Source organism: Akebia trifoliata, chromosome 4 (assembly GCF_017979445.1).
Source record: "Akebia trifoliata isolate Shusen 1 chromosome 4, ASM1797944v1, whole genome shotgun sequence".
Lineage (NCBI taxonomy): Eukaryota > Viridiplantae > Streptophyta > Magnoliopsida > Ranunculales > Lardizabalaceae > Akebia > Akebia trifoliata.
Genome location: NC_141378.1, coordinates 45245818 through 45316845, shown reverse-complemented (window position 1 = coordinate 45316845; position 71028 = coordinate 45245818). Strand labels below are relative to the sequence as shown.

The 71028-nt window shown below is 35.0% G+C and overlaps 6 protein-coding genes, 2 long non-coding RNA genes and 1 pseudogene across 13 annotated transcripts; 6 read left to right on the top strand and 3 right to left on the bottom strand.

The window, feature by feature from the left end:
* The first annotated feature begins 1152 nt into the window (after positions 1 to 1152).
* On the top strand, positions 1153 to 2911 carry LOC147405266 (uncharacterized). The gene is made up of 3 exons (XR_015177277.1): positions 1153 to 1619; positions 1995 to 2139; positions 2254 to 2911. It is a non-coding gene; the product is annotated as an uncharacterized LOC147405266 (long non-coding RNA).
* A 2156-nt stretch (positions 2912 to 5067) lies between these two features.
* Positions 5068 to 8723, bottom strand: LOC147405265 (uncharacterized). 2 transcript variants are annotated; one of them, XR_015178121.1, is made up of 3 exons: positions 8384 to 8723; positions 6456 to 6560; positions 5068 to 5508 (listed from the first exon to the last, which is right to left on the bottom strand). It is a non-coding gene; the product is annotated as an uncharacterized LOC147405265 (long non-coding RNA). The 2 variants fall into 2 exon arrangements; XR_015178120.1 differs by lacking the exon at positions 5068 to 5508 and adding an exon at positions 5602 to 5951.
* A 6727-nt stretch (positions 8724 to 15450) lies between these two features.
* Positions 15451 to 22439, top strand: LOC147405264 (monooxygenase 2-like). Its single transcript, XM_086441508.1, has 7 exons — positions 15451 to 15631; positions 15688 to 15834; positions 15974 to 16042; positions 16150 to 16315; positions 16534 to 16762; positions 16878 to 17072; positions 21861 to 22439. The coding sequence occupies exons 1-7, from the start codon at positions 15558 to 15560 to the stop codon at positions 22199 to 22201; spliced, it is 1221 nt and encodes a 406-aa protein (XP_086297634.1). The 5' UTR covers positions 15451 to 15557; the 3' UTR covers positions 22202 to 22439.
* Positions 22440 to 30925: 8486 nt separating this feature from the next.
* LOC147405263 (monooxygenase 2-like) lies at positions 30926 to 33154 on the top strand. 2 transcript variants are annotated; one of them, XM_086441506.1, is made up of 6 exons: positions 30929 to 31107; positions 31164 to 31310; positions 31450 to 31518; positions 31634 to 31799; positions 32019 to 32247; positions 32372 to 33154. In XM_086441506.1, exons 1-6 carry the CDS (start codon positions 31034 to 31036, stop codon positions 32905 to 32907), a joined length of 1221 nt encoding a protein of 406 aa, XP_086297632.1. In that variant the 5' UTR covers positions 30929 to 31033; the 3' UTR covers positions 32908 to 33154. The 2 variants fall into 2 exon arrangements, with proteins under 2 accessions (XP_086297633.1, XP_086297632.1); XM_086441507.1 differs by lacking the exon at positions 31450 to 31518 and having other exon boundaries at positions 30926 to 31107.
* A 6574-nt stretch (positions 33155 to 39728) lies between these two features.
* LOC147405262 (transmembrane protein, putative (DUF1279)) lies at positions 39729 to 40498 on the bottom strand. The gene has a single exon (XM_086441505.1). The coding sequence runs from the start codon at positions 40315 to 40317 to the stop codon at positions 39844 to 39846; it is 474 nt and encodes a 157-aa protein (XP_086297631.1). The 5' UTR covers positions 40318 to 40498; the 3' UTR covers positions 39729 to 39843.
* Positions 40499 to 42948: 2450 nt separating this feature from the next.
* Positions 42949 to 48287, top strand: LOC147405261 (Single hybrid motif superfamily protein). The gene is made up of 6 exons (XM_086441504.1): positions 42949 to 43246; positions 43355 to 43403; positions 43479 to 43605; positions 43875 to 43945; positions 44032 to 44104; positions 47860 to 48287. Exons 1-6 carry the CDS (start codon positions 43021 to 43023, stop codon positions 47980 to 47982), a joined length of 669 nt encoding a protein of 222 aa, XP_086297630.1. The 5' UTR covers positions 42949 to 43020; the 3' UTR covers positions 47983 to 48287.
* A 1219-nt stretch (positions 48288 to 49506) lies between these two features.
* LOC147405260 (transcription factor ABORTED MICROSPORES-like) lies at positions 49507 to 52208 on the bottom strand. Of its 3 annotated transcripts, none has more exons than XM_086441501.1 (5): positions 52018 to 52208; positions 50577 to 51210; positions 50142 to 50474; positions 49878 to 50054; positions 49507 to 49753 (listed from the first exon to the last, which is right to left on the bottom strand). In XM_086441501.1, exons 2-5 carry the CDS (start codon positions 51177 to 51179, stop codon positions 49670 to 49672), a joined length of 1197 nt encoding a protein of 398 aa, XP_086297627.1. In that variant the 5' UTR covers positions 51180 to 51210; positions 52018 to 52208; the 3' UTR covers positions 49507 to 49669. The 3 variants fall into 3 exon arrangements, with proteins under 3 accessions (XP_086297627.1, XP_086297628.1, XP_086297629.1); XM_086441502.1 differs by lacking the exon at positions 52018 to 52208 and adding an exon at positions 51696 to 51917; XM_086441503.1 differs by having other exon boundaries at positions 49508 to 49750; positions 52018 to 52206.
* Positions 52209 to 54221: 2013 nt separating this feature from the next.
* Positions 54222 to 61971, top strand: LOC147405259 (uncharacterized). Of its 2 annotated transcripts, XM_086441500.1 has the most exons (3): positions 54222 to 54274; positions 54539 to 54718; positions 61401 to 61971. In XM_086441500.1, exon 3 carries the CDS (start codon positions 61419 to 61421, stop codon positions 61800 to 61802), a length of 384 nt encoding a protein of 127 aa, XP_086297626.1. In that variant the 5' UTR covers positions 54222 to 54274; positions 54539 to 54718; positions 61401 to 61418; the 3' UTR covers positions 61803 to 61971. The 2 variants fall into 2 exon arrangements, with proteins under 2 accessions (XP_086297626.1, XP_086297625.1); XM_086441499.1 differs by lacking the exon at positions 54222 to 54274 and having other exon boundaries at positions 54460 to 54718.
* Positions 61972 to 65714: 3743 nt separating this feature from the next.
* LOC147405258 (uncharacterized) lies at positions 65715 to 67552 on the top strand (annotated as a pseudogene).
* Positions 67553 to 71028: the final 3476 nt, after the last annotated feature.

Genomic DNA, 71028 nt, shown 5'->3' with positions numbered 1-71028 from the left:
TATAAATTTAAGTTTCGCTGAGATTAAATCGCGGCCGTCTGATGGCGTAATATCGAACGACCCATATAAGTTTGCCAATCCGTTTGCCAAAAAGTTAGTCAGCGAACGCTCCCCTATATATATATATATATATATATAGGGTCGCATTCCTAAGACTCATATTGCGACTCACATCGCGACTCACCATTTCAGCCGTTCGATATTCGTTAAATCGACGGTCCAGATCGCGACCCATTTTTAAAACGATGAAATTTCGTTATTTACAACTACCTCCCCGATAACAAAATAAAAAATAAAAACTAAAAACGAAATTTCAGCTCAGCCGAAACTTCGTCTTATTCGCAACTTTCAGATCTGATTTCAAAACGCAGAGAGAAATCTTCTTGTGTTCATCGCGATTGAATGAAATTTCAGATCGATCGACTTGCTTGCTAAACAAAATCGAAAGAAACGAAGACGAAAGAAAATCAGAACGAACGAAAACTCGTCTTCTTCGTTTCTGCCCTCTCTTCTCTTTCTCTTTACAATGCTTCTTCCTCATCTCTATTCCCTCTCTCTCTCTAGAACAGACGACGACTCACACAAACGAAGAGCTCGATAGAAACCCTAAGGTAACAAATCACAAACCCTTGTTTTTTAATTTTTTTTGCACTTTTATTTGTTTAATAATTTTTCTTTTTAATTTTTTTGCTGAGTATCTCTATCTCCATCTTCGTCTTCTTGATATGCTCTATACACAACGAAGAAGCAGGGAGGATGAAATTTGTTCATGCTTTCATATTTCTTCTTTAATATTGCAAAGCATTTGAAGTAAGGTTTTTTTACAATATATTATTCTATTGTTGACAACAAATAAGAAATGTTACTGGGAGTAAGAAAATCATTAATTGTATAAACTGAAGAAATTGTTGCTTAGAAGTAAGATCTTGGGGTTGAGATTTTTTTATTTAATTGCATAAGGCCCATCCCACTTTCATAACCAATAGCTGGTTTTGCAAATCACAGAGCCTCTCACAGTTCAATCTCCCTGTTTCACTTCCAAGTGCACACTTACTTGGAACTCCAGCTGGAATGGGACCTTTATCATCGGTCAATACTCCTTCAAGCCTATTAACAAACAGCAAAGATTTACAAGATAAGAGTAGCAAGCCTGGACCAAGTAACGATGGTTTAGGCTTGAACCGGGTGTTGTCTACTTCAGGTTATAGACATTTATATACCACTGAACAGTGAACGAGCTTTTGTCCAATTCTCTAAAAGAGGAGGCGGAGGCTGCTCTGAAGGCACCAGATGCTGTAATGGGTAACCGCTTCATCAAGCTATGGTGGGCTAACAGGGACAGTGTTCCTGTTGACAGTGTAAGCAATGGGGCCAATACTGCATCTGTAGCTCCGAGTGGTGTGACATCTGTTTCTAATAGAGGAAAAGAATATCTCCCATCCATAGCTCCGAAGGTTGGTTCTGCACCTGGGATGACAAATGGTCCTAAGGCTCCACCTTCATCACAGAAGAAGCTGGACAATTTGGAGCTTTTGAAGGAGGAAATCCGTTTAAAGTAGGAAAGGTTGGACCGAAAACGGATCGACTTCCGCCGCAAGTTGTATAAGCTTGAGAAACAAGTAAGACTTAATTTTCATTATATATATATAGGGCAATGTTCGGCAGCATACATTTGGGAGTCAAATTATTTCCTATATGGGTTAGAAGTTTATGAATGGGCTGATTTTTTGTGTGGATCTCTTTGGCGAGGAGATCATCCAAACAAAAAATCAGCCAAATCCGAAACTTTTCCCATATAGGACAAATTTTGGCTCCCAACGTTGGTTCCCTTAATGTATGTATGTATGTATGTATAGAGCTCTAGTGATGTTGACACATGCTTGCAAACTCTTCAATTGCAAATCCATTTGTTTCAACAAGAATTAATAAATGGCAGCATAAGAAGGAAATAACATGACACGTGGCTTTTGTATTTATTTCACATGAACCTGAAGCTGATGGATGGTTATTCCCGGCCCAAATTTAATGCTTCTCTTGCAATGGAATGGCTATGCTTTCGCTTGGATATGTTGTCGTTAATCACATTTGCCTTCTCTTTAATATTCTTGATCTTTGTGCCAGAGGGAGTAATTGATCCCAGTAAGTCGATCCCATTTGAAATCATTTATGACACCATTATTGTGAAGCACTATGAGCGATTGACCCACTGAAAGAACATTAATCTATTTTTTTTTTCTCTCTTTTGTTTTATAGGCATTGCGGGATTAGCGGTGACATATGGACTTAATTTGAACATGTTACAAGCCAGACTCATATGGAATCAAATGGAGAAGTCGATATTTGTGATCTGCAGTTACTATGTGTTCTATGTCAAACATAAGCAATGCTCACTTGTACACATGACTCCTAGTCATACCGAATCTCTATGCCACATGTATGTAGGTCCGTTATGCCCCACACATGCCACTTGTCTTACGGGGTCTCACGTGCAAGACGGGTATTGTTGTGATCAATTCTGATGTCATAACTTTTGTTCTCACTTTTTTGTCTTTTTTTCAAGTTAGTTTTTCAGGCTAGTAGATGTTGGTTGTACTGGTCCATGCTCCACAGATGGTTCTACTTTGGTTTATTTGATACTGAGATCATTCTATTATTATCTATTATCTTTAACTTGAAATATATTTCGTACATGTGCTCTTATAATGGAAAATATGTTTGTAGAAGCCATGATGATTAGATGGGCAGTAGGAAGATTAGAGAAAATAGTATTATAAATGGGTATGTTAGAAAAGTCTGTTTGAGATAATTTGGATATGTACTAATAGGATTGGAAATACCACAAAAAATAATTCTTAATAAGGGTTATTTTGTTGCTACATGCCCATTGAATAAGCAGCAACATATTTCATAAAATGTGGAGATGAAGATTGTTAGATGGATCTGTGGATAATACTAGTAGAGAAGTTGGTCTTATTGATGAATATGTTTTTTGGGATATGGGTTTAATCCTCATATTAGATATAATCGAGATGATTGATGGACATGTACATAGAATATGAATAAGCACAATATATTTCTGTTATAGAATAATTTTATTTTTAATATATGGGGACATAAAAGTCACTTGCCCCAAACCCCAAATACTTGGTATAGGTGCTGAAAAGATGATCACCTTATCATTAGTTTAAATGTCTTTGATTATTATTGGTAGGATTGCAAATGGGGCTGTTGCTATCCTTCAACTTTAATAAGAAGTATCACTAGCAAATGCCTCTTTATATGAATATGATATTTTTCATGATGGATGGATTTTACCAAGACAAACTTTTGGATGGTTTGATACCCTAATGTACTTGACCACAATCATGTTTGCTAGTTGGTTCGTTCGAAATGAAAATATACATCGACAAGTGGGTTTCATTTTAAGGGTAAGTTGGCATCTTTTAACAAGACTGCTCTTCAGTTGGTACTTTTCAGTGAACATGTAGTTACTTTCTAGTCATTGGATTCTAAGCCTTATTGTTGGGAGAACAAAAGTTAACCCATTCTAAGCCTTAATGTTGGATTCTATCAGACTTTTAATCTTATTTAAGATTTGCATAAATATTGGGGCTTGGACTGATTTGAGTTTTTTACAGGCTAGTAGGCATTGCATCTCCCCTTCAAGGGCGTAGATTACTTCAGTGGATTACAGCGAAGCCAATGTATCAATGGCAGCACTGGAGTTCTTTCATGCAACTTGAGGGATCTAAAAAGGCAAAGGGAAAAACAAAAAATGAAGGGGATTAAGGTAGCACGAAATGATGAGCCTTGACTGAAGATACAGGTCTAAACAGAGCTGAATGGAGAAATCAGATTGTTGTTGAAGGCCCCTAGTAGTGGGGTTAGAGAATAGGCAATGGTGATTAAAGATAAAAACTGCACAAATGGTTCATGGTTTCACTTGTGGCATATTGTTGGAAATTGAAATCAAGGATATTAGTCATATAAAACTCAGTTATCTTTCCTCATGGAAATGCCAACTTAACTAAGTTTGTAAGACACCTCTTTTATGAAGTGATTGGATGCTCATGCTTGTAAATTATGATAGTCTCATTTCACTTTATGCATTGTACATGGAGAAATTAGCCCTTGTAACTTTTAATTCTCACATTGAAGTTAAACTGGATTTGATCATAGCATCACTACAAGGTTGGCACTATGAGTTGGGTTAAAACGATCTTGGCACTTTTCCCTGACTCAATGATCACTCAGTTTTAGCATATATTTAGATTGTAGATGAATTGAACCATAAGCTAGTCAAGATTTTACAGAATCTTGTAAACCGATTTGCAAGACATTTAAGGTTTTGAAAACCATTTAAGAGTGACTCTGATTGTCAAGAAATGCAGCGTAGAATATAGAACTAATAACACCCTAAAAGAGGTGATCAGTGGTATTCATTCTGGATTATGTGTCATGGATGTAGGCAATTTGCCGAACCACATAAAATCTTATGGGTTTATTATTCATTTTTTCACACAACAAAATCCTCATAAAACACGACAATCTGTACCAGGTTTGGGGAAGAAAAAACAATGGCATTTAAAGTCATTTTCGATTAGTATTGCAAAGAACAAAACTCAAGTTGTTCAGAACTTGAGGATTTTTAACCAATAAAGAAGATAAAATATCAACTCAAGCATTGTTTAAATTAAAATGAAGAACTAATTCATTTAAAAAATAAAATAAAAAGAATCTCCATTTCAAAGCTCAACACAACACTACAACACACCCCACCCATAACATAACTTGATAATTTACACATAACCAACAATCCCTAGCAGTAGTTCAAGAGAGAGAAACAAAGAAAATACAAAACAAACTTAGAAGAAAAAAAAATTCCATATTTATTGATGATAGAGAGGGAGGTGTTCTTTTAAGATCTGGCCTTGCAAGGAATGGCCCTAATGACAATTTGGTGGTACACTGCAGCAAGAGCAGCTACAATGAAGGGTCCCACCCAGAATATCCACTGAACCCAAACAAACAAATAAACATTAATTCCTATTAATAAAATTTGGTGGTACACTGCAGCAAGAGCAGCTACAATGAAGGGTCCCACCCAGAATATCCACTGAACCCAAACAAACAAATAAACATTAATTCCTATTAATAAAATTTAGTAGTACCTGCTCCCACTCTGCAATGGAATGTAAACAACGCATAACAATATAATGGAATAAAGGAACATGATTCATTTAACCATGATTTATGTTATATTAGAAAATTCTTTAGATGGATACATACATAAAATACAAATTAAACGTTTGTTCTAGTCCTCAAATTTTAATTTATCTAAATTTTCTTTTAAATTATTACAAAGATTTACAATATTCTCACAAAGGTCTTCGATCATTTTTTTTTCCCCATTTGTAATATTTGTAATCTCTTCACCCGCCTCTACATTTGTTGATGCATTAGTCTTCAACTCCTCATCCCACATGAAGAAACCGCAACCATTTTGTTCTGATTGAAAAAAAATTCACATAAGATATAATTTAAGAAAAGAATCACTATAAACTACAATGTTGATTCAGTAGAAAAAAAAAAGCCACTTATAGTTGATTTAGGACAACAATAAAATTTTTTCCCTTTATTGCCATTTTTGTTAGATGTGGTGGTTATTAATTTGCAAGGTCCACACCCACATCTACACCATTTTAGTTTATCCATCCAAATCCAATATCCACAACCATTGTCATTTCCAACTTAGAAGAGACAAATAAAAAAATCTATAAAATTTTCAATAATTTCTTACCAAAGCGTATGTTAAATAATTAAAACTTACCGCATTTGGACATTTAAGATAATGACGATTAGGATTTCTTGAAGTTCTAGAAATGAATACTTGACAAATTCCTTCGCCACAAGCACATGGAATTTTCATTTTCATCGAAATATCCCAAACACTTGAGAAGATAATATGAAAAGAAAGAAAAATAGAGACAGTTAAATGAAATATTACAACTACTGAAGCAAGGGTATAGCCACCCAAAAATATAAATGTTACAATGAAGACGAAGACGAAGATCGATCCCAACAATTACATAAAATTAGCATCAACATTTAACCTTCAAACAAGGTAGCAAGGTTTAATGGTGTTAAACAGAAATGAAAAGGCAGTAAAGAGAAAGAAGAATGCAATAATAATACCTGAAAACTGAACTCAACTAGGGAAAGTAGAGAATCAATTTCTCTTCAAATAAGCTCTTCAGTAGTGTTTAGCGGTAAAAAAAACAGAAGCAACCTTAATACACTTATTTAAAGCGAAACAAAGAATATCAACCTTCAGGCAGAGCAAAAGGATGTTTCAAATGGACTCAAGAGACATAAAATTATTTCCCGTTGCTGGTAGGTCTTAGTAAAGCATAGTTCCATAACATGGTTAACTATATGGATATGCAGCTTCTTACCATTCCCCACGAACATCAGTAACCCGAACCAAACAACTTCAGAGAACCCGAACCAAGTGAACCAAACAAAATAATAGTCGGAACTCCTCGAATGGGCTGTTTCCCCTGATAATAACCATTAAGGAAACATGATTTTAAGAACAATGCACAAAGAGCTTCTCTCAATTATCATATTGAGACCCCACAAAACTCAAAGCAGATAATAAAATAGAATTATCTCTAAGTCGTTTGTGTGGTGTGGTGGGCACACAGTTCTTTATAGAATTATATAAGTATTTGTCCATCTTTAGGTCGTTTGCTCGATTTCGATATTAAGTTCAATTATTGGTAGATAAACTGATTTAAAATGTAATTGAGGTTCTATTAGCATTGCTCCACAATATAGGTCAACTCCATGATTTGGTAACTCAACCAAAATTACCCCTCACTACACCTCTACGGCCACAATAACTCTAACTAGCTACTATTTCCATATCCCACAACAATGAAAAGGTTAGCTAGATGAGCCTTGAAACTTGACAAAGTAATGAACCAAGCTAGACTACACCTCTCAACAAGATATAGGATGGACAAGACACAAATAGAAAGGTGTTTCAAGTTGGATTGGGTACTTTGACCCAAAGCCATTGCAAGTTAGATAGGTTGCTGAACTCACAAGGCTGCCAGACTGACCAACCTTTGTAATTCTGAGCTGATTTGGAAGGGGGGCATTCTAGGCAAGGTGAATCAGGTGTCCATTGCGGCAAAAATATGGTGGCGCATCAAGCAATATGATGGATATCACACCCATGATAACAAAACTGGTGTATAACTCCCATGACAACGGAATGGAGGAGGAAGGAGATTGACACGTGCCTCCATCTCATGGTCTCAAGAACCACTCATTTAAGAAACCAGAAAAACTACTATTTCTATTTTTCCATAAAACTTCTTATTAAATATTATCTATAAGAATAAAGAGAATGGATGACAACATGTTGTGCTAAGTTGCATGGATATAGGTATGGGTGCTTGATTGTGACATGAGTAAAGATGTTAGAACTGCATTTTGGCCAAAGCATGTGCAAAATAACAATCACAGTTCTACAAAGACAACTAATAGATCAAAAAAATTCATTGCAGAAAAAGGACTTACAAGTACTGCAAATTTCTAAGATGAATAAGTTGTGGAAACAGTTGACCAGATAAAACAACATTTCCAAGATCACTGAGACAAGATTAAAGCCCAATTACAATTTGAAACAAAAAAGGAATTTGACCAAAAAATTAATTGATCATTAAATCATTAATAAGCTTAGGAGCAAAAGAAGACATTCTTCTAACTATGTTAGGTATACTATTTTTTTGGTGTATAGTTTTTTAGGAGTTCAAGGGGGTCCTTTTTGAAGATTTCCTAGTTAGGTGGGAGCAAATTTGTTGTCTTGAATCCCCTTATTTCATTTTCTCTGTATTGTTTCTTTTGCCAGTCTTGTTGACCACCTTATTGAAACGATATTTTACTTATAAAAAAAAAAAAGTCATTGTAGCTAATTAAAAATCTCTTAATTATTGTTGTAGCACAAACGTTTCAATACTGATTTAGATCAGAACTACACAAGATTACAGATCCAAAACTAGATTTGCAAATTCCATTTCTGTTTAAGAACTAGATCTTGAATCATAAACAATAAAGGAGATCGAAAAACGAGTATAAACATTAACCTAGACTATAAACTAGGTACCACTACTTTAAATTGCCACACTGTTAACATCTGTGGGCTTTTCAAGAAATCTTAAATGTAAGTCACCACCCAACAACACACTAAAAACCGAAGAAGAAGAAGACGAAGATGGAGATGGAGATACTCAGCAAAAAAATTAAAAAGAAAAATTATTAAACAAATAAAAGTGCAAAAAAAATTAAAAAACAAGGGTTTGTGATTTGTTACCTTAGGGTTTCTGTCGAGCTCTTCTTTTGTGTGAGTCGTCGTCTGTTCTAGAGAGAGAGAGAGAGAGAGAGAGAGAGGGAATAGAGATGAGGAAGAAGCGTTGTAAAGAGAAAGAGAAGAGAGGGCAGAAACGAAGAAGACGAGTTTTCGTTCGTTCTGATTTTCTTTCGTCTTCGTTTCTTTCGATTTTGTTTAGCAAGCAAGTCGATCGATCTGAAATTTCGTTCAATCGCGATGAACACAAGAAGATTTCTCTCAGATTTTTCTCTGCGTTTTGAAATCAGATCTGAAAGTTGCGAAGAAGACGAAGTTTCAGCTGAGCTGATATTTCGTTTTTAGTTTTTATTTTTTATTTTGTTATCGGGGAGGTAGTTGTAAATAACGAAATTTTATCGTTTTAAAAATGGGTCGCGATCTGGACCGTCGATTTAACGAATATCGAACGGCTGAAATGGTGAGTCGCGATGTGAGTCGCAATATGAGTCTTAGGAACGCGACCCTATATATATATATATAAAGATTGCAATGACATTAATACCTTTTAGTAAATTACTCTCCACACCCACCTTTTATTTACTCAACTGAAACCATATCAATTCGATTTAGAGCACATTCAACCAGAAAAACTTTAAATGACAAGAAAATGATAAAAAATTCGCCCACATAAATAATTAATTATAACTATTTTTTTTATATTCGATGACTGAGGTTCTTGAACGTAGGATCAACTAGCAGACCTCGTTTAGAGCACCATGTTTAAACATTTTCCAAATAACAAAATATAAATACAATCCAATTTCCTATTTAGATAAACTGTCCGATCTGACCAGAAACACAGAAAAAGGTCCAATAGATTTGAGGCACAAACTTAGTTGTTTTCTTTTAGAAAATTGAATTTGCAAGCAAAGAATCGGCTCGGCACGTCGCCCCCTAGTACAACAACTTGATTACCACCTCACCTCATTAGTACTCGTCTACCCACTGGTATCACCTAAATCCACACCCGATTCTTTTGTCCAGATATAACAAAGTCAATTGACAGAGGAAAAAAATATTTTGGGAAAGTTTCTGTTAGTGCTCACAAAATCAGACACAAAAAAAATAGACATAAATGTATAAAATACAAAGTTAACCCAGCAAAATAACAGACATAAACTTTTGAGAATAAATTGAGCTCAGTTGGTCAAACAAAAATGATGATAATATATCACATTATTCGACCGTTTAGATAAAACCACTAAAAAATAATTAATTGAAAACTATAAAAATAATAATAATAATAATAATAATAATAATAAATAAATAAACAGATTTTACCATTAGACACCTCACCTCACTACACCACACCGCCTGCCCGACCCGACTTGAATTGGCTCGACGCGTGTTGTGTGTGTTATTGAGTCAACTCGAAAACAAGGTTCCCCTCTTGGGGGTCAACCCGAGAATCAAGGATGGCTTTTAAAAATACAATGACTTTCATATGCCCAATCGACATGGATTTAAACAGAACAAAGATACCTAAGCATAAAATTGGGTGAGAGAGATGTGCCTTTTTTCTCTCTCTCTCTCTATTTTAATCAAAACCCTTTTTGTACTTTTAGCTAGAAATGGTAGAAAGAGAAAACTTAAAGATAAAAAAAGACAAGTTTTATTTATATATACAAAAATAATTTGTTTACTATATTAATTATAATATTTTTTATTAAAATATCTAACAACCTCCCACTTATTTTAATAAAAATTCTTCAGACAAACAAATCAATATCATGTTTAAATAAAAGTATTTTACAACTTGAACATTTATATAGTATTAATGTGTTTAAGGTATAAGAAATGAAATGACTATGTTTTAAACTCAGATTGTACACCTTACTCAAATTAAGCTATAGAACTCATTAAGAGTTTAAAAACTCACCTAAATTACACCACAAGAGATCATTAGTTAGACTATCAAGAGTGCATCAAACCACCATACTCAATCATGATCTATAATCGTCATTAAGAACTAAACAACTAAATCTTATCATGCACCAAACATCATTGGTATGAACTAAGGGTATATTTGATTGCACATGGAAAATAAGGTGGAAAATCAATTTCCATGGAAAATGACATTTTTCAAGTGTTTGATTACACATGGAAATGGAAATTCATTTTCCACCCTATTCAAAAAGTCCACTAAATCATGGATTTCACTTTCCCACCCATATGGATGGGAAAATGAAATCCACCTATATTTTCCATCATCAATTCTTCCCTAACACCACCACTACCACCACCACCATTACACTAACCTCGTCGTCGTCGTCATCGTCACCATCGCCATCGCCGTCGACTCCGTCTCTGACCACCTTCTTTCTCTCTCTTCTTTTTTTTTCTTCTTTTGCATCCCTCACCTCCTCCGCCACCACCACCACCACATTCTCCCCCCATCTTCTTCACTTACCTCCGTCGTCGCCGCCACCGTCATCGTCGCCCCCACCGTCGTCGTCATTGTCATCGTCGTCGCCACCGTCACCGTCGCCACATCCTCCCCCTCCCTCTTCCTCATTTTTCTCTTCTTCTTTTTTTCGCATATTTTTTCCATGATTTTATCAAAGTGAAATCAAATAATGGAATTTGATTTTCTAACCTTACCTATTTTCCACAACTAATTTTCCATGGATTCCAAATTCCATGTAAAGTGACTTTCCATGCAATCAAACATACCCTAAGAGTTATACTCTAAAGGTTTTGCATGACCTTTACCATTACTTAATGACTCATTTTTTTTTTTTTTTTAACTTGGCTCTTGGGATCTCTAGTCTCTAGATAAGGTATCTTTCATTGGTAATTTATAAAATGGATTTTTGTAACACCCTAAAATTTTAAAACACGTATTTCGAGAAATTTTATAGGTCAACAAATAAAAGAATTTTTTTGAAGTTGAAAATTTTCGAAATTCATTATACCATTAGATCTGCATCGAAAAATTAATTGAAATAGAATATAAGATCACGAAAATCGGACTTCAAAGCATAAAATTTTTAATTAAAAAAAACAAATGTAATAATGATCGTTACATTCTTTTAACACTATAAATATTAAATCTCAAGAAAATTTAAGAATTATTCCTCTATTTCCCATATTCTCTTCTTTTAAAACAAAACCCTAGTCTCCCTTTATCTACCACCTAGATTTTCATCTACTTAGAGGACCCATTAGGCTTTTGTGTAAAAAAGAAAACCACTCAATTCATAGAAAGCTTCGAGGGGAATCAAAGAAATAACGTTTCCGACCACATCCACTATGAAAACTTCAACCCAACTCAATTTTTTACGTTCTTCGGATATTTTTTGGCATAAATTTAAGGTAAGAACTTCTAAATCTTTTAATAATCTTAGATTTCCGTGCATTATAATTTAAACCAAAATTTTATTATTTTATTGTAAAAAGAAATTAAAAAAAATCCATCGTTTTGAAGAATCTATGATTCTCGTCACCTAAGGAAATTTGTAAGGATAACTTGTAAAATCTATTGAGAACTCGTTACTTATCCATTTTCAACGATCTATACATCGTTGAAAAGTTCTGAAAGTTCCCTTTACAGAAAAAATATCAAAAAAATTTAAATAAAACTTTATATTCAGAGAATTCAACTTACAATGCAAGACTATCATTTTAGTCTTGTTTTTTCTTGAATGTTGTATTATTTTATTTTTGTGTTTGTTTTAAAAAGAAAATAAAATCCTTAGGATTATAGAGATGCTAAAAATTTTACTATAATAGTTTGAATACCATTAATAGTCATTTAATTTTTATCTATATAATTATTTGTTGTAGAAAATCGAGAAAACATAAAACAAAAGAGAAGGAATTGGATTTCATTAGTGGATCTTAACATTGATTAAGGTAAGTTCTTACGACACATTTATTTATATATAAGTAGTAAATAAAAAGTAAGTATATAATATGGTTATGTGTTTCTTATGTGCTTATGGATGAATAATGTGAGGTATTATATTTTAATGGTAAATTTTTAATTGTCGTGATAATTTTTATATTGAAACTGCATATAATGCTCTTTTAGAATATGAATGTGTAATTGCATAATCATGAACTCATTTTAGAATGATGAATTAGGCAAATCAGTACTTAGGTCCTTAAGTGAAAAACCTTAAAGACCCTCAATGAAGGTTCCATGTTTTAGAATATAGAGTTTGATTGAACTGTTGAAAAAATCAGTGATGATTGTAATAATCAAGCCAGTGGAAAAATTAGTCATCATTACATACATTAATTATTTTGAAATGATGAATCGAATAAGTTAGGACTTAAGTCTTTAGGTGAAAGATCCTAAAGGCCTTCGATGAAGATTTCGTGTTTTGGAACAGAGAGTTTGATCGAACTATTGGGAATATCAATAATGACAATTATGACCAAACTAGTGGGAAAATTGGTCATTACATACATTGGTTGTTTTGGAACAGAGAGTTTGATTAAACTGTTGAAAAAATCGATGATGATAGTAATGGTCAAGTTGGTGGAAAAATTGATCATCATTGCATGGATTGATTTGGTTACTTGATAATAACATGATCATATATTTCTTTTTATTTATATGTATGCATAGATGTTATTGTAGTGTTGATTTTCCTGTAAGCTTTAACTTACTGACTTTGTCGAAAAAGCTTTTCAGATAATGAGCATTGAAATTGGAGTTAGGCAATGCAGAATCAACAACGGAGATAGTTTTTTTTTTAATTAGTTGTTTAGTTTATTTATGATTCAGATTTAAAACAATTTTATTTTATTTTGTTATATTTGGGTTGAATGTAATAAGTACTCAACAAGTATTACTACACTTGACATTTTAATCGAGTTCTAAGATGATGCTATCAATTTTGATAAGAATTAATTTCTGTTTGTTTTAATTTTTTTATTTATATTTAGTTGATATGATTCAATGGTTTTTATTTCTTCTCATACCTTTAAATCAGGATCTTGAACTGGATAATGAATCAGATTAAAATTCAAAATATTTAGGGTGTAGTAGTTTTAGTCTTATCCCTTTCGATGTATTCTTAACTTTTTTCCCTTTCTAAACCTTTAGCCAAGGGATTTATAATATTATCTCCAGATCTCACAAAATCTACTTTTATGTATGATACCATTCATAATTAGTTTTCTCATAGTACTTGGTTTGTGACGTATTTGTCATGATTTACCATTAGAGTAATAGTTTTGTATTTTGCCAGTGGCAATGATACTATCACAATGAATTAGAACAGTTGGTACAAGTTTATCCCAAATAGGAATATTCGAAAGTAGACCTCGAAGCCAACTTACTTCTTCACTTGTTGTGGTTAACACTATTAATTCTGATTCCATTGTGAATAGAGTTATAATAATTTGTTTCTTGGACTTTCAAGAAACTGCTCTACCTCCAATTTAAAACACATAACCACTTGTAGCTTTTGAGTCATCTGATAATGTGTTCCAATCAACATCATTGAACCCCTCAAAAACAGTAGAAAACCTTTGAGAATGAATACCCAAGGTTAAAGATCTCTTTAGATATCTCATTATCGTATTCAATTGGTCAAACAAAAATGGCAACAATATATTATATTATTGGACCGTTTAAATACAACCACTAAAAAATAATTAATTAAATAATATAGAAAAAATTTGTACGAAAAGAAAATTTGTATCATTAGACATCTCACCACACCACTCGGCTCGGTGTGTGCGTGTGTGTTATTGAGTCAACTCGGGAGTAAGGTTCCCCCTATGGGGGGAAACTTGGGTGCCTCTTGGAGCCCAACCCAAGAACCAATTATATATATATATATATATATATATATATATATATATATATATATATATATATATATGTATATATTTGTTAGGTGGGTTAGTGGTTAGCATAAGAAGGGATAACACTTCTAAAGTCTAAAGTCTGTTTTCTGATATCTAAAATCTTATTTTGGAAAAGTTGTTTGTTTATCATTTTTAAAAACTTCTGGTTATAAATAAAATTTTAAAACATAATGACTATTTTGACAATATTACCCTTTTGTAATTCTAATAAATTGTTAATCAAAAAACATAACATGTTATGCATAATGATATCATCCTCACATTTAATTTTGATTTTTAACAAATCAAACACTTCAAAAGTACCGTTTTCAAATTGAATTCATACTTGAAAAATTATATTCCAACAAGATAATACTCAAATAATAAATAATCATTTATTTTCTACTTGAAAAATATATAATTTTAAAATTCATATAAAAATATAGGGTTTTCGAACACGAAAAGAGAAGAAGGAGAGAGACCTTGACAACACAGTTGTAGAGAAATGAGAGGTAGAAAAGAAAGGAGAGAGAAAAGTTAAAAATAAGGGTTTTAGGGTTCGTATAAAGAAATGATAAATGATATAAATCAGGATTTTGAGGAGGGTATTTTATGAATAAAAAAAATCAAATTTCAAAATTTTTATCTAACATCCCTCTATTGCTGGTTCAAAACTTTTGAATTTTGATTTTGAAATCTGAAATCTGAATCAAAACAAATAGAAATAAAATTTCTAAAGTCTGAATTTTAAAGGTGGACCACACCTCCATTCAAACTTTAGACGTGTTACCAAACACACAATATGTTGTAAAAGGGGAAGAACAATGGATTGATAATCAATCGGGCAATAATACATCTTTGCACATGTGATAAAAGCAATTGAATACCTTAAAAAAATGGTATGCATGAACCATAGATGCTTTTTCACGGAGATGAGTGAGATCTATGATTCCGCCACCCCACCCCACCGACCCGATGTTACATCAGCATTATCCTAAATTTAAAAGTAAAGGCTCAAATTATGGTGTCTAACTTTAACAACTTGTGCTCCGCTTGATCACTAGTATAAATAACAGTGAAGATTTTTGAGAAGAGCAATTATACAAGCAGTCGGCGGCTTGTATTATTAATGATATTGATGTAATGGCTTACATCATGGTTTGTCTTCTCTGTTGTTGTCTTCTTCTACACATATTATTGGTGTAATGGCTTACCTCATTCAACCTCTTTTCTTCTATTAATAAGAAAGAAGGGTGAGAGAGGCTGAGGTGTAGTAAGATTTGATTCAAAGAAATTAACAGCTGCGTCCATTCCCAAACATTAATTCCAGGACATGGAGATCGTTGAAGACATCATTATTGTTGGAGCTGGGATAGCAGGGCTCACAACATCCTTAGGACTTCATAGGTACACTCTCTCTCTCTCTTTCTCTATAGATATATACTAATTATTAATATTGACAGGATGGGAATTGGAAGCATGGTTTTAGAATCGTCGGAGGGTTTGAGGGTGAGTGGATTTGCATTTACAACATGGACCAACGCTTGGAAGGCACTTGAGGCGGTTGGCATCGCTGATTCCCTCAGAGAACAACATGAACAGATTCAAGGGTAATTACTAATTACTAAGTAGTAATTAATTTGTATTTGTGTGACTGACTGACTAAATGACGACGACGACGACGACATACTACCTATCTATCTATATATCCATATATATAATAGAGTTGTGAGTTGTGAGTGTATGTAGGATAGTGTCTGCTTCTTCAATTTCCGGATTGACTACCGCACAAATGTCATTCAAAGTCCAAGGGAAACAGTAAGTTATTGTTATTATTATGTAATTTCATAACCAGTATACATGAATTAATTATTATGATAGATGTTAATTTATAAAGGTATGGTGAATGGTGTTGATTGATGCAGCGGATACCATGAAGTTCGTTGTGTGAAAAGGAAGGAATTGCTTGAAGCCCTTGCCAAAGAATTACCAAATGGCACCATCAGATACTCCTCCAAAGTTGTTTCCATTCAAGAAGCTGGATATTTCAAATTGCTACATTTGGCTGATGGATCCATCCTCAAGACCAAGGTATGGTATGGTATATATGTAATGTAAACCTCTTTTTTTTTTTTTTTACATTAATCCCATGAAATGAAACCAAGTCATCAGATCCCTACTATCTATAGATGCATAGCCAAGCATCAAACCTCAGACAGGTTGCTATGTTATCAATCCCCATTTGGACTCTAAACCCCTGATAACATGCTTCTTGACCAATACCCACTCCTTTGGCTCTCCAAATTCAGGTGTTGATCGGGTGTGATGGAGTGAATTCAGTGATAGCAAAATGGCTTGGTCTCCAAAAGCCAGCATTCACTGGTAGGGCGGCAATCCGGGGCTTTATTGAGTTCCCGGAAGACCATGGATTTGGGCCCACTTTCTTGCAATTCTCTGGAGACGGATTTCGGTCTGGTTTCCTGCCTTGTGACAAAAAATCCATGTATTGGTTTTTCACCTTTACTCAGTCTACTCATGGTAAGTCATTCCACGTTTTGATATTTGGCTTCACCTTTTTTTTTTCGAACACTTGTGCATACTTCCACTTGCATGACATCTAATCCTCTTTTCTTTAAATAATGGATGGTTGTAGACGAAGACAGAGAAGAAGACCCAGCTAAGATGAAGCAATTTGTGTTAGGAAATATAGGTGAAGTACCTAAAGAAATGGTGGGTATAGTAGAAAAGACTGATTTGGAAAACATCACCTCCTCTCCATTAAGATTCAGGTGGCCCTTGAATGTGCTATGGGGAGATATATGCAAAGAGAATGTTTGTGTAGCTGGAGATGCATGTAAAGATCTTATTTGATTTAGAATTCTTAGATTATTGTTACAAATGCCCAAATAGGGTATTTATAGGCATTACAAGAATAATCTAGAAAGTCTTAGTTATCATATTCTAGAAGATTGTAAGAATAATCTAGAAAGTCTTAACTATCCTAATCTAAAAGTTTGTAAGAATAATCTAGAAAGTCCCAACTATCATAATCTAGAATATTACAAGAATAATAAAGAATAATCAAGAATAATCCGGAGATATCCTATTAGGCCCCCTCAAGATGGTGATCCAGAGGAGACACCAATCTTGAAAACTAAGTCACGCAGTCGAGTCCGAGAAAGAGGCTTTGTAAGAACGTCGGCAAGCTGATCAGTGGAAGAAACGTGGGACACGCGAAGCATAGAGCGTTGAACAAGATCCCGGACAAAATGATAATCAATGGAGATGTGCTTCATGCGAGAGTGAAAAACGGGATTAGCACAAAGATACGTTGCGCCAATGTTATCACTGTAAATAACTGGTGGTGAGGGGAGTGAGACCCCAAGTTCAGTAAGTAGAGACCTAACCCACTGAACTTCTGATGCAGCAGAGGCAATCGCTCTGTACTCAGCTTCAGTAGAGGAACGGGCCACAGAGCGTTGTTTCTTCGAGCTCCAAGAGATGGGATTATGACCAAGAAAAAGAACATAGGCCCCTGTAGAGGTGCGATCATCAGAGTTTCCGGCCCAGTCAGCATCGGTGAAGCAGTGAAGAGACAGAGAAGAGCTTGCACGAAGTCGAAGTCCAAGATCACGAGTACCATTTAAATAGCGGAGCAGACGCTTGGCAGCACCCCAATGACGTTCAGACGGTGCATGCATAAATTGTGAGAGTTTGTTAACTGCGAAGGCAATGTCTGGGCGCGTGACAAGGAGGTACTGAAGACTTCCAATAACCTGTCGATACAAAGTGGCATCCGTGGGGGGAGAGCCATCATAAAGTGAAAGTATAGTACCAACTGCAAGAGGTGTCTGAACCGGTTTAGAAAAGAGCATGTTGTGTCGAGCAAGTAAGTCCACAATGTACTTCCGTTGAGAGAGGAAACATGAGTTTTGGTGCAAGAGAACTTCGATACCGAGAAAGTAGGATAACGATCCCAAGTCTTTGATAGAGAACCTGGCAGCCAGCTGATCAATGATGCGAGAAACAAAAACAGTATCGCTACCTGTGATGATTAAGTCATCAACATATACCAGGAAGTAAGCAATGAGACCATCACGGTTAAACACAAAGAGAGACGTGTCCGACTGTGCATGAACAAAGCCCAGCTGAAGCAAAAAGCTACGAAGTTCTTGATACCACGCCCGAGGTGCTTGCTTAAGACCGTAGATGGCTTTCTTAAGTTTACAAACATAAGAGGGAAAATTGGCATCAATAAAGCCAGGTGGTTGTGCCATATAGACCTCTTCATCAAGATGGCCATGGAGAAAAGCATTATTGACGTCAAGTTGCCGAAGAGCCCAACCTCGTGACAGTGCTAGACTCAGAACAAGACGAACAGTAGTGGGCTTAACAACTGGGCTAAAAGTGTCATAGTAATCAATGCCGGGTCGTTGGTGAAAACCTTTGGCAACAAGACGAGCTTTGTATTTGTCAATAGATCCATCAGGATTGCGTTTGATTCGAAACACCCATTTACAACCAACTATATTCTGTGAGCCAGTAGAAGGAACAAGATCCCACGTACCATTCCGAAGGAGAGCATCAAACTCAGTGGACATCGCAGAACGCCATCGTGGATTAGTAAGGGCTTGAGTTACACTTGTGGGCTCAAAGTCAGTAGATGGATGGGAAGAGATAAGGCAATACTTGGGGTTCGGCTTGTGAATGTTATTTTTGGAGCGGGTGAGCATAGGGTGGCTATTGGAAATGGGTCTGGGCAAGGTGGAAGTAATCGGAGAAATGGGAGGGACAGAGGAAGAGCTCGGTGGTGATGAATCATCGTTGGAGGCCGTGAGCGAGACCGAGGATGAGGGTTTATCATTGAGCAAAAGAGACGAACCGGCAGCACCACCACGTGAGGTAGACGGGACTTTAAAGAAAAGAGGGGAAGATGACGAAGGACTCGAGGGTGGGACAGATGAGACGGGCATGGAAAATGGAAAAACGTCTTCGACGAACTCAACATGACGAGAAGTAAATATTTTGGAAGAAGATTGATCATAGCAGATATATGCACTTTGTGTTAAGGAGTAGCCGAGAAAGACACAAGCACGAGATCGAGGTTCCAATTTATGAACGGTATATGGACGCAACCATGGGTAACATTGACAACCAAAGACACGAAGCTTTTGAAAGTTAGGGGGATGACCAAACAATTTTTCAAATGAAGACATCATGGAGAGATTGGATTTGGGTAGGCGGTTGATGAGGTAGGTAGCTGTGGCAAAAGCAAAGGGCCAAAAAGTAAGAGGGATGGACGCATGATGGAGGAGGGTGAGACCGGTATCGACAATATGACGGTGTCGACGTTCTGAAAAGCCATTGTGTTCGGGAGTATGTGGAGGTGTTGTGAGATGGGTAATCCCACTGGATGCAAGAAATGAACGAAGTGCAATATATTCCCCCCCGTTGTCTGTGTATAAGGTAATTATTTTAGTTTTGAAGTAGTTTTCTACAAGAGACTTAAATTTGACAAAGGTTTCAAGAACATCTGCTTTTCGCCGTAGAGGATATAACCAAATGTACTTAGTAAAGTGGTCAACAAAAACAACATAGTACTTGAATCCATCAACCGAGAGAACAGGAGAAGACCACACATCAGAAAAAATTAATTCAAGGGGTGTTGAAGATGAAAGGGTAGATTCATAAAACGGAAGCTTGTGACTTTTATTAATTTTACAAGAATTACAAGAAAAGTTTGATAGAAGACGGGAAGATAAAGAAAAAACATTAGATGAGGCTAAATGACGAATAATTTTGTGGGATGGGTGACCAAGACGGGAATGCCACAAAGACAAGGAGTGAGTGACAGACAAGAGAGCACGTGGTGGAGCTGACGAGCCCGTCGTGACCGGCCAATAATAAACTCCGTCCTTATGTGGTCCTTGGAGAAGAAGGGCCCCCGTTTGACGATCCTTCACCTGAAAGCCAGACATGGAAAATATAACAACAACATTGTTAGTGTTACATAATTGGGAGACAGAGATAAGATTTTTTGTCATAGTTGGAACACAAAGAGTATTTGGGAAGGATAATGAGGATGAAGTGGGTAGGTTTAGAGAGCCAGTATGAGTGATGACCAGGCCTTTACCATTACCGATGACAATGTCATCAAAACCATCATAAGGAGAATGAAGCGAAAGGTTCGCAAGATCAGTAGTGACGTGATGAGAAGCACCAGAGTCTAGGATCCATTCAGATGGTGTTGAAGAAGCTGATGGATGAGTGGCCGTGTGAGCACTTGGCACCGTATAGGCTGGACGAGGCCGGGGACGTGACTGTTGGACAGTAGGAGTCCATGGAATATGCTTGAAAACGGAACAACGTTTTGCGGAATGGCCTTGTTGTTCACACAATTGGCAGCGACCGAGATACGGGCGTTGTCCTTGATTGTCGATGGAAAATGGAGGTCGAGATGTCAAGGAGGCGTGTGGCGATCGGACTGACTGACCGCGAGTTTGGTTAAAGGGGCGGGGAAAACCACGCGATGGTTGGGGTGATGAAGCATAACTATGTGGGGAAGACCGAGTAGTAGGGAAAGCTGTGGCAGGGATAGGAGAAGATGAATCTGTTTTGGCCGCCAGTTGTGCTTCATGGTTGAGCAGTTTCTCATGTAGCTCATCGAAAGAGATGGATGTTTCTCGTGCTTGAATAGCATTAGAGAGTTCTTTATAATTCTCGTCAAGGCCATTAAGAATTTTCATGACGAGATCTTCAGAATCAATCGAGACGTTCATAAGGGCTAGTGCATCAACAGTGGTTTTGATGCCTTGCATATACTCAGTGATAGACTGAGTACCTTTGACGGGGTTGGTGAGGCGGCCCTTGAGACCGAGAATGCGACCACGAGTCGGCTTAGCATAGGTGTTGGAAAGAGTAGTCCAAGCATCATAGGATGTTTTTGCAGTAGCAATGAATGGGATTAGTGACGGTGTGAGAGAACCGATGATGGCGTTGAGCAAGAGTTGGTCTTGACGGATCCATATGAGATAATCGGGATTGGGTGATGAGACACCGTTTTGCATGATGGTGGAAGGTGGACATGGCTTTGTTCCATCAATAAATCCGAGTAAGTCGTAGCCGATGAGAAGCGTTTGAAATTGGAGCCTCCATGCGGTGTAATTTGTGGATGTGAGTTTTAGAGGTGCTTGTGCTGAAACGTTAATAGCAATGAGGTGTGTGGTGTTGTCTAGAGGATTAATGACGGTGGGGTGGGGGGTGGTTGATGACGGTGTGGTGGGAGTGGAGGCCATGACTTAGAAAGAAAATTTTTGTGGTGGAGGTGTGATCGGCTAGCGTTAAGAAATGGGTGGCGTTAGCCTTGAGGCTCTGATACCATGTAAAGATCTTATTTGATTTAGAATTCTTAGATTATTGTTACAAATGCCCAAATAGGGTATTTATAGGCATTACAAGAATAATCTAGAAAGTCTTAGTTATCATATTCTAGAAGATTGTAAGAATAATCTAGAAAGTCTTAACTATCCTAATCTAAAAGTTTGTAAGAATAATCTAGAAAGTCCCAACTATCATAATCTAGAATATTACAAGAATAATAAAGAATAATCAAGAATAATCCGGAGATATCCTATTAATGCACTCCATCCAATGACACCTGACATTGGTCAAGGTGGGTGCGCAGCATTAGAAGACGGTGTGGTTCTGGCTAGGTGCCTTGCCCAAGCCTTGTCAAGAAAAGCTGAAGAAAATATTGATGATGAAGAAGAAAATATTAGAATCAAGAAGGGCTTGGAGAAATTTGCTAAAGAGAGGAGATGGAGAAGCTTTAATCTCATAAGTACAGCGTATGTGGTGGGTAAGATACAACAGAGTAGTGGGGAGGTGATCAGCTTCTTGAGAGATAAATTGTTCTCAGCATACCTAGCTGGGTTTCTGTTGAAGAGGGCGGATTATGATTGTGGGAAACTCTTGTGAGATATCTCTTCATGTTGGATTGGTGGTTTTGAATTAAATGTATTGCGAGAAGTAGATGTTCACTCTTATAGTTATTATAATGATCTCAAGTGTGTTGGCTACTTTTTAATCATTTGTTTGCTTAAATTAAGCATCATTTAGATGTTGTTTGTTAAACTGAAAAAAATAAGTGCTTAATAGCATTAAGCGCTGAAACTTATAAGCGCTGAATTTAAGTGTTGAAAAAGTTGTTTGTTTAGATGTTGAATCATGTTTGTTACACATTACTGGAGCTGATAAATTGTCTTTTTTACCCTTACAATCATATTATACATTGTTTGCATGTTTCAAATGCCTATTTCTTATCAAACACAATAAAATATATTATTTCTTATAAAATTAAAATACAATTTATTTTTAAATAATAAATATTACTCAAATCTTCAATTTATAAATAATAATTTCTATTTATAAAAGTCCACAAATGTCAAATTAAAAATAATAATGTCGTACAAATCACAAAAATTTGAAATCAATATGAAAAGAATTTAATTTTGGATGAATAATTTTCGATGGAAATGAAAGATGTGTAATTATAAAAGCACCCTATGAATTAATAAGGGTAACCTACACCATAGCCAAATTTTTTTGTTTTATATGGGTTAAAGTTTTTGGAATGAACAAATTTTTAGTGAGGATAGTTTATATGGTCTAGAGATCATCTTCACCAAAAATCAGTCCATTTTGAAACTTCTAACTCGTCAAAAATAGTTTTCATATAAAAAAGGGACAATTTGCGGCTCTTGAACTTGTTTTGATAGGGTTAGAAGTTTCAGGATGTGCTGATTTTTGATGAGGATGATTTCCTCATTGTAGAGATCATCCTCATAAAAAATCAACTTATTCCAAAACTTTTAACCCATATAAGATAAAATAATTTAGTCATGGTGTGGGTTTATTAAATTGTGGGGGTGCTTATATATTAATGAGGAGATCATTCTCACCAAAAATCAACTCATTCCATAACTTTTAACCTATATAAGACAAAATAATTTAGCTATGGTGTGGGTTTATTAATTTGTGTGGTGTGCATATATTTATCCATGGGATATAAGAGGTAATATCCATTTAAGAATAAGGGCATACTTGTCTGTGTCGAAAAAAACGAAGTGCTTACCGCTTCAGCACTTTTTTTCAGCATCAAAATAGTGTTGAATTTTTTTCACTTATTTTCAACAATAAGCGTTGAAAATATATAGTAAACAAACGCACTATTTTGACAAAAAGTATTGAATTTAATTTTTTTTCAGCAATAAGCGCTAAAAAATAGTGCAAACAAACACTACCTTAGTCGACTTAAAATATGCATGTTTTAATATTAATTATAAATAAAACGCATTTTCTTCACACAAAAAACAAAAAAAAAATACAAAAGAAACCCTCAAGGAGCTTCAAAGTACAAAGAGCATCCTATCTGAAAACCAAATCATGAAAACAAACCCCACCAAAATCTCTACTTAGCTTAGACCAAAAATATAGAAAACTCAAAAGCTTCAGAAACACGGCTCGGGTAGAATTTTTCTTACCTTAGAACACCATTTTATTTCTCTCTTTCCAAAGACAATGGTCGATGAAAGTATAGCCCAAAGAAATCTTTTTTTTTCTTCTTCTAAGGGAGAAGATATTGTAAGTCTACCCTTCCAAGAGTGAAAGCTTTAGGGAAAACCCAATCCACCTCAACAAGAATTTTGACATCCACCCATTCAACAGGAATTTGATTATGAGTAAGATTTTTTCCCATTTGATTATTTGTCATTACCTTTTCCCCATTGTTCTTTTAGAAAATTGAGTTTGCAAGCAAAGAATTGGCATGTCGCCCCTAGCACAACAACTTGATTACCACCTCACCTCATTAGTACTCGTCTACCCACTGGTATCACCTAAGTCCACACCCGATTCTTTTGTCCAGATATAACAAAGTCAATTGAAAGAGGAAAAAAATATCTTGGGAAAGTTTCTGTTAGTGCTCACAAAATCAGACAGAAAAAAAATAGTAAACAAGAATTGAAAGATATTTTTGTTGATAATATATCACATTATTCGACCGTTTAGATAAAATCACTAAAAAATAATTTATTAAAAATTATTAAAAAAAAAAAAAAAAAAAACAGATTTTACCATTAGACACCTCACCTCATTAGACCACACCGCCTGCCCGACCCGACTTGAATTGGCTCGACGCGTGTTGTGTGTGTTATTGAGTCAACTCGAAAACAAGGTTCCCCTCTTGGGGGTCAACCCGAGAATCAAGAATGGCTTTTAAAAATACAATGACTTTCATATGCCCAATCGACATGGATTTAAACAGAACAAAGATACCTAAGCATAAAATTGGGTGAGAGAGATGTGCCTTTTTTCTCTCTCTCTCTCTATTTTAATCAAAACCCTTTTTGTACTTTTAGCTAGAAATGGTAGAAAGAGAAAACTTAAAGATAAAAAAAGACAAGTTTTATTTATATATACAAAAATAATTTGTTTACTATATTAATTATAATATTTTTTATTAAAATATCTAACAACCTCCCACTTATTTTAATAAAAATTCTTCAGACAAACAAATCAATATCATGTTTAAATAAAAGTATTTTACAACTTGAACATTTATATAGTATTAATGTGTTTAAGGTATAAGAAATGAAATGACTATGTTTTAAACTCAGATTGTACACCTTACTCAAATTAAGCTATAGAACTCATTAAGAGTTTAAAAACTCACCTAAATTACACCACAAGAGATCATTAGTTAGACTATCAAGAGTGCATCAAACCACCATACTCAATCATGATCTATAATCGTCATTAAGAACTAAACAACTAAACCTTATCATGCACCAAACATCATTGGTATGAACTAAGGGTATATTTGATTGCACATGGAAAATAAGGTGGAAAATCAATTTCCATGGAAAATTACATTTTTCAAGTGTTTGATTGTACATGGAAATGGAAATTCATTTTCCACCCTATTCAAAAAGTCCACTAAATCATGGATTTCACTTTCCCACCCATATGGATGGGAAAATGAAATCTACCTATATTTTCCATCATCAATTCTTCCCTACCACCACCATCACTACCACCACCATTACACTAACCTCGTCGTTGTCGTCACTATCGCCATCGCCGTCGACTCCGTCTCCGACCACCTTCTTTCTCTCTCTTCTTTTTTTTCTTCTTTTGCATCCCTCACCTCCTCCGCCACCACCACCACCATATTCTCCCCCCATCTTCTTCACTTACCTCCGTCGTCGCCGCCACCATCATTGTCGCCCCCACCGTCGTCGTCATTGTCATCGTCGTCGCCACCGTCACCGTCGCCACATCCTCCCCCTCCCTCTTCCTCTCCCTCTCCTCTCATCTTCTTCCTCATTTTTCTTTCTTCTTTTTTTCGCATATTTTTTCCATGATTTTATCAAAGTGAAATTAAATAATGGAATTTGATTTTCTAACCTTACCTATTTTCCACAACTAATTTTCCATGGATTTCAAATTCCATGTAAAGTGACTTTCCATGCAATCAAACATACCCTAAGAGTTATACTCTAAAGGTTTTGCATGACCTTTACCATTACTTAATGACTCATTTTTTTTTTAACTTGGCTCTTGGGATCTCTAGTCTCTAGATAAGGTATCTTTCATTGGTAATTTATAAAATGGATTTTTGTAACACCCTAAAATTTTAAAACGCGTATCTCGAGAAATTTTATAGGTCAACAAATAAAAGAATTTTTTTGAAGTTGAAAATTTTCGAATTCATTATACCATTAGATCTGCATCGAAAAATTAATTGAAATAGAATATAAGATCACGAAAATCGGAGTTCGAAGCATAAAATTTTTAATTAAAAAAAACAAATGTAATAATGATCGTTACATTCTTTTAACACTATAAATATTAAATCTCAAGAAAATTTAAGAATTATTCCTCTATTTCCCATATTCTCTTCTTTTAAAACAAAACCCTAGTCTCCCTTTATCTTCCACCTAGATTTTCATCTACTTAGAGGACCCATTAGGTTTCTGTGTAAAAAAGAAAATCACTCAATTCATAGCAAGCTTCGAGGGGAATCAAAGAAATAACGTTTCCGACCACATCCACTATGAAAACTTCAACCCAACTCAATTTTTTACGTTCTTCAGATATTTTTTGGCATAAATTTAAGGTAAGAACTTCTAAATCTTTTAATAATCTTAGATTTCCGTGCATTATAGTTTTAAACCAAAATTTTATTATTTTATTGTAAAAAGAAATTTAAAAAAAATCCATCGTTTTGAAGAATCTATGATTCTCGTCACCCAAGGAAATTTGTAAGGATAACTTGTAAAATCTATTGAGAACTCGTTACTTATCCATTTTCAACGATCTATACATCGTTGAAAAGTTCTGAAAGTTCCCTTTACAGAAAAAATATCAAAAAAATTTAAATAAAACTTTATATCCAGAGAATTCAACTTACAATGCAAGACTATCATTTTAGTCTTGTTTTTTCTTGAATGTTGTATTATTTTATTTTTTGTATTTGTTTTAAAAAGAAAATAAAATCCTTAGGATTATAGAGATGTAAAAAACTTTACTTTAATAGTTTGAATACCATTAATAGTCATGTAATTTTTATCTATACAATTATTTGTTGTAGAAAATCAAGAAAACATAAAACAAAAGAGAAGGAATTGGATTTCATTAGTGGATCTTAACATTGATTAAGGTAAGTTCTTACGACACATTTATTTATATATAAGTAGTAAATAAAAAGTAAGTATATAATATGGTTATGTGTTTCTTATGTGTTTATGGATGAATAATGTGAGGTATTATATTTTGATGGTAAATTTTTAATTGTCGTGATAATTTTTATATTGAAACTGCATATAATGCTCTTTTAGAATATGAATGTGTAATTGCATAATCATGAACTCATTTTAGAATGATGAATTAGGCAAATCAGTACTTAGGTCCTTAAGTGAAAAACCTTAAAGACCCTCAATGAAGGTTCCATGTTTTAGAATATAGAGTTTGATTGAACTGTTGAAAAAATCAGTGATGATTGTAATAATCAAGCTAGTGGAAAAATTAGTCATCATTACATACATTGATTATTTTGAAATGATGAATCGAATAAGTTAGGACTTAAAAAAATGATGAATCGAATAAGTTAAGACTTAAGTCTTTAAGTGAAAGATCCTAAAGGCCTTCGATGAAGATTTCGTGTTTTGGAACAGAGAGTTTGACCGAATTATTGGGAATATCAATAATGACAATTATGACCAAACTAGTGGGAAAATTGGTCATTACATACATTGGTTGTTTTGGAACAGAGAGTTTGATTAAACTGTTGAAAAAATCGATGATGATAGTAATGGTCAAGTTGGTGGAAAAATTGATCATCATTGCATGGATTGATTTGGTTACTTGATAATAACATGATCATATATTTCTTTTTATTTATATGTATGCATAGATGTTAGTGTAGTGTTGATTTTCCTGCAAGCTTTAACTTACTGACTTTGTCGAAAAAACTTTTCAGATAATGAGCATTGAAATTGGAGTTAGGCAATGCAGAATCAACAACGGAGATAGTTTTTTTTTTTAATTAGTTGTTTAGTTTATTTATGATTCAGATTTAAAACAATTTTATTTTATTTTGTTATATTTGAGTTGAATATAATAAGTACTAAACAAGTATTACTACACTTGACATTTTAATCGAGTTCTAAGATGATGCTATCAATTTTGATAAGAATTAATTTCTGTTTGTTTTAATTTTTTTATTTATATTTAGTTGATATGATTCAATGGTTTTTATTTCTTCTCATACCTTCAAATCAGGATCTTGAACTGGATAATGAATCAGATTAAAATTCAAAATATTTAGGGTGTAGTAGTTTTAGTCTTATCCCTTTCGATGTATTCTTAACTTTTTTTCCCTTTCTAAACCTTTAGCCAAGGGATTTATAATATTATCTCCAGATCTCACAAAATCTACTTTTATGTATGATACCATTCATAATTAGTTTTCTCAGAGTACTTGGTTTGTGACGTATTTGTCATGATTTACCATTAGAGTAATAGTTTTGTATTTTGCCAGTGGCAATGATACTATCACAATGAATTAGAACAGTTGGTACAAGTTTATCCCAAATAGGAATATTCGAAAGTAGACCTCGAAGCCAACTTACTTCTTCACTTGTTGTGGTTAACACTATTAATTCTGATTCCATTGTGAATAGAGTTATAATAATTTGTTTCTTGGACTTTCAAGAAACTGCTCTACCTCCAATTTAAAACACGTGACCACTTGTAGCTTTTGAGTCATCTGATAATGTGTTCCAATCAACATCATTGAACCCCTCAAAAACAGTAGAAAACCTTTGAGAATGAATACCCAAGGTTAAAGATCTCTTTAGATATCTCATTATCGTATTCAATTGGTCAAACAAAATTGGCAACAATATATTATATTATTGGACCGTTTAAATACAACCACTAAAAAATAATTAATTAAATAATATACAAAACATTTGTACGAAAAGAAAATTTGTATCATTAGACATCTCACCACACCACTCGGCTCGGTGTGTGCGTGTGTGTTATTGAGTCAACTCGGGAGTAAGGTTCCCCCTATGGGGGAAAACTTGGGTGCCTCTTGGAGCCCAACCCAAGAACCAATTATATATATGGGTCCCTTTCAGCAACAAACATTTTGGCAAACATTTTGGCAAAACATTTTTCAAAACATGGGTTAGAGGTTTTGGAATGGGCTGATTTTTTGATGAGCATGATCTCTATGGTGAGGAGATCATCCTCATCAAAAATCAGCCCATTCCAAAACTTCTAACCCCATGTTTACAAGTTGGGAAATCGTGGACCGTCCATTTTTTGTAAGCCATTTTTGATGGGTAAGAGGTTTTGGAATGGGCTGAGTTTTGGTGATGATGATCTCCTCACCGTAGAGATCATCCTCACCAAAAATCAGCCCATTCCAAAACCTCTAACCCATATTTTGAAAAATGTTTTGCCAAAATGTTTGTTGCTGAACATTTCCCTATATATATATATATATATATATATATATATATATATGGGTGGCGTTCAAGGGCCAACTTTTTAGCAAATTTTTTGGCAAAACATTTTTCAAAACATAGGTTAGAGGTTTTGGAATGGGCTGATTTTTGGTGAGGATGATCTCTACGGTGAGGAGATCATCCTCACCAAAAATCAGCCCATTCCAAAACTTCTAACCCATGTTTATAAGTTGAAAAATCGTGGACCGTCCATTTTTTATAAACTGTTTTTGATGGGGTTAGAAGTTTTGGAATGGGCTGATTTTTGGTGATGATGATCTCCTCACCGTAGAGATCATCCTCACCAAAAATCAGCCCATTCCAAAATCTCTAACTTATGTTTTGAAAAATGTTTTGCCAAAAAGTTTGCTAAAAAGTTGGCCCTTGAACGCCCCCCTATATATATATATATATATATATATATATCTATATATATCTATATATTTGTTAGGTGGGTTAGTGGTTAGCATAAGAAGGGATAACACTTCTAAAGTCTAAAGTCTGTTTTCTGATATCTAAAATCTTATTTTGGAAAAATTGTTTGTTTATCATTTTTAAAAATTTCTGGTTATAAATAAAATTTTAAAACATAATGACTATTTTGACAATATTACCCTTTTGTAATTTTAATAAATTGTTAATCAAAAAACATAACATGTTATGCATAATGATATCATCCACACATTTAATTTCGATTTTTAACAAATCAAACACTTCAAAAGTACCGTTTTCAAATTGAATTCATACTTGAGAAATTATATTCCAACAAGATAATACTCAAATAATAAATAATCATTTATTTTCTAGTTGAAAAATATAGAGTTTTAAAATTCATATAAAAATATAGGGTTTTCGAACACGAAAAGAGAAGAAGGAGAGAGACCTTGACAACACAGTTGTAGAGAAAGGAGAGGTAGAAAATAAAGGAGAGAGAAAAGTTAAAAATCAGAGTTTTAGGGTTCGTATAAAGAAATGATAAGTCATAGAAATCAGGATTTTGATGAGGGTATTTTATGAATAAAAAAAATCAGGTTTCAAAATTTTCATCCAGCATCCCTCCATCGCTGGTTCAAAACTTTTGAATTTTGATTTTGAAATCTGAAATCTGAATCAAAACAAATAGAAATAAAATTTCTAGAGTCTGAATTTTAAATGTGGACCACCTCCATTCAAACTTTAGAAGTGTTACCAAACACACACTATGTTGAAAAAGGGGAAGAACAATGGATTGATAATCAATCGGGCAATAATACATCTTTGCACATGTGATAAAAGCAATTGAATACCTTTAAAAAATGGTATGTATGAACCATAGATGCTTTTTCACGGAGATGAGTGAGATCTATGATTCCGCCACCCCACCCCACCGACCCGATGTTACATCAGCATTATCCTAAATTTAAAAGTAAAGGCTCAAATTATGGTGTCTAACTTTAACAACTTGTGCTCCGCTTGATCACTAGTATAAATAACAGTGAAGATTTTTGAGAAGAGCAATTATACAAGCAGTCGGCGGCTTGTATTATTAATGATATTGATGTAATGGCTTACATCATGGTTTGTCTTCTCTGTTGTTGTCTTCTTCTACACATATTATTGGTGTAATGGCTTACCTCATTCAACCTCTTTTCTTCTATTAATAAGAAAGAAGGGTGAGAGAGGCTGAGGTGTAGTAAGATTTGATTCAAAGAAATTAACAGCTGCGTCCATTCCCAAACATTAATTCCAGGACATGGAGATCGTTGAAGACATCATTATTGTTGGAGCTGGGATAGCAGGGCTCACAACATCCTTAGGACTTCATAGGTACACTCTCTCTCTCTCTTTCTCTATAGATATATACTAATTATTAATATTGACAGGATGGGAATTGGAAGCATGGTTTTAGAATCGTCGGAGGGTTTGAGGGTGAGTGGATTTGCATTTACAACATGGACCAACGCTTGGAAGGCACTTGAGGCGGTTGGCATCGCTGATTCCCTCAGAGAACAACATGAACAGATTCAAGGGTAATTACTAATTACTAAGTAGTAATTAATTTGTATTTGTGTGACTGACTGACTAAATGACGACGACGACGACGACATACTACCTATCTATCTATATATCCATATATATAATAGAGTTGTGAGTTGTGAGTGTATGTAGGATAGTGTCTGCTTCTTCAATTTCCGGATTGACTACCGCACAAATGTCATTCAAAGTCCAAGGGAAACAGTAAGTTATTGTTATTATTATGTAATTTCATAACCAGTATACATGAATGAATGAATTAATTATTATGATAGATGTTAATTTATAAAGGTATGGTGAATGGTGTTGATTGATGCAGCGGATACCATGAAGTTCGTTGTGTGAAAAGGAAGGAATTGCTTGAAGCCCTTGCCAAAGAATTACCAAATGGCACCATCAGATACTCCTCCAAAGTTGTTTCCATTCAAGAAGCTGGATATTTCAAATTGCTACATTTGGCTGATGGATCCATCCTCAAGACAAAGGTATGGTATGGTATATATGTAATGTAAACCTCTTTTCTTTTGTTTTTTACATTAATCCCATGAAATGAAACCATGTCATCAGATCCCTACTATCTATAGATGCATAGCCAAGCATCAAACCTCAGACAGGTTGCTATGTTATCAATCCCCATTTGGACTCTAAACCCCAGATAACATGCTTCTTGACCAATACCCACTCCTTTGGCTCTTGAAATTCAGGTGTTGATCGGGTGTGATGGAGTGAATTCAGTGATAGCAAAATGGCTTGGTCTCCAAAAGCCAGCATTCACTGGTAGGGCGGCAATTCGGGGCTTTGTTGAGTTCCCGGAAGACCATGGATTTGAGCCCACTTACTTGCAATTCTTTGGAGATGGATTTCGGTCTGGTTTCCTGCCTTGTGACAAAAAATCCATGTATTGGTTTTTCACCTTTACTCAGTCTACTCATGGTAAGTCATTCCACGTTTTGATATTTGTCTTCACCTTTTTTTTTTTTTTTTTCCCGAACACTTGTGCATACTTCCACTTGCATGACATCTAATCCTCTTTTCTTTAAATAATGGATGGTTGTAGACAAAGACAGAGAAGAAGACCCAGCTAAGATGAAGCAATTTGTGTTAGGAAATATAGGTGAAGTACCTAAAGAAATGGTGGGTATAGTAGAAAAGACTGATTTGGAAAACATCACCTCTTCTCCATTAAGATTCAGGTGGCCCTTGAATGTGCTATGGGGAGATATATGCAAAGAGAATGTTTGTGTAGCTGGAGATGCGCTCCATCCAATGACACCTGACATTGGTCATGGTGGGTGCGCAGCATTAGAAGACGGTGTGGTTCTGGCTAGGTGCCTTGCCCAAGCCTTGTCAAGAAAAGCTGAAGAAAATATTGATGATAAAGAAGAAAATATTAGAATCAAGAAGGGCTTGGAGAAATTTGCTAAAGAGAGGAGATGGAGAAGCTTTGATCTCATAAGTACAGCGTATGTGGTGGGTAAGATACAACAGAGTAGTGGGAAGGTGATCAACTTCTTGAGAGATAAATTGTTCTCAGCATACCTAGCTGGGATTCTGTTGAAGAGGGCGGATTATGATTGTGGGAAACTCTTGTGAGATATCTCTACATGTTGGATTGGTGCTTTTGAATTAAATGTATTGCGAGAAGGAGATGTTCACTCTTATAGTTATTATAATGATCTGAAGTGTGTTGGCTAACTTTTAATCATTTGTTTGCTTAAATTAAGCATCATTTAGATGCTGTTTGTTAAATTGAAAAAAATAAGTGCTTAATAGCATTAAGCACTGAAACTTATAAGCGCTGAATTTAAGTGTTGAAAAAGTTGTTTGTTTAGATGTTGAATCATGTTTGTTATACATTGCTGAAGCTGATAAATTGTCTTTGTTACCCTTACATTGTTTGCATGTTTCAAATGCCTATTTGTTATCAAACACAATAAAGTATATTATTTCTTATAAAATTAAAATAAAATTCATTTTTAAATAAATAATACTCAAATCTTCAATTTATAAATAATAATTTCTATTTATAAAAGTCCACAAATTTCAAATTAAAAATAATAATGTCGTACAAATCACAAAAATTTGAAATCAACATTAAAAGAATTTAATTTTCGATGAAAATGAAATATGTGTAATTATAAAAGCACCTACACCATAACCAAATTTTTTTGTTTTATATGGGTTAAAGTTTTTGGAATGAACAAATTTTTAGTGAAGATGGTCTATATGGTCTAGAGATCATCCTCACCAAAAATCAGTCCATTTTAAAACTTCTAACTCGTCAACAATAGTTTTCAAATAAAAAAGTAACGATTTGCAGCTCTTGAACTTGTTTTGATAGGGTTAGATGTTTCAGGATATGCTGATTTTTGGTGATGATGATCTCGTCATTGTAGAGATCATCTTCATAAAAAATCAACTTATTTCAAAACTTTTAACCCATATAAGACAAAATAATTTAGTCATGGTGTGGGTTTATTAAATTGTGGGGGTGCTTATATATTAATGAGGAGATCATTCTCACCAAAAATCAACTCATTCCAAAACTTTTGACCTATATAAGACAAAATAATCAGCCATGGTATGGGTTTATTAATTTGTGGGGTGTGTATATATTTATCCATGGGATATAAGAGGTAATATCCTTTTAAGAATGAGGGCATACTTGTCCGTGTCGAAAAAAGCGAAGTGCTTACCGCTTCAACACTTTTTTTCAGCATCAAAATGGTGCTGAATTTTTTTCACTTATTTTCAACAATAAACATTGAAAACATAGCGTAAACAAACGCGCTATTTTGACAAAAAGTGCTGAATTTAATTTTTTTCCAGCAATAAGCACTAAAAAATAGTGCAAACAAACACTGCCTTAGTTGACTTAAAATATGCATGTTTTAATATTAATTATAAATAAAACACATTTTCTTCACACAAAAAACAAAAAACAAAAAACAAAAAACAAAAAAACAAAAAAAAAAATACAAAAGAAACCCTCAAGGAGCTTCAAAGTACAAAGAGCATCCTATCTGAAAACCAAATCATGAAAACAGACCCCCCCCCCACCAAAATCTCTACTTAGCTTAGACCAAAAATAGAGAAAACTCAAAAGCTTCAGAAACACGGCTTGGGTAGAATTTTTCTTACCCTAGAACACCATTTTATTTCTCTCTTTCCAAAGACAATGGCCGATGAAAGTATAGTCTCTTCTTCTAAGGGAGAAGATATTGTAGGTCTACCCTTCCAAGAGTGAAAGCTTCAGGGAAAACCTAATCCACCTCAACAAGAATTTTGACATCCACCCATTCAACAGGAATTTGATTATGAGTAAGATTTTTTCCCATTTGATTATTTGTCATTACCTTTTCCCCATTGTTCTTGTGCATGTTATAATTTTGATTTAAACATTTTGCTTTGTCTAGAACAAAAGATTATTAAAATTTTAGTATTGGCACGAAATTGCCTCGTACAAAGAGGAACAAAACTCTTTGTCCTGTAAAATTCCAATTTATTTTATCTAGTGAATTGTACACGATTTGCTTATCTAAGAGAGTCCTTGATAGGAGATATTATCGAGATGTTAATGCAATCTTCAAAATTGATTAATGAGGTTTGAGGGGAAAACATAATATTTTGTGAGTTTATAGCTTGCAAGCAGCCAATTCACCATTTAGGGTTGTATTGGATTGGTGTTCAGATAGTGTTTCCTAGCTCCAAGGGCATTTTGGAATAGGAATCATCTTGAGGATTGGGGTAGTGAACAAGGCGACGTTTGGGAAGGTAAGAGCAGGAATTCCACATTTCTCAAAGCTTCTCCTTTTACCATGCCAGTGCTGGAGAAACACCCTTGTGAGTGTTTACTTGATTCACAATCATATCAAAATCTAGAATTTGAATCTTATAAAAACTGTAACGAATTAGGAAGTTAATGATATAGAATCTCTATGGACCTCCCCAAGAGATGGGAGGTTTACCAAGGAGGGGATAGAAGGTGATTGAAGTGGACCACCAATGCGACTTTCTCAGTTCTACATAGAGAAATCTTTGTTGAATAAGGCCATTGCAAATAATACATATGCTGAGCTTCTCGTTAATGCACGGATGCTTGCTTTATGTGGACAGCAATGAAGATTACGCCTATTTACAATATAATGAAGATGATAGCTGTGAGATTTTCACGAAATCACTCATCTACAAAGTGAGAAGCAACCAATTCAAAAAGTTGGCTCTGAAGTGGAGACAAATAGGTAGTTTAATTTATCTTCTGCTCTACTCAGTTTCCATTTTATATTTGGAGGTTACCCAAGGTTTCCTTACTGCTGCCCTTTTTTTCAATCAGCTTGAACACCAAAAGAAACAATGTTGAATGCATAGAAGTTGTCTTGAATAAATCTATATTCTTTCATGTTTCTTCATGATGTAGTTGCTTGGATGGGGTAGTTTCCAGCTTCATCATTAGTATTTGTGTCAGATTTTCTACTGGAATCTTATTTGAAATTTTCAAATGGGTAATAAGCATTACAGTGACAATGCTAATGTTTCTGATTGAGCCACATAGTGCTTGATAGAAAAATCTTAAATCCAATAAATTGAACGACAAACAGGTTTGTTTTGGGGCTAAAGATAGCCGGCAATCAGTCTAGACCTATATTACCCAATTCGTTGGCACTAGTCCGATCCACGAATCGGTACGAACTGAATTAGTTTGTGGTACTGTTCACACTGGGTTCGTAAAATCAAGCGAACCATGAGATGACTGAATATCGTAACTTGAATTATATACATGCACAGGCGAACCAAGCTTGTGACCCGATCTAGGGAACCAAAGCGATCAAAGAAACAAATTAACCCTACCTACCCCATCGAAACCGGTTCAGTCTAGAGTGGCAAACCACAAACCCAAATCAAACTGACGAACCTGGTAACGTAGGTCTAGACCATAGTCACCAAGACATGGTTCATGAATTAGGAAAATTCAGACAAATCAAGAAAGAAAGGGATGGTGTTGTGTAATTATTCCTACTAATTAATATTCTCATATTATATCATCAAATCTCATGTTAAACTACTAGAGTTCGCCGATTCTCTTTGGGTTAAAGGGATAAAGTTAGAGCAGGTATAAAGTTAGAGGAGTAATATTGAAAAAGGGGGGAGGAAAGAAAATAAAGCTGAAGGGCAGAGTAGAGGAAAGACAATCATGTGGAGTTGTGTGGACCCCACTCCTTTGTCTCGAAGTCTCAACCTCGTACCCACATAACTGTAGATGAGTGGACGTTTATCACCCACAAAACCGTAGTTGAGTGGTGTCCACCATTGTGTTTTATTATATAGTTAATAATAAATCACCAAACCCCATGTTCATATCATCCATACAATCACAAAAAGTAACCACAAGTCCACAATGCATTCAAGGTTTATATTGTTCAAAATATTGTTTTAGAAAAAGGTCAATCATAAATCCAAGTAAGGCTTCATCAGCCAATTAATCAAACTCAATGTCATCCTTTTTTTTTGTGTCCTCCTTTGACATTTCATTGGTAAAATGGTCACCATCATTTTCATCATCAGTCATTTCCTATTAGTGCATCAAGACAATCTTTTTTTTTCTATACCATTTTAATTGCAAAGTTCTTGATTCAACCATGAAGTTCACGATATAATAGTGAAGTTCGTTGAAAAAGTCATCATTAAATTGCAACTTTTCCATAAGTTTCTGAATTTGGTAACCATGGTCTACCTAATGTTGAGGAAAACCAATTCAAGTATTTCATTTGTTCACAGGTATGATGTCACAGATGCAGTAAGGAGGGCTTTCTGATTGCGATCATGACAGGAGTTGCTGGAGACTTGGATTCGGAGAGTGACACTAAAGGTGATGGCAATGGGAACAATAATTATATGTATGACAGTAATGGCAATGGGAACCAGAACAGATAGGAAGTGAGTTCAAATTGAAGTGAATGTGTATGAGACAACACAATCTTCTTAATGATTAAGATCTGTAAAAAGGGAATTTTAGCTCCATCAGCCAACTTCAGAACCAACAAAGCAAGGAGTTGTGGAGGATGTCAATATCTCTGTTAATTTACTTCAGAGACTCAATCAAAGTTGGTGATCATCAGACCTCTCGCGGATGAAGTAAATAATGTTCTAGGTAATATGGCTGTCATGAAATTAAACATCTTGCGGCTCAAACCAGCATATTAGGCAAGCTCTTCATTTATTTCCCAAGTCCTTACGCACCAAAATAAAGATAACACTAGATGCCTTTTTGGTTTGTGGAGAGCTAGCTGTCTGGAAAGTACTCTTACTAATTTTAATTACTTCTGAAGGGCAGAGTAACTAGAAGGGAATTGCTCATTATTTCAAAATGGTAAGCCATGGACCTTCGTAAGATTCTTAACTTGGATGGAAAAAGTGGTCAGGGATGTAGCTCTTGTAGAAGTTTCTTGTCACTTTCAAAGGAACCTATGTAGGAAAGTTTTCAATGCAAAAAACATATATGAGGTTGTACTAGGGCTGGCAATGTTTCGATCCAAAAAAATTTTGATTTGGATTTTTGGATCGGATATGGATTGAAAAGTAGAGATCCAATACATTTTTGGATACTTCTCCAAATGCCATTGTCTTCCCAAAGGGTCAAAACCCTCTCCAGATTCCAGATACTCTCTCTTTTTGTGGGAGAAATGGGGATGCAGCTTTCTGTTGTTGGTGATGGGTATGTGAAGTCATAGATAAATAGTAGTTGTTTTTTTTTTTGGTAATAAATCAAGCCTTAGCTTCAATGTTTGTATTTGGTTGGGTGGCGGCTATGGTTGATACTCTGTCCTGTAGTTCTGTTTTTGTTGAAATAGCAGATAAGGGGAGGGAAGAAGTGAACTTCAAGGCCAGCACCACCACAACCACATCTACAATTATTGGAAATAATTAAATAATAAAGTGTGCTCTTAAGGAGGATGAGAAGAAGGTTAGAGGGTCTCTACGTATAATGGTAGATGAAGCTCCCCCTTCATCATTGTGGTGATGGCCATCTCCTCTCGTAAGAGGTTGAGAATCACAAAGAAACAAACCCTAGTTTTCTCACCAATCCATGGATCAGATGAGATTAGTTTTGGATTGGATAAAACCTTAATCGGATCGAATCTGGATCATAGTGTAAAATTTTTGGATCGGTAGCAGTTAGATATTGATCCAATACTGAACCGATCCATTGTCAGTCCTAGGTTGTACTGTTGTAGTTAAGGAACACATAAAGGCTTGAAAAAAGAGGATGGTTGTAGAATGCAGGGTTCGAGAGGGCTTGGGGATCTTAGATTCAATCAAACTTCAATAATTGGGGGGCCTAGGATGTTGCCTAGGATGTTGCCGATCTCATATGTTCTGCACCTAAACAGTAAATACCCCTCAATGGACAAGGATTGAAGTTTGTGGACATTTTCAAGAGATGGTAGATTCTTGGTTAGATCTTTTTACTAATCCTCGTAACAGTCCCTCCACATTCAGGATCAGATTTACATCCTTTTTGTCCTTTTGAATAGAATTCTAACAATGGATAATATCATTTCTTGGGGGGCATCACTCTTATCAATCATTGTCCCATGTGCCTCAATAGTGGTGGGTCTATTGGCCACCTTCTGATTATTTACCTTTGCTTCAAATATTTGAAATTTATTTTATCTATCTTTTCAATCATCATAGGTGTTTTTCAATGAAGATTTTGTATTTGCTACAACACTAGTTTTCTAAAGCCTTTTCTGTATGGAGAAAGGATTTATGGAGGCAAGCTCCATTTGTGTATGATTTTTTTTTTTTTTAAATATGGATTTTACCCTCACATTCCAAGCATAGAGGGAGACGAGTTTTGGTTGTTTAGTATAGAGTTTTTGCTAATTTGTTAGACACCTAAACCAACATGCCAAAAGGCCTAAATCTATTGGAACATGTCAAATTTAAGCCCTTAACCACTTAGGCATGTAACAAACTACTATGCTCAGAAGCTAACATCCACGGCCACTTTCAATTTGGGTGAGGCAGTTCTCGAGGCTTTTCTCATCTTTTACCCAAGGCTCTAATACCAAATGTTAGGTATCTAAACCAATACCCCAAGAAGCCTAGAGATGTTGGAACGTGCCAAATTGAAGCCATTAATCACTTAGGCACATAGCATAATCCTAGACACAACAGTAGCTTTAAACGAGTATGGTCTACACCCAAACACCATGAGATTAAATTAATTAATTAATTAAAAGAAACATAAGAAAACATTTTATAACTAAAACACAAGAAAAGAAAAACAACTCAATATCATTTTATAACACGAGAAAAGAAAAACAACTCATGTGTTTTGTATTCCTCTTCTATTTGATGAGTAGGGTCTAATAAATAAATAAAAAAAGAAAAGAAAAAAAGAAATTGGAACATCAGACAATAACTAGAGTAGAAATCTCATATAAAATCCATGGTCTTTATTTGTTTACTTAATTGAAAAAAGAAAGATGGTTTGCAAGAGAGATAGATATCTGGAAGATCGATGGATCATACACGATTCTTGATGATTCTACGCCTCGCCAAGAATCTTGCAATGGGCGGTGTGAGAGCGATAGTGATCGGAACCCGAACAGGGAACAAAGCCTTGTTGCATAGAACGGCCAAAGCAAGAGCTCCACCACTTGAAGCAGTCAATTCAGCGGTGCGATTCTTCTTCTTCTTCATCATCTGTTGTTGTTGGTCTTCAGAAACGGTGGGCATCTGTTCCTGTTCATGGAGGTTGTTGAAGTCATCCGATAATGTTTCGATCTGTTGGGGTTGGGGTTGGGGTTGAGATTGAGGTTGTTCTTGTTTGGAAACACCAGAGATACCCACTTTTTCGAAAATGGATTCAACATCAACATTGTTTTTAATGGCAACGTAGAGACCTGTGATAGAGGCGGCGGAGACGGAGAAATGAACGCCCAAGGCCACCTTCCCGTACTTCTTCATAAACTCACGGAATCGACCTGTGAACGCCATTTTAACTCAGATGGAGACTATCTCTAGAAAGAAGGTAAAGGTTTTCGGAGAAGTAGTAGACTAGCTTGCACTGTTGCAGAGTTCTACAGAGTACATAGAGAGAGAAAGGTTCTAGGGTTTTAGCAAACGAGAGAGTAATTCATTTCATTCACCCCTCCTCGTTTTGATGAATACTTGCGATACCCTGTGTTTTCAAACTAATGACATAACCCACCATTGACCAATGACATTCTTCTTCACGAGATCAGAAGAAAATTACGTCAATGCATTGTTAAGATGCGTGGGGTGTGGTGTGTTGGGTTGTGTTCTGTTCTGGTGTGGCCGTGTGGCCTGGAGAATGGGTTAACAAAGAGGCTCAAGGATTTTAAAAAAAATAATGATTTTAAAAAAATTACTTAAAGAACCTTCATGAAAGAGTTTCTTTCTAAATAATCCCTAAGTTTTGTATGATAGCTTGACAAGACATTTAGCAATTTTTTTTCTTTCTAACTGGTCCTTGGAACAATAGAGTTTACCAATTTTACAGTCGACCTCGACGTATTTTATTTAGTGTTGAATTCACAATTTTTATTTGAACTTACCACTATTTATTTTCGAATTCACCACTTTTTATTTATTTATTATCGGGCTCAATGTTGGAAAAATCCACCCATTTTCAATTTTTTAATTTTTCCAATTAAAATATATGGAAAATCGACTAAAAACTTGAGATAAAGACTTATTTAAATGATTTCAATCAAAAGAACCATTCTTGATTGATTTTCATCAAAAATTAAGAAAAATTATGAAAAAAAAACTTAATTTTTTTTACATAATATTCAAAATATTTGAAAAATTGTTGAAAATGACTTATTCTTCTTTCTTTAATCCTTTTTAATGGAATGGAGTTTCCAAAACTCAATTGAAATATCCAAAATCTAATTTTTAAATGAAAACGATAAGTTGAGACGATTAAGGTATTTGATCGTGAGAAACATGGGAGATAAGGTCTAGGGACCATTTAGAAAGAAAAAAGTTAATAAAAATTCTTGCTAAACAATCACTGAAAACTTAGGAACTGTTTAGAAAGAAACCCTTCCTTGAGGGTATTTTAAGTAATTTTCCCATTGATTTTAGGAGAAAAAAAAATCAAGAGTTTCTCGTTGAACTTGAAATACCCTTGCATCATAATCCTTGACCACAGTCTTTTTGTAGAGATTGAAGGAAAATGATGTTAATACCCTCATCTTCAACTTCTTGCTCAACTACTTTTTTTTTTTTTTTTACTTCTCTTGAGAAGTTGACGATAAGAGATTTTAGGTAAGAAAAATAAGGGGGTTGCTGCAAGTGGTTGGAGAAGAGGTGATGGGGTTAGAAATATTGTTGATTTTTGACGAGGATGATCTCTATATTAAGTTAGAAGTATTGTTGATTTTTAGTGAGGATGATCTATATCGTGTGAGTGTGGTGTGGGTTAACGTTATTAATTCGTGGGGTGCTTTTATAATTATCCACATTGGAATATTGGATTCTTCATAGAATAGATTATAGAAGGACTAAGGCGGTGTTTGTTTGCGCTATTTTTCAGTGCTTATTGCTGAAAAAAATTAAATTTAGCACTTTTGTCAAAATAGCGCGTTTGTTTACTCGTGCTTATTACTAAAAATAAGTGAAAAAAATTCAGCACTATTTTGATGCTGAAAAAAAGTGCTGAAGCGGTAAGCACTTCGCTTTTTTCAACACGGACAAAGTATGCCCTTTGTTTTTTTGAACATGGACAAGTATGCCCTTATTCTTAAAAGGATATTTACCTCTTATATCCCATTGATAAGTATATAAACACCCCACAAATTAATAAACCCACACCATAGCTAAATTATTTTGTTTTATATGGGTTAAAAGTTTTGGAATGAGTTGATTTTTGGTGAGGATAATCTCTACAATGAGGAGATCATCTTCACAAAAAATCAGCACATCTTGAAATTTCTAACCCTATCAAAACAAGTTCAAGTATCGTAAATTGTCCCCTTTTTTAAAAAAAAAAATTATTTTTAACGAGTTAGAAGTTTCAAAATAGACTGATTTTTGGTGAGGATGATCTCTAGACCATATAGACCATCCTCACTAAAAATTTGCTCATTCCAAAAACTTTAACCCATATAAAACAAAACAAAAAATGACTATAATGTGGATTGTCCTTATTAATTCATAGGGTGCTTTTATAATTACACATCCTTTATTTCCATCGAAAATTATTCATCCAAAATTAAGTTCTTTTAAAGTTGATTTCAAATTTTAGTGACTTGTATAACATTATTTTTAATTTGAAATTTGTGGGTTTTTATAAATAGAAATTATTATTTATAAATTGAAGATTATTTGAGTATTATTTATTATTTAAAAATAAATTGTATTTTAATTTTATAAGAAATAATATATTTTATTGTGTTTGATAATAAATAAGCATTTGAAACATGTAAACAATGTATAATATGATTGTAAGGGTAACAAAGACAATTTATCAGTTTCAGCAATATGTAATAAACATGATTTAGCATTTAAATAAACAACTTTTTTAGCACTTATAAGTTTCAGTGCTTAATGCTATTCAACACTTATTTTTTTCAGTTTAACAAACAACACCTAAGTCATAGATACGATGGTTACTTACTTTGGTTTGGGTCTGGTCTGTCGGACTACTCATCAGGTCGCAAAAAGTCTCCAATGGAAGAGCAAGAAGAGGACAAGCGTGACGAAATCAAAACTCTGGAAAACCCTGTGATGAGCGATCCTCATCCCTCACTTTTATATTCTTCGATCGAAAAAGAAGAAGAAGAAGATGATGCGTTGGTGCGTAGAGTGGTGGTGGTTCCTGATATTGGAGACCTTCATCTACCAGCCGTTCCTCCATCTGCTATTGACTCCAATTTCGTTAGCTACTTCGCTACTGGTACTATTTCCATTTACCAACTCACTTACTCTATAAAACCAATCTTAATCTTAACTTTCTCCCTCCAATTAAACTCCCCCTTTTTTTTTTTTTTTTAAAAAATTTCAGATTTTATAAAGCCAGGACACGATCAGTACGTTTATCGCCACGCAAATGGGTAAATACTTGGTCTTTCTTGTATTTTTTTTTATAATAATAAAAAGAATATTATTGATTGAGTTTGTGATGAAAGGTTATGCGTAATCGGTTTGGCTCCGACGCATGTTGCATTGAGAGAGAAAGGAGGAATTACGGTTGTTGATTTCAATGTCGGCAAGTCTGATAGGAGCGAGCGTAAGGTCACAGGAAAGCGAAAAAAGGTATCTTTTTTATTTTATTTTTATTTTAGGGATCTATTTCTATTCTCTCCTCCGAGTCCGACGCATAGCATTATAGCATTAGCATATAACGAAGATGAATTTCTCAGCTATAGATTTCAAAATTTCTGTGAAACTGCAATAAAGTGTCAAAGGTACTTAAAAAGTCAGTTGAAGTCAAGTAGGATTTTTATAAAAACACTAATCATGTCAGTGAATCACAAGAATCATAAGAAACTTGTACTTGAATAACCGTAGATGGTCTCATGCAGAATGCACATCTCTTTGAACCCAACACAGCTCTATGTAAAGTGTTCGCCAATGATACTTTCTACATTGTGAGGTTGGATTCATTCTACCCAATGTAATGTTTTTTCTTCAACTTTTTTATTTTATTTTCAGAATGAAACTTTCTTATGCTTTTGCCAGGTGTTGTGTGAAAGGCTCTCTACTAGAAGTGAATGATAGGTTAATTAAGCAACCTGAATTGCTCAACTCATCGGTGAGAATCATTTCCAACCTATTCATTATATTAGCCTTCTAATGTTTTATGACAAAAACTGGTGAATGCAAATGACCCCATTGTCTCTCTTTCTAGTGAACTTATAGTAGGTTTCTTCTTTAAAGGTTTCATCATTTCCTTAATCTTTAATACAATGACCATATTTTCTTCTTTCTAGGCTTGAATTGTTCTTTTATTTATTCCATGACATATGATTGGGAATATGGTTCATTAATTATCCATTTGTAGAATAATTTGACTTTGAAACTTCAGTGAAATGCCATGACGTCTGTCAATGTTGATGTGTGGCATCTACAACTTACTTTTACAACTCATAAGCTATTTGGTGGACTGACTCTATGAGAAGTAAATCATAGGTTAATTTATAAGTCTAAACAAGGTCTATGTTCTACATTATGCATTCTTGTTCCAAAATCTTTTGTTCAATAATATCTACTTCTCTTATGAAAACATTATTTTTTCGATTTATGAATGTCTGCATTAACTTAATGGGATCAATAGTAACATGATATCAGGTACCTATATGGTAGACATATCTACAACATACTATATCCTAAAGCAAGTCTCTCTTGGTGTATGTTGTTTGAAGAAGACATAATGTTAAGGGATGAGGCTAGGTATAGAGGTAGTGCAAAATAAAAACCGTGGGGAGATTCTTTGTAATCAAAGGCTTTAGAATAAGTAGAACCAACTTTAGTAATGACACCCATAGAAAGAAGGGCTTGTACAAAATGTAGGGTCATCAAATACCTGGAAGCAATCATTTCCGTTGTCTTGTTCCTATTATCAATATGATGGGGAGATTGAGGAGGATATCGTCCATAGAATTAGAGATAGATGGTTAAAATAGAGGGGTTTTATGTGATCAATGCATCACAATCAACTAAAAGGAAAATTTTATAAGAGGATTGTAAGAATCACTATGCTTTATGGGACTGAATTTTGGACCATCAAGAAACATGTTTGTAGCTTGAGCATAGTAGGGATGAGAATGCTAGGGGTGGATGAGTGGAAGAAATAAAAAGTATAGAATAGAAATGGTCACATTCGTGATGATGTAGGAATAACCCTAAAGGTAATAGGCTAAAGCAAAGTTAACTCAAATGGTCTTGTAACTTGCAACAAGGGCTCATTGTAGACCAATTAGAAGCAATGTCAAGTTGAAGGTTCTAAAAGAGTGAGAGGAAGACCAAAAAGAATGTGGATTGAGGTAGTGAGATAGGATATGAGGAGCAAGATTTGTTAAGCCGGCCAAATTTTCGGTTAAGGATTTGATGATGAAGATGATCTATATCACACTCTTAAGAATTCTCCATTCTGATACCAATTATCATGATGGGATTCTTTAGAAACATTTACATTTGCATAATTGTAAATTCTGCCTCCTAGATTCTTTCCATACGTGCGACTATGTGTGGATTGTGAAGCGTAGCTCATCTTGCATATGCTACTCCAAATGGTTGTATTTTCTTATATCATGGATTGAATTGTCATCATGATTGTTCTATCATTTCTTGTCAAATCAATGTGTTTTCCCATGTTTTGGCATTAATTATTTGATCTTCCCTAAAAGTGTTTAGTTTCACAGAACTTCTTCTCTGTGTTGAATTAATTCCAATTTTTACCTATCCAACATTTGGTTCAAAGTTGAGGTTTATTTCTTTGGTTTAGATCTCGATGATGGTGGTAAACACCAGATGGTTCAAATAAGCTTCTTTAGGAAGGGGTGGAGGAATTAAAGGTGCGCATTTTGCAGCATTGGTGCCTTTGTGAAGGAAGCCTTGGAGTAAGACAGATTATGCCCTTGAATTTTCTATGTTGGGATATGGTCGTGGAGATTAATTAGCAGATGTAGACACTGCATTTTTGGGCATGCAACCTAACCTGCACTACCTAGGTGTGATGTAAGCCCTTTGTCTTTCAATGCTGCCCTGGACCAATGGCAGTGTGCCCATGTTAGCACCACATGTGTACCTTATTGTAAGCTCCATTCATCCATGCCTCCTATTGCTGTAAGTTTTGACCTTCGATGGTGACTTGGTGCCATGGCAGTCTGCCCTTCTTAGCACCATGCCAGTGCCTTTTGTAATCTCCATTACATGGTAGGCAAGGTATCCAGCCAAGTGGCCACTTTGATAATGATACAGCCTATTGTTGTGGTTGCTTGGCTACGTTTTGGGGCTATGAGGTTAATTGGAATGTTGACCAATGAGGCGCCCCTCCTAATTGTTGGAGAATATAAATGAGAATCCCCAGATAGCATAGACATCCACATTAATCCTGGGTCCTAGTGCCAATGTGAGGCAGTGCACTTGGTTTCCCATCGTTGAGGGGCTTGAGGCCCCCATTGCCTACTAACTAGGGAAGGGCAGCGGCACTGTGCTGGGCTAGTGCCTCTGGGAGAGGGAGAATCCCCAAATTGTGCTGGAATCAATCCAAACATCCAGTGGTACCCACATGTGTAACTAATGTGATACAAACCTTTCCTGCTTTGGCTAGGTCGTGGGACATATGTGGCTGACGATCCAATGCAACAGCAGTGGCTAAACCACACGCATCTTGGTTTAGGTGGTCATTGAGGCCACCTCATTAGTCCTGCTAATGCAGCATTCTTGATAACCAGTTCATCTCAGCTCATCCATCCACCACTTTTCAACGTGGAGTGGAATTTTGGAAAATCTTCGTGGAAGAACCGTAAGTAGGCGCATCTTTCCATATTAGGATGTAGGTGAGAAACATTCCCTAGACTTTAGTGGACTGCAGCAGTGCATGATACGCAAAAAGTCACTGATCTATATATATTTAAGATTTTTAACAACTCCAAAAAGTGTGGTCCACTGCCACTGACTATTTGAATAAGTACTAGGCAGTGTTTTTACTAGCTTCTGATGACAGAATTTTTTGTTACAATAGTAGATAATACAGAATGTGTTTGGAGGTTCAGGGAAATGTCTCAATTGTCCGGTCCATATGAATAAACTTCCTCTTGCTAGTTTGATGATATTTGGTCATTATTGTTGCTTAGAACAGGTTAATGTTTTCCTATCCTTTGATGCAAACATAATTTGATTGAACCATTTGGATTAATTTAAAGAGAGATACTTGTCAGTATGGATGGAAAGAAATGGTACTCCGTAGTTACCTATGCTTACAGATGATAGCACATGCTCAAGGGGGATATGATCCAGATTTGATTAGCCTTTAGCCTTTCTAAAGATTTCTGATTTGTCTGTGTCCCAATTCCAGGGACGGAGCTATTAATGAGCTGGTGGGGGCAATTTCCCCCACAGAACTTTGAGACACCCCCATATTTTCCACTAAATACATGCCCCATTTGTCCCTTCTCCCTCACCTCTCTCCCCATTTTCCCCCACACCCTCACCTCCCTCCAATTCCCCCCCTCCCTCTTTCAATTTTTTGTTGATGACATTGCCTCTTGACCGGGCCTTCTCATATACTAATTGGAAATGACCTAAATATCCCTTTCTTCAACTTCTAACCAAAAACCTTTGAATTTCTCCCTAAAACCATTCGTCTTCAAGTTCTTCAACTATACTACTAACCATAGTTTGCCCCCACTACAAGAAAATCCTGGCTCTGCCCCTGCCCAATTCCATTACAAGTCTGCCATTATCTCTAGCATAAAAATGGTTATAGAAAATGACACAGTATCATTCCCTAGTATTGTATTAGTCAATGCTGATACCTCCTCATTTTTGTCTCTCTCATCACAGGCAGCCAGAGAAGGATACATAGCAATTATCATGCCAAAACCTGTAGATTGGCTTAAGATCAAGAGTTCTTTACTTAGCATTGAAGACTACAAGAAGTTGAAAGATCTTTGCCGACTCATCTGAAGGTACTCTTATGCAATAACCATCAATCATCTACACAAGGGGTCTGGAACATCCAATACTGGATCTCTCGCTGATCCTAATAGTCTCTGATCTCAGGTTCCTGATTCCAAAATATCTAGAAGCATGCATTTTCATGCTGTACATCATCATCAGATGAAAATTTTGCGTTCAATTCATAATTAAATTGAGAAAAACAAAACGTTGGTGATTTAGTTGTAATTTTATGTTGAATTATTGTCATTGTTCTGAATTTTCATATTCTTGGTTCTCCATTTAAGAAGAGAAGCATATGCTGTTTTTTGCCCCATTGCAGAATAGTTCTGCACATGATAGCACAATCATCCCTTCACATTGTTCATTTTTATATTTGTCCAAAAGAATGTAGTGGATTGGATGGTTAAGATCATCCAGTTGGGTATTTGATTGATATTTACTGGAGGGGTGTGGGGGGATTCCATGTGGTTTCTACAAGCATACAACAAGCATAGGCATGGCACACCTGTAGGGGTTTGAAGTCTTTTTTTTCCCCCTTCTTACCTGTTCATTTTTTAAAGCCTTAAATTCCAATTCATGTAGTATGTTTCTTAGTTGAATACAAATTTGATTTCTTCAAGATTGAAAAACCTTGAATCTGGTAATGTTTATTCATATTTATCAATTCATTATCATACCATTTGTAGATGGACAAAGATTTTCCCTGCACAGAATAGCTAATTCAAATGGTGCTTTTAATTTTCACCTAAACTAAATTTATGGTCGTTCAGTGAACGTGGTGCTAAGAGGGCAATAAAAAAGGGTCTTGTTATGTTTTAAAATATACTGCACATGCAAGAGGTAATTTACTTTTAGGAGCTCCCTCCTCTCAAGGTAAGTGGGTCAATAAATTGACTGACATGTCCATGTGTCATTACATGGCCTACCATTAGGTCAATCGACGGATTTGTTACCGAACCATTGTGTAGGCTCTACAATGAGACTTGACAGTGTCAGACACCCAATTGTTTGTAGTGTTGATGATCTACTCCAGTAGACTCTTTTCTCATTGTCGACACCATTGTTACCAACTAACTTGTCATACTGCATAGCATGGAGGTCAGACAACACCTAATAACCCAGTACACCAACTCCTCTTTGGAAACTTGCTGCTTGGCTATATATATATATATATATCTTAAAAGAAGTAGAGTAAACCTAAGAATAAGCCCACAAATTTGGGATAATGGTCACTCATACAAAATGTATTGTTTGTTTGGAAAGGAAAGTCCTCTATCTCAGTAGTTTAGAAGGGTATGCAACATGGTGTTTTGGGTGGTGGGTTCCTATTCTACCTACACATAAGGCCCAAGTCTCAACTGTCTAAAATCCCTGAATGTGCAGTGCAGGTCAGGAATAATAGCTAGGTCTGATGTCAGAGGAATATTGAAGTTCACATGGTCTGTTGAATTTTGACCAAATCAGTGTGGTGCAGAATGCGGATTAAAAAACAATTGAACAAATAAGAGAATAAAAAAGTTGCTAAAGCAATCTTAATATATGTAGCTAGTGAAGATTATAAAGTATCAGTCACAGTTCCTCTACGATAAGTAAAGCTTGATGGTGAAAGAAAATGGAGATAAGAATTGGTAATGTGGTTGTGGTGTTGACTTTTGTCTGTGCTTCCATTCTCCAATATTTGAATGAGTCTCGATCACCTTCCAATCGGATTGCACATTAACTTGAGCAGCAAATCGCGAACATGCTCTGCTTCAACCATTACATTATCCTTCCTCTGCTACAAAAACACAACCCATAAATTTTACATTTGATTTATATTTGAACTTTGGTGGTCCTATCCTTTAACAGCTTAATCTGAAATTAATTTAAAAGCTAACCAAATTGTAGTTCTTGGATCTGACCTCTACGTTGAAGACATTCAAAACTAGGCCTCTGAAGGTGGTGATATTAGCATTGGTCACTACCAAGCCTAGAGAATCTATGGCCTCCATCAACCTCACAAACCCGTGGGGTTTGTGCTTGCATAAAACTTCGATGCAGAATTCATTTCCATCTATTTGGGCCACTTTTACTTGTATCTACAAATTATCAGTTATCTTGTAAGGAAACATTACAAGAAACTAAAACCCATTTAAATTTTCGTCAAAGGAAAGATAATGGGGTACCTCCATCTGTTGTGCCTTATCATGATCATCCTCATAGACAATTACAGTGTCTTGGGATAGTTTCGAGGGATCAGAGTTTTCACCATTAGAGGCGCATATAGCTCCACAATTGATAATTCCCATTTTCGAACCATTGAGACATTCTTCATGATCAGAGGGGTCACCACAATGACTAACCCAATTTTGATTTGGTTCTTCTAATTGCACATTGTTGCTGTTGTTCTTAACTCCAGAGGAGGATGGCTCCTCGAGCTCATCTTGGAGATCTTTCAGTTGTGCTTGTAATTCTTTAACAAATTCGATTGCGTCTCCCAGGATGGACGCTTTGTCCAACTTAGAATCATCACAAGAAGATGCACAGATAAATGAGCATTAATGATATTTTTCAGTGTTAAACAAGAGGAATGATCATGACAATAGATGAAACTAACGTACCTTAGTGATATTGGGAACCAGTGATCTTAGAGTATAAAGCCCATCATTGATTTTCTTCCTTCTTCTCCTCTCAGCACCAAGGTTTTTTGACCCATGTCGCCTCCCCACTACTTTGTGATCAGCATTCCCACTCTGATCACTACAATTTGAGACTGAGTGATCAGCTCGGGCTGTCTCATGTTTTATTGAATCCTTGTTCTTCAATGGAAGGAAGCTAGCTGTAGTGCTCATTAGAGCTTGATCGGGTACAATAGTCTCTGGATATTCACATTTGACTGAAGAAATGGAAGCCGAGGCTGCTTCATCAAACATAATTGATTCAGTCCATCCTTTGAAAAAGGAGGAAGGGAATTGCTGCTGCCCCCCTAACAAGAAGTTGTTCATAGGAGGACTGCAGAGGCGAATCTTCGTATCAAGATGAAGATCCATTGTGGTGGATGAGGGGTGGCAATGATTTTCTGAGAAATGTTTACATTGGTGATCTTCAGGGATCCATCGTGAGCCATTGTCCTCTCGGCCCATCACGGATGGCTGCTCATCGAAATTACCAGTAATCATATTCATGGCTTCTTCTTTCTTGCATGACACATTGGCCTGTGCCATAACCAACTCTTATGTGGGTCTTTTCGGATACCTGTAATAGAATTAGATGGTTTATTAAGTATTATTAGCTTGAAAATTAAAGATCAATTATATTATTTGGATTAACAAAGAAAACCCAAAATCGACTATCAATGAGGAGCTTTCTTGCTCCACTTTCTGGGTTGTTAATTTGAGTAAGCCACATGCAATCGATTTTTCATCCATATGTGAAAAATAGAATTAATTTCAAACACTAACACCCATATTTAATTATTTATGCAATGGACTGAGGAAATGTCAGAGAATTTTGGATAGTGGGGTCCCAGGAAACAATCATAGATTTTTAAAAAAATGTTTATTTACCCAAAGTTGGAACGACTGTGGGTGTGGGATTCACATTTTTATTTGTGAAGAAAAAATTCGAAAGGGAAAAAAAAAAGTTAGAATAGGAGGGAGGGATATTATAAGGTGTTTTGTATTAGTCTAGTTTAAGACCGATGGAGACAAAGAAAAGAAAGAGTAAGTTTGAACAAATACCCAGAAATAGAATGCAAGAGCATGGAAGGAGGCAAGTTGGCGTGAAGATATATATATAATATAGCTATTTTCAGTCTTGGAGCTGAAACATCAAATCCCTCCAAGGAAGCATTATAGGAGAGACTCCATCGTTTTGGGGTTTCTCAGCACCAACTCAATAAACTACACCTAAAGCAATCACCTCAAAGTTTATTTTATATATACAGTTTAGAGAGAGAGAGAGAGAGAGAGAGAGAGAGAGAGAGAGAGTTGATCTTCCCCCCATTTCTAAAGAATAAGGAATCCTGCTTTTCAAAGTTACAAAGCGTGTCAGAAGACTTACCAAAGAGGTTCATACGGCTTCCATGTTCCCTGTAATAATCACTCTCCTTCGTACAGAACACAGAGAGAGTAGTTCGGCACATGGGTTTACCAGGACCAGGAGTTGCATTATCGTAGTGGGGTTTTTGTATTTTTTTAAACAGAAATGATACCTAATGCCATCTACCCTCCAAAGCACCTTTGAACATCACATTGAAAAGAAAACAACGACTCAGTCCTCTTGGGTTAATGGTTTTAAAATTCCAAAATTGTGAATGCTAACGACCTTATAAAGTCTTGAACATTAGCCTTCTCCTCTGCATAGGAGTGTCAATGTCCCAAAGCATTTTTGTTTTTTAGTATAAAAATAAATGAATTTTGCTACTTGAATGATGAGGGGTGGATCCTAGATTTTTTTTTTTTTTTTAAATCTATACAATTTTAGAGAAATTTAGAAGTCGTAGAAAAAGGTATTTAAGTCATTTCCACTTAGTCTATGAGAGAAGGCCCAGTCAAAGGGCAATTTCATCTTAAAAAAATTGAGGGATGAGGGGCAGAAATTGGAAGGCAGTGAGGAGGTGAGGCAAATAGGAAGGGATATGAGGGAGTGGGAGCAAATAAGGTATTTAATTAGTTGAAAACAAATATCGAGTCATCTCAGATGAGTTTTTCGATACATTTGAGACGTCTCGTGAGATAACTCAAAAAAATGAACTGTGAGACGTAAAACTCGATCAAAAAATGACTTTGTGAGTTGGTCTCGTTCAGCTCTGATATCGAGTTAACTTGAACGATACGTCTTAGTCTCGGACGAGTTTAAAAATCATACCACTACCTCCTTACTACTAGCTTCGCCCCTCTGGTATTTTCATAGATATAAAAAATCATGATTGCATCATAAAAATAAAAATTTATTTTTCAAGGATCAAAATACCATTGAGATTTTTTATATTTTCAAAAACATCATTAAATAAATACCAGAATCCCTTTACTTCTTATACTAAAAGACAAAAAAATTAGGTTATTTATTGAAAATTCAAACTTGTGGAGAATGTTAGTTTAGGTCTTGTTATTGTTTGCTTCTTCATTTAAATCTCACGAACGACATAAACCCATACACCATGACTTATTCCTCTCTATATTAGTTTAGGTTGGTTTGTGTTTTGTTGTCCATTTTTCTATTCTCCTTAGTAGTTGAAGATTTGTAGTCAAATAAAGAAATTGAGAGTATTCATGTCAGGGCAAGTATGGATTTTCTCAATTACAAATATTGGATTAGTCCTTCTCTACCAGGAAAACTATTATAGAGTTTTTATACACAAATTTTGATATAACCTTCTACATGGAAAAGCTATTCCCCTATATATATATATATATATATATAGGGTCAGGTTCAAGGGCCATATGAGAAAATATATGTAAAAACTTTCGTTTTTCAAAAATTTTTAAAATATGGGTTAGAAATTTTGGATTGAGCTGATTTTTTGTGAGGATGATCTCTATGATGGGAAGATCATCAAAAAAAAAAAAAAAAAAAATCAGCCCAATCTGAAACTTCTAACCCCATTAAAAGTGGTTTAGAATGTGGACCGTCGATTTTTTACCAATTTTTATCGCTAATTTGTAAATCACTTTTGATGGATTTAGAAGTTTCTAATTGAGCTGATTTTTTTGTGAGGATGATCTTTTCATCATAGTGACCATCCTTGCAAAAAATCAGCTGAATCCAAAACCTGTAACCCATATTTTGAAAAACGAAAGTTTTTTCATATGTTTTCTCATATGGCCCTTGAACCGCCCCCATATATATATATATATATGTTTTGTACATGTAGTGGGGCATCCACTAATTATAGAACACCTAAGTTTATAAATGGATGCCGCTCAAAGAAAATGTATGTAATTTTCACTCTTCTAACCCAAGACTATGTTAAATTATCTTGAATTGATTCTAATGGTATTTTCTACAAGAACTATTGTGAGCCAAGAGTTTCAGCCTTAGTGTCACCAAAGCCAAGGGAAAGAGAAATACTTGGCTCAATCTTTATATGTGTATGTTAATGTTTAAAACCTCATGAGGATATTAATATTCTTTACAATATGAATTTTTCAAAGAAAAATATTGTAATAATTGTGCAAGACACTGAGTTGACACAGAGGTATATAGGATACTATATATGTTCTTTACTTGAGATATGAGTGAAAAACATCTATGGTTCTAGGCACACCCCCTTTAGGTTTAGTGTCTAATACAGTGTCTTGCACAATCACTCTACTTAGTATGACTTATTCTTTTAAAAAAAATGTCTTTATTTTTTATCTTTAAGTACAGAAAAATGTATAAAGTTGATGATATTTTTGTAAATCTCAATGATATTTTTAATCCTGGAACAATACGTTTTTTTTTTTTTTTTTTCAAGAATAGGATATTTAAAATTAATTTTAATTTTAATTTTTTTACCGTCTACCAAGTATGAAATGCCCTTAACTTTTTTTATTCTCGTGATTGGGTTGGGCTAATCTAATTAACTGATGTGTGACAGTGTGAAACAATCCTATGCCCTTGGTTTGGATACGTTGACAGGGTAGACAAACACGACCTCAACTTGGAACTCTCGCACTCTCACTACCTCCTCTCCTCTAAACCAGCCGTCACCAACTCTCTCTCGCTCTCTCTCGCTTTCTAAAGAGAAGAGAAGAAGACGACCCCTCATCATCATCAGGTCAGTGTAATGCTTTTCGTTTTCTGTACAATATCTGCCGCTTAGATGTTTGTGAAAATGATTGAAAGGGAATTTTATTATATAATGATCCTCAATTTAACAGGTATGCTTGTGTGTGTGATTCGTGCATGTACTTGTGTCTGTTTACGTTTTGTTACAAAACTATTTGGTCACGGCTATGATCCATACAGAAAATTAAATTAAAATTCCTGAAAGCTCAAGGACTTCATTATCGGAAATTTCATCTTTGTTTGGACTGTAAATTCATAGTAAACTCGTTAATGAGTGGTTTCTATGAGCAAATTTTTAATTTTGGCTGATGTAGTGTAGGTGAGAGAGAGTGATGGCAACCCTGTCTTTGTTTTTCACATAAATAGTGAAAGGATCCCTTCTTCTCTCTTGGACGTAGGCAATTTTTCCCAACCACGTTAGTTTGGACTATAGTGTTAGACAAGATTCTATATAACCATCAATCATTTGATTTGCCTTCCTTCACCTCAACGTGTGCATCTTGTGTTAAACCTATTGAGGATTCAATGCTCCATTTATTTGTTCACTATTCATTTGCTTGTACAGTATCAGTATGGGTAGAATTCGCCCGCCCAATTGGTCTCTTAGCTATACATGGATGTGATCTACTGATTTCCCACTCAATTTACGTAGATAACAAAAATTAGCTAAAGAAATACTCCTTATTAGGAGCTTATATGATGTTAAGATTTTTTTCGATGTATGCTGACCAAATAAAGAAAGAGATCTTGAATGGAACGTTTGGTCCCCAGATGACAATGCCTGAAAAGAGCTTTGGTTCTTGGTCTCAATGTTTATAAAATGATCTAACAGAGAACACATTGTATTAACTAGCTTCACAGACATGAATGTCCTCCCCAAGAGTTTCGATTTTGAGTTTGAGACATGATATTAATTAAATTTGACATCTGAAATTCCCATTCCTTAAAGCTTCTTTTGAAACCAAAATCCCATGCAACTTGATTCTTAGCTTGAACCAGTAAATCTTTGACTGTGTTTCTCTTTTTTTTCTGGGATGGATTAAATAGGTTTGGAAATTGATTTTTGAGGTGTAGAACTCTGCACCAACATTTTCCCCAAAATCTTACTCTAGATCCAATCCCTTTTTAAAAGAATTCATTTTTCTAAACTCCGAAAGAATGCTACAAATTCCTCTCCAAGGGCTACACTCATAAGCAGTGTTTTTTGACCTTCTTTCTTAGTCCGAAAGACCAACGTCATATTTTTTCCTTAGTGATATCCTTCTATAGACTTTATCTCTTCTCCCCAAACCTCCATAACCAAAAAGAGTCTTATCCATCGTCCTAAGCATAGTTGCCAAGTCGGGGTTTGGGAATAAGTCGGTAAGGGAAAAAGTCGAAAAAACTTGGGTAAAAATCGAGAGAAAATCGAAATAGTGTTAGGAAAATGTATATTTTTCTATTAAGTGGTGTTATCATTTATATCATCAAATCTTATTTTAAACTATAAGAATAAATGGCCTGTGAAAAAACCATTTTAAAAAGTGAAGATTAAATCACATTTTTTTGTTTAAATCGTGACTTTTTAAAAAAGTCGTGATGTAATCACCAATCTTTAAAATTGCTATTTAAACACGACTTTTTGAAAAAGTCGGTGACTTTGGTGACTATGGTCCTAAGCCTTCAAATTCCAAGACCACCATTTCTTTTAGGAAGACAAACGTGACTCCACTTGACAATGCAATTTCCTATAACCTTCCTGGTCATTCTACAAGAAATTCCTAATCATCTTCTCTAAGCGAACTACAACACTCCTATGCATAGGGAACATGCTTAAGAAATGGATTGGGATGCTTGATTGAGTGCTCTTGATTTTTTTTTGATAAGTATGACTTTTATTAATGGAAGGAAAAGAAGTCCTCAAAAGGAACATAGAAATAAGAGGAAGCAAAGCCAAAAAAAGCAAAAACAAAAGAGAAACACAAGAAGCAAAGTAACTACTCCCTAGTCAAAGATTCCCATCCAAAAACAAAATCTTCAAAGAAAACCCCACGAAACTCCTTGAATTTTTTGTACCAAAAGTCACTTTCCCTCCTTTTGAGAGGTACTTTGACTTCCAAGACCCTATTCTTTTCCTATATGCTTAATGATTGGGTCCCAAATGGATTTGCTTCTATAAACAACGTTTAACAGATGGCCTAAGAAAGAGGATGAAAGAGATTTAACTTTGCATCCAAGCAAATCTGCAACGTGAGAAATGCTTGTGTATAGACCTGTTATAAACCGGATAAGGAAACAATTAATTCGAATTAATTAGAGACAAACTAATTGATAAATCAAATCAGGAAATAAGAAATTGACTTGGATATATATCCAGTAGAACAATAACAAGCTGCAAGTATATTGATCTTCATTGTAGAGAATGTTCAAAATAGAAACAGAGAGGTAATAATATCTCGTGGCACGTGCTGTGCATGTTGACCTAAAGGAAATAATCGTCCTACTCAAGTGCTTTAGGGTTGTTAGACTTTCCTCCTAGGATTCAACGGGTAGATCTTCGATTATAAGCACAATAACGAAGATGCCAGAACTCTCAGATATACTCCAATGACAGACTAAATAAAATAACAAAAGAAATAAGAAGTAGAGAGTCAATTTTTGTTGCGTTAAAAAACCCTATACAAACCTAGCTTAAATAAAGATTAGAAGAGATTTGTTCTCTCTTAACCACTTACCCACTAACTCTGAAAGACTACCTCAATAAATAGCAAAACAATGACACGTTTGAGGTCTGTTAAACCCACGAAAGATATGAGGAAAAAGAATAAGTCAAAGAAAAGAGAAAATGAGTTAGATAAAATATTTAAAAGAAAGTTTTAGCAAAAAGATATAGGAAAAGTCCACAGTCTTGGGCTTGAAGAGCCCAATTGGGCCCATGGCCAACCCGACCTGACTTGGCTTGGCGTGGCGTGCGCACACGCGCACATGGCATTATGGAGAGACTCTTGATTGCTTTTAACAAAAGTATTACTCAACATTACTTATGAGGAGATACACACTCGTTATTTTCCAATGTGGGACTAAAATAAGAGTGGTTTTAAAGAAAAGCAAAAAGCAACTTGCAATAAAGGGGATAAAGGAAAAAGAGGTATTGGGATCAACACTTCCAAGTACCATCAATAGCAATTTCATTCAAACTAACCTTTTGAAAAGTGATTTGACTTTTACTTTTTCAAAAAAGGTTAACAATCCCTCACATGAATGAAATATGACATGCCACTGGAGTACAATAAAAAAGGTGTGAAAGGCAAAGGATTTGAACCTTTACTTGTGTAAATTCATCGGATTTACTAGTCGTCCAGTGAACTATAGTCTTGAACTGTCCAACTTTTAATGTAAACTTAGACAATGAAGTACACACACAACTCTTCCTAAGCATCATAGAGTTCTTCGGTTGTGCTCATTACGGCCATGAGCAATCCTAGGTTTTTTCATGTGCGGTTTAGATAATTAGCCAGTAATTCTTATAGGAAGCAGCCCCACTTCCAAGCACATATGGGTGTTTCTATTGGAAGTGCCATGTATCAAACACCCCACTGGACATCCAGCTATAGAAAGCATTAAGAGTTAAAAACTCACCTTCTCATAGATACATGTGTACTACTGAGTCATAGGGATGGAAATTGTAGTACCACTTCGATCCATTCAATTTTTTTTCCCATTGGACCTATTTCTTGGGATCTCCAATCATATAGGTTGGGTATCTGTCATTGGTGAATATTTTATTTTTCAATTGTCTTTAAACCCATCCCCCTCGACATTTTATGGACTAATTCTCTAGATAGTCCTTTTGTTAATGGATCTGCTAAATTCTCTTTTGATTTTACAAAATCAATTGTAATGATCCCATTTATTAATAACTGTTGCACAATGTGATGGTTACGACAAATGTGTCGATACTTTCCATTATAAGAATGATTTTGAGCTTTTAATATAGCCGCTTGGCTATTTAATGGATAGAAACTGCTGTCACAAGCTTTGGCCACAATGGTATATCTATTTAAAAATGCCTTAGCCAATCTGCTTCCTTTCCGGCTTTGTTTAAAGCCATAAATTCTAATTCCATTGTGGATCGGGCTATGCCAGTTTGTTTGGTCGATTTTCAAGACACTGCTTTTCTTCCGAGAGTAAACACATATTCACTAGTAGAATTGGACTCATTAGAGTCCGAAATCTAGTTTGCATTACTATACCCTTCTAGTACAGTAGGGTATTTACCATAGCCAATCCCAAAATCTAAGGTATATTTCAAATACCTTAGAATTCTAATTAGAGCTATCCAATGCTCTTTACCAGGATTACTAGTATATCTACTCAACTTTCCCACTGCATAAGTAATGTCTGGTCTAGTGCAATTCTTGATGTACATGAGATTACCTATTACTCTAGAGTAATTTAATTGAGATATACTTACAACACTATTTTTCTTTAAGTTACTGCTAGGATCAAAAGGAGTCCTGATTGGATCACATTTGAATTGATCAAATTTTTCCTACACTTTCTCTATGTAATGAGATTGTGACAAGATTATCTTCTCTGAATCTTTAATAATCTTAATACCTAAGATAACATTTGCAGTTCCTAGCTCTTTCATTTTTAAGTTCTTCTTTAAGAATTTTTTAGTGCGATTTATTGCATCTAAATTTGTTCCAAAAATTAGCATGTCATCTACATACAAACAAATAATAACTCCCTATTCATTATTAAATTTGCTATATATACATTTATCCGCTTCATTAATTTTATAATCATTAGAGATTAATACATTATCAAATTTTTCATGCCATTGTTTAGGAGCTTGCTTAAGGCTATAAAGTAACCTCTTAAGCCTACACACTTTAGATTCTAAACCTTGAACCACAAATAGTTCAGGTTGATCCATATAGATTTCTTTTTCCAGTTCTCCATTTAGGAAGGCTTTCTTTACATCCATTTGATGTTTTTCGAGGTTATAAATCGCGGTTATGGCTATTAACAATCTTATTGAAGTGATTCTAGTTACCGGTGAATAGGTATCAAAAACGTCAATACTCTCTTTTTGACGGTAACCTTTAGCTACAAGTCTAGCTTTAAACTTATGTATCGTGCCATCAGATTTTAATTTCCTTTTAAAAATTCATTTACATCCTATAGTTTTTCAATCAAGAGGTAAATCTACTAGTTCCCAAGTTCCATTACTTAAAATTTATGTAATTTCACTATTAATAGATTCCCTCTAGAAAGACACATTAGAGGAGGTCATTGCCTCACTAAAAGATTGAGGATCTTCTTCTATTAAGTAAGAAAAAAAATCTGGACCAAAACTAGAAGCTATTTATCCTCCTCAGTTAAAACCCTAAGGTTATCTTTCACTATAGTCTTATCATTTAGAGGAAAGATGTTTTCAAAAAATTCTACATCTCTTGACTCAAGTATGTTGTTCTTCTCAATCAAATTATTATCAAACTTAATTACTAAGAATCTGTAAGTACTACTGTTCTGAGCATAACCTATGAAAGCACAGTCTACAGTTTTAGGGCCTTGTTTAGTCCTTTTAGGGGCAAATATGAATACCTTAGCTAAGCACCACCACACTCTCAGATACTTAAAAGAGGGAGTTCTCTTTTTTCACAACTCATAAGGAGTTTTATATGAATCTTTAAAAGGAATCCTGTTTAAAATATAACATGCCGAAAGCAATGCTTCCCCCCACATGCTCATGGGTAACCCTGAACTAATTGAAAGGGCATTGACCATGTTTTTTAAGACCTATTTTTTCCTTTCTGTTATGTCATTAGATTGAGTTGAATAAGGAGTTATAACTTGAATTATTCCACAATCTTGACAAAAAATTTCAAAAGGTCCACAATCATATTCTCCACATCTATCCGACCTTAAGATTTTGTCTTCTTATTTAATTGATTTTCTACTTCTAGTTTAAAAATTATAAATTTCTTTAAGGCCTCATCTTTGCGTTTTAAAATATATACTAAGCAAAATCTAGAGAAATCATTGATAAAGGTTATAAAATATTTGTTTCTTCCTCTAGTTTCAAATCCTTTTAAATCACCTAAATCACTATGGATTAAACCTAGGATCTGTGAAATTCTTTCTACCTTTTTAAAAGGTTTCTTGGCATATTTCGATTCTACACATATTTCACATTTATGGTATTTTAATTTTTTTTTCTGAGCAGTGTTTTTTGGAAAGAGAAGTGTATGAGAATGATGGGAGACTTTGTGAGGTGATCAAACGCTGTGTTTCAGTGGTGTCTTCAATGAGTACATTGAGAGCTTTTCAGAGACATATGCTGCCTCTAGAGTCTCCTAGAAGTCTCAAAAAACAAAAGTAATTTATTTTCTGAGGGACTAACTTCTCCATCTCTTTTGCTCGTAAATTGTCCCCATAGGATACTCCAAATACTAACCTTCTATTCATATATGAAATCAAGTTTAAGTCATGTGATGGCTTTTCCTTTCCTTTTCTTTTTATCCCCGCTTCTTCTATGCTTGTGGGATTATGTCTTAAGCAATTGAGGATCTAGTGCACCGAATTACAATTTATTGATAATTTATCGTGAATGTAATCAACTCTCCAACTACTTTCAAGGACTGTAATTGTATTAACTATTGTTAACCAATGACCCAATATAGGACCTCAAAAGTAGGACAATGGCAGGAAAAGCAGTAAAAACTGCAGTGAAAGCAATCGGGGAGTACCAGTACCCATGGAAAGAAAAGTTAGCGAAATACAAAGGTGAGCTCTCCAAGGGTGTTTGGGGCTACTGGGAATTAGGTGCATGGAAGCCTCTTGGTATTAGCGGCCGCCAACGGGCCCGACTTCGCAAGGAAGTCCTCCTTGCCGGACAAGATTGGCCTTATGATCCAGCAAGAAAAGAGATGAGGACCAAGAGGAAAGGACATAAATGTGACAGAATTGCCGCAGAAAAGCGAGCGAATACTGCAGAATTGATGAAGAAAATGCCAGAAATGTTACTGGATTACAAGAAGCGTAAGTGGGAGAAGAAGATGAAGGAGGAAGATGCAAAAGACTAGGTTGGCTTTGGCTCTGCAGAAACTTTTTCAGTATGTTTTTCTTCTTTCGTGACTTTTCACCTCTCATGCAAGATTTGTTATTACAGTTTGATTTTTTCAGTATGGATTGATTAGAAGAAGTTGTGTGACTATTTTTCTGCTTGAGGAGTGCAAATTTACGGTTCTCGAACTTGTCACGTCAAGTAATAAATCAAGTATGTCATGTGGGGTATTCAGATTATCACGACTGATAATGATGAGAATCAATTAAAAAATTATTCAACAATGAGTTTTCAAACAATGTTTTAAAGAAATATCGAAATGATAGTCAACCGGAAAATTTTCTCAAATAGACAAACCCGGGTTCAATTTGGTCGGAGTGGTTTGTATTTATTAAATAATTTTTAAAAAAAAAAAAAAAAACTTTTTCATAAGTCAATGGAAAAACACAAAAGGATTAAAGATTTTGTTCAAATCGTTCTATTTTCTTCAAATCTATAAAGGTTCTCAACTTCTTAATTTTCTTGAAAAAATCAGAATAAAAATAATTTTTAGTGATAATAATTTTTTAATTTTGAATAATGATTCATTAGAATAGACAATTGGTACGATTGAACATTTGATTTTTAAACTATAGATAGTGCTTTATAAATTAATGGTTCAAACGAAACCAAACCAATATTTTCTATAAAAAAAATCAATCGGATGCAATTTCAAATAATCTTTATTGAAATACCCTTTGAAAATAAAACTAATTATTCAAGTTTCACTAACACTAGGTAAGGAACGTATGCTTGCACATGCTGCCATGGTATATTTTGTTATTATTAAAGAGACTATTTAAAAATAAAATTTTAAAAACTATTATTTCATTTTTATTATTTATTTTAAAGAGAGATTATATTACCACACCAACTTTTGCTAACACAACCTCAATTCATATGTAACTCACCAAAGAATTGCACACATCTTGGCATTCGTAAAGTTGGTATGGCAATAACAACTCTCTATTTTAAATGGATTTACCCATCAAATGTGTGGCGAGATGGTAAGACACTAGTAGGGGCAGGTCTCTATTCATGTGTTCGATCTTCCAAAACCTCTTGACTTACCTGGCAAAGGGATGTGTGGGTCAGACCAATGCCTAGTAGACTAGTTTGTCGAATAAGGCACAAGCCTAGATATGGTACCAGGGCCCACTGTCTACAAGGAATACCACTGTATCAAAAAAATGGGACCGACAAATTCTACTTCACCACTCTCATTATAATGGTAAAGGGTGATTTTGTTTTGAAGATAAAATGGATATTTTTGTAATTTCGAAAATTAACAAACGTGATCCAAAGACATGCTATTACAATTTTCTAGGTTTTGACCAAGATGATCATGATTATGTTAAGTTTAAATGTTAAGGTGGGTCATTTTTGGAAGCTAATTTTTGGTGTGTATCCCATTTCTACTTTGTCTTCTCTTATTATAATAGTAAAGATGTAATTAAAGCAGGGTTAGAGTGGCATAGTTGAATTAGCATTCGTTGCATTTTACAAATAAAATATTTTTATTTTGTCTTATCTATATATATATATATATGGTTATATGTATCTCGATGCAAATGATCTACAATTCTGTGATGGGGGGCGTAGTCAGTGGGATCGTTAGAAAATTATTATTCATATATATATATAGGATCCCGTTCAACACCCTACGCTTTACCCTATGTGTTTTGTCCTACATGGGTTAGAAGTTTTAGAATAGGCTGATTTTTGGTGAGGATGATCTCTACGGTGTAGAGATCATCCTCACCAAAAATCAGCCTATTCTAAAACTTCTAACCCATGAAGGACAAAACACATTTGATAAAGTGTAGGGTGTTGAACATTTCCCATATATATATATAGGGTCCCGTTCAACACCCTACGTGTTTTGTCCTACAAGGGTTAGAAGTTTTGAAATAAGCTCATTCCAAAACTTCTAACCCCATAAAAAATGATTTACAAAAAATGGACGGTCCATGATTTTTCAACTTGTAAACATGGGGCTAAAAATTTCGGAATGGACTGATTTTTGGTGAGGAGGATCTTTTAACCGTAGAGATCATCCTCACCAAAATTCAGCCAATTCCAAAACTTCTAACCCATGTAGGACAAAGCACGTTTGGTAAAGCGTAGGGTAAAGTGTAGGGTGTTGAACATTTCCCATATATATATATATATATATATATATATATATATAGGGAAATGTTCAGCAACAAACATTTTGGCAAAATATTTTTTAAAATATGGGTTAGAAGTTTTGGAATGAGCTGATTTTTTGTGAGGATGATCTCTACGGTGAGGAGATCATCATCACCAAAAATCAGCCCATTCCAAAACTTTTAACCCATCAAAAATGGTTTACAAAAAATGGACGGTCCACGATTTTTCAACTTGTAAACATGGGGCTAGAAGTTTTGGAATGGGCTGTTGGTGAGGATGATCTCTACGGTAAGGAGATCATCCTCACGAAAAATCAGTCCATTTCAAAACTTCTAGCCCCACTTTACAAGTTGAAAAATCGTGGACCGTCCATTTTTTGTAAATCATTTTTGATGGGGTTAGAAGTTTGGGAATGAGCTGATTTTTGGTGATGATGATCTCCTCAAAGTAGAGATCATCCTCACAAAAAATCAGCCAATTCCAAAATCTCTAACCCATATTTTGAAAATGTTTTGCCAAAATGTTTGTTGTTGAATATTTCCCCATATATATATAAGGTAGTGTTCTTTTGACAAAATCCTAGACAACATTCTAGACAAGTTTTGTCTTACATGACTAAAAATTTGAGAATGAATTGATTTTTGGTGAGGATGATCTCTATAGTCAATAGATCATCCTCACATAAAATCAGCAAATTCTGAAACTTCTAACCCCATGAAAAGTGGTTACAAATTAACGGTAAAAATTGACGGTTCATGATTCTTCATCTTATAATATAAGGTTAGAAATTTTAAAATTGGCAGAAATTTTAAAATTGGCAGAAATTTTTAGCCCATTCAGAAATTTTTAGCCCATATAAGACATAATGCTTTGTCTAAAACGTTGTCTAGGATTTTGTCAAATGAATGCCACCCATATATATATATATATATATATGTTATACACATTTTTGGGTGGAATTGACAGAGGTGAGTTGGTGCATTGAGCATAAATGGTGGGTGCAAATAGAACATATTGATCATATTTCTTTTTGAGTTTCTCTTTCCAACGAACATATCTATTTTTTATTCAATTCATATCATTATGATGTGAGAATAAAACTAGAATAAAATATGGTGTGAAAATCATTATCATGCTTGAACATGATTTTTTGCAGATCTCATTTTGCATGAGTAGAGTTTCAGCTCCCATGCATGCATGAGAGGTTTGCTATAAAATACCCCTTTTTATTACTATCACACCATGGGTAGATACAATTTAAATAATACCAGCTACATCTAATGAAATGTTGGAGGAAACTAAAAATTTATTGGCTTGGTTGGTCAATGTAAACAGGTCTCCCATCTCTCATTTCCTTCTACATGAGTTATCAACATTCATATTGGTGTATTTTTTTCATTTTTGATTATGATTTTCATCTATATTATAATGCACTAATTTAGCAACACTTTCTGAATTCCACGTTTTCCAATCATGTTAATAAGATTTTTATTTTTATTTTTTAGTAAAAATATTTAGAATAAATGCAATGAACCTCTTTTTGTTATTCCATACGGAAAAAACAAATTAATTAAGTTTAATACCATAAAAATTCTTTCCCGATAAAAATTTTGATTTATAAAAAAAATTGAAATCAAATAAATAATTATAAATATTTAAATCCAATAAGAAGAAAGCATATCTCTTTATTTTATTTTAAATCCACTGGAAAGCACAGTCTACAGTTTTAGGGCCTTGTTTAGTCCTTTTAGGGGCAAATATGAATACCTTAGCTAAGCACCATCACACTCTCATATACTTAAAAGAGGGAGTTCTCTTTTTCACAACTCATAAGAGTTTTATCTGAATCTTTAAAAGGAATCCTGTTTAAAATATAACATGCCGAAAGCAATGCTTCCCCCCACATGCTCATGGGTAACCCTGAACTAATTAAAAGGGCATTGACCATTTTTTTTTAAGACCTATTTTTTCCTTTCTGCTATGTCATTAGATTGAGTTGAATAAGGAGCTATAACTTGAATTATTCCACAATCTTGACAAAAATTTTCAAAAGGTCCACAATTATATTCTCCACCTCTATCCGACCTTAATATTTTATCTTCTTATTTAATTGATTTTCTACTTCTAGTTTAAAAATTATAAATTTCTTTAAGGCCTCATCTTTGCGTTTTAAAATATATACTAAGCAAAATCTAGAGAAATCATTGATAAAGGTTATAAAATATTTGTTTCTTCCTTTAGTTTCAAATCCTTTTAAATCACCTAAATCACTATGGATTAAACTTAGGATCTGTGAAATTCTTTCTACCTTTTTAAAAGGTTTCTTGGCATATTTCGATTCTACACATATTTCACATTTATGGTATTTTAATTTTTTTTTCTGAGCAGTGTTTTTTGGAAAGAGAAGTGTATGAGAATGATGGGAGACTTTGTGAGGTGATCAAACGCTGTGTTTCAGTGGTGTCTTCAATGAGTACATTGAGAGCTTTTCAGAGACATATGCTGCCTCTAGAGTCTCCTAGAAGTCTCAAAAAACAAAAGTAATTTATTTTCTGAGGGACTAACTTCTCCATCTCTTTTGCTCGTAAATTGTCCCCATAGGATACTCCAAATACTACCCTTCCATTCATAAATGAAATCAAGTTTAAGTCATGTGATGGCTTTTCCTTTCCTTTTCTTTTTATCCCCGCTTCTTCTATGCTTGTGGGATTATGTCTTAAGCAATTGAGGATCTGGTGTACCGAATTACAATTTATTGATAATTTATCGTGAATGTAATCAACTCTCCAACTACTTTCAAGGACTTTAATCGTATTAACTAACTATTGTTAACCAATGACCCAATATAGGACCTCAAAAGTAGGACAATGGCAGGAAAAGCAGTAAAAACTGCAGTGAAAGCAATCGGGGAGTACCAGTACCCATGGAAAGAAAAGTTAGCGAAATACAAAGGTGAGCTCTCCAAGGGTGTTTGGGGCTACTAGGAATTAGGTGCATGGAAGCCTCTTGGTATTAGCGGCCGCCAATGGGCCCGACTTCGCAAGGAAGTCCTCCTTGCTAGACAAGATTGGCCTTATGATCCAGCAAGAAAAGAGATGAGGACCAAGAGGAAAGGGCATAAATGTGATAGAATTGCCGCAGAAAAGCGAGCGAATGCTGCAGAATTGATGAAGAAAATGCCGGAAATGTTACTGGATTACAAGAAGCGTAAGTGGGAGAAGAAGATGAAGGAGGAGGATGCAAAAGACTATGTTGGCTTTGGCTCCGCAGAAACTTTTTCAGTATGTTTTTCTTCTTTCGTGACTTTTCACATCTCAAGCAAGATTTGTTATTACAGTTTCATTTTTTCAGTATGGATTCATTAGAAGAAGATGTGTGACTATTTTTCTGCTTGTATGATTTAATTTGAAAGGCCAACTTTTTCATGAGAGCCATGTTCTTTTATGTATCTTTGAGGTAAAGTTGCTGAGAGAATACATGAAGCTCTGCCCTCATATCTAATTCAATGTTTTCTTCCAGAGCAAAAGTCAAAATTTGAGAAATATCAGTAGGAATTTGCGTGTCAGGGCGAAAGCGCATGTATTGAAGAAAGTCCATCACCAAACAATTATAACAGTAATTTGGAATCATTATTGCATTGGCTACCAAATTGGTTTAAACAATTAGAGTAATCGTTGGCAAATTATTTTAGCAATCAAAGCTTTTATATCATCCAAGCCGCCATGGGTACACCCTTGTGATTAGATAACAAATAGCCCCCCTATACCTAAGTTTGTTACTATTGTGTGTTCTTCCAGATGGGGTGAGGATGGAAAAGATTTCTTCTAGGGCCATAGTGTACAAATATCACAGCCAGACTCAAATGGGAGGGTTTCAAGTGGTATAAGTTCCTATTTGGTGCAAAAGCTGCCGCAATGGACTCTAGCAAACCAGGGTGTAAAAGTTCAGGGGAAATGTAGCATTTCAACTCTATGTTTTGTCCTTTTTTCCTAATAATAATAATAAAAGTTCAGATGTAAGTTGCATCTTGATCCTTGTACAATGAGGAACTATCATAATTTGGTGGTGTTGTGCACCATTAGATCATAGGCAAGTTTCGACTCAAATTTCACTCAACTTCACAAAATATCTTATTTTATGCATTAAAAGATGAAATAACAAGAGTGTTTTCAAAATATAAAAATAGTGAACAATGCTAAAATTCTCATGAAGCATGGGACATTTTATAGGAATCAAGGGGATCTTGAATCACATTGGCAAACTCAGCAAATGTCCTTCAATTTCATTCCCATTATGTAAGTTGAGTAGGACTTGAACGAGTTTTAAAATCATGGTTTGACTTGGCCATGTAAAAAAACAAGATCATGAAATTAAACCAACCATATAAAATTATGAAATTAAACCATCTAAGGGTTGAACCAAAGAGTTGAAGGCTGTTTTGAAAAGTTTTTGTCAGGGGTGTCAATGGGCTGGTGGTTGTTTGCAAAGAGAGGAGAGAGGAGATAATGAAATTCAGAAAGAGAATGAGAAGGTGATACTTAGCTAGGTCGGGCTATCCAACAAGTTTGCATCCCTAGTCCAAAGTACGCTCTAATAATAAACATTGCTAAAAATTCTTTGGGCTAAGTCACCATGCCCATTCCAGGTCCATTGAGGTAAATATGATTCAATTTTGCTGACATTTTCACACAATAAACATTTTGAGCTGATATAATACTTGATCGTAGATATTAGAAAATGAAATATTCTGACCCAATCCAAACCCAATTATCCAAATCGGTCCAGCCCATAAAAAACCCGTACCTCAACCGGTTTGGCTACAAGGTGGTTTGGCCTCCTTGGGAGCCAACCCCTTCACTCGTTATTATAAGCTGGTTTGGATTCCTTGGGAGCCAACCCCTTCACTCGTTACCTCAAAAGTTGGTTTGGCCTCTTTGAGACTCAACCCCTTCATTCGTTACCTCATAAGGTGGTACGGCCTTCTCAAGGAGCTGACCCCTTGGTCACTGCACTATTCAGAGGGAATTACACACTTTCCATCTCTTGGTAATTTGATAGTCAAATGGATTAAAAGGGTAATTTTCCTTGGTGCAACCATATAGAGCTAATCATGCCAAGTGTCCCCCACCCCTGATTGTGCCAAAGGGATGAGATCTTCAAGAAGAAAAAATTCCAATTGTAAAGAATTAATTCAATGATAATATCATCACTCTCTTTGTCTCTCAAAACCACCCATCTTCGCCACTTCTTTGCTCGTTAGCATTCTCCATCATAATATCATCATTCCCTATGAGATCTTTGACGTTAGCATTCCCCAATCTGTATAGACTCGGGTTGAAGAGCCTAAAATGTAGCCAAAGTTGTAGACAAAGTGTTTTATTTTATATGGGCTAAAAGTTTCGGAATGGGCTGATTTTTTGTGAGGATGATCTCTAATGGTTAGGAGATCATCCTCATAAAAAATTTAATTCAGACTGAAACTTTTTCTCTAATATATAGCTCACTGCTAAGTTCTCCTCTCTTCTTTTGGTTATGAGTCTCAAGGTGAAATCCACATGCAGTTTCTAAACAGGAGAAAGTGACGTAGACCTAAATAACAATTGGAGAGAACTGAATCTTCCTACAAAATAGCAATTGCAAAAATATGAAAAACGAAATTAAATGTAGAATAAGGTTCAATAGTTGTGGTTAAAAAATATGCTCCTGGATATGTGTTTCCCTCTTGTTGTGGTCAATCCCAGCTATCAAAATCCAAGTCAAGCATACCAAAGAATTTCCTAGCGATCAAGGTCCAAAAAGTTGATTGAGTCCTCTAAAAAAGCATCTCTAAGTCAACTCTACTTGAACAAGAAATTGATCGATTATTCAATCTTTATCCATCAAAAAAAGAAAAAAAGAAAGAAAGTGATCAACTATTGAGAGAACTGTTAAGCTTCTATAGAACCCCAAGAAGCTTTTATAAAAAATGCTCCAGCAATTCTCTAACTATACAAATCCCAAAACATGGAATTTTGAGACAAGCTTCCAAATCCTACCATGTAACCCTTGCCAAGATTTGACTGGGAGCCAAACTATAATAAAGTCACATTTGAGTTTTAAGAACCTTTTAGACAAAAGCTTTATGTCACGGATGTAGCCCCTAGTTGCATTGCGCTCACACAACCATGTACCTTAAGTTAGCCTTCTTCAAAGAGCCCTAGGAGTTCTCCCAAATCTATAAGGCATTCACTCAAGAGATTACCCACAAAAGAGACAAAAAAAGTCCCACAAAACTTGATTGGGCTTTAATCAACAATTAACTACCTGAAAAATATTAATCAAGGTTGCATCAAGGTAATCTAGTTCAGTATGATGAGTATGGAACACATCTACATGGTACTGTTGACCTTGAACGTGTACAGCTCTTGCACCACCAAAGTACTCGGAAAAACCTCTTGCATCCAAACTCGCTGACATAATGATCAACTTTAGTAGAGGTAATGTTGTACCTGGCATGACTCAGAAGATTAAAGCATTGGGCACTATTTTCTTTGCTAATCACTGCACAACATTACTCCCTTCTTGAACAAAAGACCCATGTTTGTCTCCAACTGTGGTTTATGTGGAACTTGCATATAATGACTAACAAGTCTAACAGAAAATGCAATATTTGATTTTGTAATAATTAAATAAATGAGACTACTAGCAAGAGCATGGTAAGGTCAAGAATCCAAAAGAAGTTTACCTTCATTACATATTAGCTTTATGTTAGCAACAAGAGGGGTGTAAGATCGCTTACTTTGGTCCAAATCAAACTTGTGCCCAAATTTCTCTGCATAACCTTTTTGTGATACGGATATTCTTGTTCACAAATAATATCGGCAAGGCGGATTTGCAATGGGAGGACTTGCCCCTAACAATTTAAAAAAAAAAATTGCAAAGCCCCCTTGATAATTTGAAATATTTTGGATTTTTCCCTATAAAATTTTGGCAGTTGCCCCCACGCCCACCCCTATCCCCACTCAAGTTTTTGGATTTAGTAAAGCCCCCTCTGTTTGGGGATTGTCCCCACC

Coding starts and splice junctions, on each gene's coding strand:
- LOC147405259 (XM_086441500.1), top strand. CDS start 61,419: ATGGCAGGAAAAGCAGTAAAAACTGCAGTGAAAGCAATCGGGGAGTAC.
- LOC147405261 (XM_086441504.1), top strand. CDS start 43,021: ATGGAAGAGCAAGAAGAGGACAAGCGTGACGAAATCAAAACTCTGGAA. Junction 43,247..43,354: donor CGTTAGCTACTTCGCTACTG/GTACTATTTCCA, acceptor AAAAAATTTCAG/ATTTTATAAAGCCAGGACAC. Junction 43,946..44,031: donor GATACTTTCTACATTGTGAG/GTTGGATTCATT, acceptor TGCTTTTGCCAG/GTGTTGTGTGAAAGGCTCTC.
- LOC147405263 (XM_086441506.1), top strand. CDS start 31,034: ATGGAGATCGTTGAAGACATCATTATTGTTGGAGCTGGGATAGCAGGG. Junction 31,108..31,163: donor ACATCCTTAGGACTTCATAG/GTACACTCTCTC, acceptor TAATATTGACAG/GATGGGAATTGGAAGCATGG. Junction 31,311..31,449: donor CAACATGAACAGATTCAAGG/GTAATTACTAAT, acceptor GAGTGTATGTAG/GATAGTGTCTGCTTCTTCAA.
- LOC147405264 (XM_086441508.1), top strand. CDS start 15,558: ATGGAGATCGTTGAAGACATCATTATTGTTGGAGCTGGGATAGCAGGG. Junction 15,835..15,973: donor CAACATGAACAGATTCAAGG/GTAATTACTAAT, acceptor GAGTGTATGTAG/GATAGTGTCTGCTTCTTCAA. Junction 17,073..21,860: donor GAATGTTTGTGTAGCTGGAG/ATGCATGTAAAG, acceptor GATATCCTATTA/ATGCACTCCATCCAATGACA.
- LOC147405260 (XM_086441501.1), bottom strand. CDS start 51,179: ATGGCACAGGCCAATGTGTCATGCAAGAAAGAAGAAGCCATGAATATG. Junction 50,475..50,576: donor TGGTTCCCAATATCACTAAG/GTACGTTAGTTT, acceptor GATGATTCTAAG/TTGGACAAAGCGTCCATCCT. Junction 49,754..49,877: donor TGAATGTCTTCAACGTAGAG/GTCAGATCCAAG, acceptor GTGTTTTTGTAG/CAGAGGAAGGATAATGTAAT.
- LOC147405262 (XM_086441505.1), bottom strand. CDS start 40,317: ATGGCGTTCACAGGTCGATTCCGTGAGTTTATGAAGAAGTACGGGAAG.